Genomic DNA, 72,089 nt, shown 5'->3' with positions numbered 1-72,089 from the left:
GCTCCGCAACGGGAGAGGCCACAACAGTGAGAGGCCCGCGTACCGCTAAAAAAAAAAAAAAAAAAAAAACCACTGAATTGTACACTTTAAAACAGTGAATTTTATAGTATGTGAATTATATCGTAATAAAGTTTTTTTAAATTTGTGCTTTAGAGCTAAGAGGTATAAAAATTTTAATTGAATATTTTTATAGACATTTTTAATAAAAAGTTGGGTTTCAGGTCAGAACATGACTTCCATATTTACATAACTTTAGTATCACTCTCCCTTTTTTTAAACTTTTTAAAAATTGAAGTATAGTTGCTGTACAATATTATATAAATTACAGGTGTACAGTATAGTGATTCACAATTTGTAAAGGTTAGACTCCATTTATAGTTATTATAAAATATTGGCTATATTCCCTGTGTTGTACAGTAGATCCTTGTAGCTTATTTCATACAAAATAGTTTGTACCTTTTAATCCCCTTCCCACCTTATTGCCCCTCCCACCTTCCCTCTCTCCACTGGTAACCACTAGTTTGTTCTCTGTATCTGTGAGTCTGTTTCTTTTTTGTTATATTCACTAGTTTATTGTGTTTTTTAGATTCCACATATAAATGATATCATACAGTATTTGACTTTCTCTGTCTGACTTATTTCACTTAACACGATGCCCTCCAAGTCCATCCATGTTATTGCAAATGGCAAAATTTCATTCTTTTTTATGGCTGAGTAGTATTCCACTGTGTGTGTGTGTGTGTGTGTGTGTGTGTGTGTGTGTGTGTGTGTGTGTGAGAGAGAGAGAGAGAGAGAGAGAGAGAGAGAGAGAGTGTGTGTGTGTGTGTGTATACCATGTCTTCTTTATCCATTCATCTGTTGATGGACACTTTGGTTGCTTTCATATCACTCTCCCTTTTAATTTACACTCTATGTATTTTATGCAACCTTGAAAGCTGCCTTCAATCCTTTCTGGAATTAAAACTAGATGTAAATAAATAAAGACAATGCCTGGGACTTCCCTGGTGGTCCAGTGGTTAAGAATCTGCAATTCCACTGCAGGGGGCATAGGTTCAATCCCTGGTCAGGGAAATAAGATCCTTCATGCTATGCGGTACAGCAAAAAAAAAAAAAAAAAATTAATAAAACCAAAAAGAAAAAAGACAGAATGCCTGATTCATCTTTGGGGGTCTGGAAATTTTCACAGGTGCCTTTGCAGTATATTTTCAGCAGCAAGAGTGAAACTGAGAATGTGGTGCTGAGGTCCAGCCCCAGGGGTTACAAGTCACATGTTCATTCTGCTGAGCCTTAGGGAAGTACACTTAGTTAACAACACAAATGGTCAACATCTCCTTTGGCCAGTAAGCCCTTCTTAGTCGTTTGACAGATGCACTTCACTGCCTTTGACTGTCATGTGATAGTGTGGGCTGGCCTGGGTCAGGTGGCTTATCCAGATTAACTGAGGTCAGTAGAGCCAGGCACGTCTCCTAGAACTGTGTCCTGGGTGAAACCTCTAACATTTTGACCTGCCCAGAATTGTCATACCTTAGTGTACACTGATAGGCAAATAGAACAATTCTTAGCTTCCTGGAATCAGAAGGTGCCTTGGAGAAGGCAGTGAGAGTGGAAAGAAAATGAACTATCCAGAGACTTGCTGGGCAACCTTAGATGAATGGCTCCACTGCCATGGGCCTCCAGCCCTTTCTCATCTTGAAAATGAGAGGGTTGAACTCAGCGATCCCTAAGACCTCTTTCAGCTCTACAGATTAGCTGGTGTAGGGCTTCCAAACTCTTGGATTTCACAGATCATTACAGTTCCCACAAACCTTCCATAAATGACACAGGGTGTTTACTTTTTACTTTCCAAGGAAAGACAATAAAAAACCAACTACTATTACTGCCATTTTCTATCACATGACTTCTAGGAAGAAAGGATATATTAACTTTAAAAAACATGGGAAGGAAATAATCTCAGAATAAAAGACAGTCCTTGTTAAGAAAAGGGGTTGGCAACTTCAACATGTGCACTCTATACTCATTCTGTCCTTCTCATTTTAAGAGACAGCTTTATTGAGATATCTACATGTCATATAATTCAATCATTTTAAGTATGCAATTCAATAATTTACAGTAAATATATAGAGTTGGGCAACCATTCCCACAATCTAATTTTAGAACATTTCCATCATTCCCAAAAGACCCCTTATGCCCATCTGCAGTCACTCTCTGTTCCCACCACCAGGTCCCAGTTATCACAAATCTACTTTCTGTCTCTATAGATTTGCCTTTTCTGAATATTTCATACAATGGAATCATGCATTATGTAGCCTTTTGTGTCTGGCTTCTTTCATTTAGCATAATATTATAGAAGTCCATCCATGTGTCCATGTATGAGTACTCCACTGTTTTGTTTTGTTTTGTTTTGTTTTGTTTTGGCTCAGTAATATTTCATTGTAAGGATGTATACCACACTTTGTTTATCCATTTATCACTTGATGGACATTTGGGTTATTTTTACTTGTTAGCTATTGTAAATAATTCTGCTATGAACATTCGTATGTGAGTTTTTGTGTGGATATGTTTTCAATTCTCTTGGGTATATACTGGAATGGCCAAAAAGTTCGTTCGGCTAATAAAGTTCTTCGTGAAAATGAGGAAAGGGTCTTTTATTTTTACTTATAACAGAACAAACTTTTTGACTGACCCAATACCTACAAGTGGAATTACTGGGCCCCCTAAAGATGTCTATGTCCTAATCCCTGGAACCTGTGAGCATGTTTTCTTACGTGGCAGAAGAGACTGCAGAGGTGATTAAGGATCTTGAGATGGGGAAATTATCTTGGATTATCAAAGTGGGCCCAATATACTCACAAGGGTCATTATAGAGAAAAGAGGGAGGCAAAAGAGAGTGTCAGAGTGGTGTAGCATAAGAAAGACTCAACTGGCCATTGCTAACGTTGAAGATGGAGGAGTCCATAACCCAAGAAATGCAGGCAGCCTCTTAAAAATCAAGGAAGCAGATTCCCCCTAGAACGTCCAGAAGGAATGTAGCCCTGCCAACACCTTGATTTTAGACTAGTGAGACCCGTTTTGGACTTCTGACCACAAGGACTATAAGAGAATACATTTATGTGTTTTTTTGTTGTTTTTTTTTTTGCGGTACGCGGGCCTCTCACTGTTGTGGCCTCTCCCGTTGCGGAGCACAGGCTCCGGATGCGCAGGCTCAGCGACCATGGCTCACGGGCCCAGCCGCTCCGCGGCATGTGGGATCTTCCCGGACTGGGGCACGAACCCGCGTCCCCTGAATCAGCAGGCGGACTCTCAGCCACTGCGCCACCAGGGAAGCCCCTATTTCTGTGGTTTTAAGCTACAAAGTTAGTGGTAATTTGTTACAGCAGCCATGGGAAACTAATACACTGGGTCATAAGCTAATCCTAGCTCTACTTTTACATCACTAACAGAACCATTTAGGGAGACATCAGTGGTTGGAATTAAGAGCACAATTTGCTAGATGTATGGGTTCGGAATCCACCTCTACTACTTACTGTATGTGATCTTAAGTTTTCTTAAATTTTCTGTTCCTCAGTTTCCCCATCTGTAAAATGGAGTTAATAATAATACCTTTCTTGCAGTCTGTTATAAGGATTGAATGAATAGGACTTAGTACAATACCTGGCATATGGCATATACAGAATCATTTACTGTTATCATTAATCACATTGTCTTCCCAGAACAAAGGAACAGAGGTGAAACCAAAAATCTCCTTAAACCTTTCAAAAGATATTTTCTTCCTCCCATCAACTCTATTAAAACCTCAAAGTTCTTTAGACCAGGTTTCCCCTAGAGCGAAGATAAAAGTTTGAAGTCCCATCTTTGGAGAATATATATATATATATTTTGTGTGTGTGTGTGTGTGTGGTACGCGGGCCTCTCACTGTTGTGGCCTCTCCCGTTGCGGAGCACAGGCTCCGGAAGCTCAGGCTCAGCGGCTATGGCTCATGAGCCCAGCCGCTCTGCAGCACGTGGGATCTTCCCGGACTGAGGCACGAACCCGCGTCCCCTGCATCGGCAGGCGGACTCTCAACCACTGCGCTCCCAGGGAAGCCCCTGGAGGATTATTTTTAAGAAGAAGTCTTGGCCCAGTCTCCTGGCTGAAGAAGATGGTGATGTTCTGCCAAAAAGTTCTTGGCAGACCTGGTTCCCTCTACCACATCTTGCTCAGAAATCACTGCTTGGTCCAGGGACAACTAGCTGTTATGTGTTTTCATCCAGTCCCTCAAAACATGGTAAGCACTTTGCAAATGTTGGCTGAATACCAAATGTATGTGAGAGAGTTGACCAGAACAACATTGTGGTTCCTACTTCTGGTGACATTCTTTCTAGAGTAAATGAAGTTCCTTTCTGACTTTTGGATGTAGAATAACTTTGGAGATGATATAGCCCAGGACCCTGATTTTGCAAATAAAGAAATGGAGATGCTGAAGGAAACATGACAGCTAAGATCATACAAGTTAGCTGCAAAGCAGGACTTGAATGTGGCTCTTCTGGTTTCCAGCCCAGATGCCTCTGTAGGTGTTGCTACACATCAAAGAGTCTAAGATTTTGAGGTGAATCTGGGCTGATCTCTGGTCATGACCTGAAAATCACTTGTTGAATCAAGTTCCTGGTATCATGTTGTCTCATTTTCTTATCCTTCCTTTCCCCAATAAAACTTCTTTTTCAATTTTAGTGTTCAGTAAATCAAAGAAATGCTATCAGTATTATTTATTTTGCATCTTCTTTCTACAGCCTCAATGAGCATGAAAAGATATTGGCAAAATCCACTGTTATCTTTGGCTGGTATCCTAGAACCCATGACTTCCCCAAACTAGGGATGAATTGCATAGCGAACCTGCCTCGTGACGTTTAGCAGAACACACAGATAGTAATTAACATGATTTCAGAGGTAAAAATAGTTAACCAAAGTTGAACAAAAGTAGACCTAAAAAAAAAAAAAAAAAGGAGACCTAAGTTCCTCTTTTTTCTTCTTTCTCTGTAACGAAGCACTTGGTTAAAAGTGAAATGGCTGACTGAGGAAATAAGAAAATCAAAACGGGAAGCAGTAAATGGCTAACAAAGTTTGTACTCAATAAAGGACTCCCAGACAACTTTATGCTTCCATAAATGAGTGAACTGACCCTGAACCTATGAAAAGTTATGCAGAGTTTTGAATAGATTCAACACTCATCTTCTTAGGGATGCTTTATGCTAATAAACTCCCAGGACTTCTTACCTTCCTTTATATCATTAAGGGAAGGACCTCTGATGTCTTCATACTATTCCTACCCCTGCACAAATGCTCTTTTGTTATCCCCTCCCCAAAATTTCTTTACCCAGGTCCTCTAAAAGATCTCTTTATTTCAAGCACTGTGGCAGTATTTGGATCTTTGCCAAATTTTTTAATGTTTTATTTCTTTTTCTTATTTCATTACATTGACTGGGACTTTTAGTACAATGGTGAACAGCAGTGGCTATCCTGGCTTTTTAAAAATAATTTACTTTGTTATTTTGAAATATTTCAAATGTAAGACAAGCCTATAGAATGACAAATGTCCATATACCCACATTCCAGCCTTATCAAGTGATAACATCATGTCATTTTGTTCTGACCCTGAAAAAACTTATGTCTGAAGGCCCCTCTGTCCCTGCTTCCTCAGCCCAGAAGTAACTACTGCCATAACTTAATGTTTATTATTCCTGTAAGTTTTTATACTCTTACTAGGCGTGCATACATCCATAAAAAGTATATAGTAGGAGATATTTGTATATGTATGGCTGATTCATTTTGTTGTATAGTGGAGGCTAACGCAACATTGTAAAGCAACCATACTCCAATTAAAATTAATTTTAAAAAAAAGAAAAAAGAGAGTATATAGTACAATTAAAGGAATGGAGGAAACTTAAATGCATATTATTAAGAAAGAGGCCAAACTGAAAAGGCCACATACTATAGGATTCCAACTATATGATATTCTGGAAAAGACAAAGGTATGGAGACGATACAAAGATCAGTGGTTGCTAGGGACGGGGCAGGGAGAGATGAAAAGGCAGAGCATAGAGGATTTTTAGGGCAGTGAAAATACTCTATGGTATTGTAATATGATGGCTATATGTCATTATACTTTTGTCTGAACCCATAGAATATACAACACAAAAAGTGAACCTTGTTGTAAATTATGGGCTTTTGGTGATCATGATGTGTCAGTGTAGGTTCATCCTTGATAAAAAGTGTACTGTTCTGCTGAGTGATATTGATGATGGGGGAGGCTATACCTGTGTGGGAGCAAGGGGTACACGGGAAATCTCTGTGCCTTCCTCTCAATGTTGCTGTAAACCTAAAACTGCTCTAAAAAAAGAGAACAGTCTTTTTAAAAATTACGTAGTATTGGGACTTCCCTGGTGGTCCAGTGGGTAAGTCTCCACGCTCCCAATGCAGGGGACCCAGGTTCGATCTCTGGTCAGGGAACTAGATCCCACATGCCCATCCCACAGCTGAGAAGTCCGCATGCTGCAATGAAGATCCCACGTGCCACAACTAAGACCTGGCACGGCCTAAATAAATAAATATTTTTAAAAATTATGTAGTATTATTTCACAGATTTAAAAGTTTTAAATAGATGTTATTATACCATATAAACATCCTTCAGCAACTTCTTTTTCTCACTCATATTTTTAAAATAAAAACAGGCAATTCTGATCAACTAGGCGTGTCCGGAGCCTGTGCTCCTCAACGGGAGAGGCCACAACAGTGAGAGGCCCACATACCGCAAAAAAAAAAAAAAAAACAGGCAATTCTGATCAACTAGACAAGTATGTATCAAACATTCCATGAGACACAGTGAAAACCGTGAAGAGCTCAAACTCTTGCTCCACGCTGGCTGAGCAGAACTCCTACCTCATATCACATTGTCTTTTCTTGTTTTGATTTTTTATTATGGAAAATCTCAAACGTTTACTAGAGTAGAGAGCACAGCATAATGGACCTCCGTGTACCTACCTATCAGTTGTTGATCAACCGATGGTCAGTCTTGATTGATTTGTATTGAATCCCACCAAATTCCCCAAATCCACATTACTTTATAGTAAATCCCAGACGTTTATATCTTATCTGTTGTAGTCAGTCCCCAAGATGACCCCCAGTGATCCTTACTTCTGGTTCCTCACGCCCTTGTTTATTCCCCTCCTACACTAAATCCGGGATGGTCTGGGTAGCCTGTAAAATTCGGTGAAAGTGTTGGTTTCTGATCTCTGAGTCTGAGTCATAAGGTATTGCAGTTTCCTCATTGGCCTCTTGGATTGCTCACTGTGGGGGGCAAGGCCGGGTCTAGGACAGCGGTCCCCAACCTTTTTGACACCAGGTACCGGTTTCGTGAAAGAAAATTTTTCCACGGGAAGGGCCAGGAGATGGTTCAGGCGGTAATGCAAGCGATGAAGCTTCACTCGCTCTCCCCACCGCTCACCTCCTGCTGTGCGGCCTGGTTCCTAACAGGCCGCTGCCCAGTGCCAGTCCGTGGCCCGGGGATTGGGGACCCCTGGTCTAGGATGACATAAGCAAGGCACCTAGGATGCAAAATATAGGGAAGCATTTACTCTCAGGTGCCAACCCTACACTTGTATAACCCCGAGAGTGCGTCCTCCTTCAGGTTTGCCCTCTAAGTGACTCACTTCCCTCACTACGGTCCCAGCCCTGGTGGGGGAAGCAGCTGCCATTCCATGAGAACACTAAAGCATCCTTACAGAGAGGTCCATGTGAAGAGACAGAGGCCACCCATCAATAGACAGCGCTGACTTGCCAATGAGGTGAGAAGCAGATCCTTCAGTGTCGGTCAAGATTCCAGATGACTGCAGCTCATGGAAGACCCTCATAGACAATTTGATCCAGAACTGCCCAGCCAACCTGCTCCCAAATCCTTGCCCACAAAACTGTGGGAGGTAATATATAACACCATATTGTTCAAGCTACTAAGTTTGGGGATAATTTGTTATGCAGCAGTAGATAACTAACACAGAGACTGATACCCGGAAGTAGGTGCTGCCTTAACAAAACCCTAAAAATGTGGGATTGGCTTTGAGATCAGGCAAGGGGTGGAAACTGGATGTACCTTGAGAAGTGTGTTAATGAAAGCCTAAAGAGCCTCAAAGAGGCAGTTAGAAGTAGCTTAATGGCCCCCAGGGGGGCTGACCATGAAAGGGTAAAGGAAAATGAAGAAAATATTATCAAAAACTGGAAGCAAAGGAATTAGTGGTATTTAATGGCAGAACTTTTAGCCACATTGTAATCCATAGTAACATGGAAAGTAGACAATCTATCTAATGAAGCGAGTGATCTAAGAAAATTTTTAAGCAGAGGGTTGAATGTTCACCTGACTTCTTATTGCTGCCTATAGTAAAATGCAAGAAGAAAGACATATGTTCAAGAAATAACTCTAAAACGTAAATTTTTCAGGACTTGCCAGATTTGAAAATTCCCAGAATCTATAGATAGCAAACAATGCTAAAATTAAGAAATGACTTTGGGGAAAAAAAGCAGAACACAAGTATAAAAACATGGTTTAAAGATGAAGCCAAGGGCTTCCCTGGTGGCACAGTGGTTAAGAATCCACCTGCCAATGCAGGGGACATGGATTCGAGCCCTGGTCTGGGAAGATCCACATGCTGCGAAGCAACTAAGACTGTGCGCCACAACTACTGAGCCTGTGCTCTAGAGCCCATGAGCCACAACTACTGAGCCCATGTACCACAACTACTGAAGCCCATGTGCCTAGAGCATGTGCTCTGCAACAAGAGAAGCCACCGCAATGAGAAGCCCACGCACCGCAGCAAAGAGTAGCCCCCTGCTCGCCACAACTAGAGAAAGTCTACATGCAACAACGAAGACCCAACACAGCCAAAAATAAATAAATTAAATTAATTAATTTTTAAAAAAGATGAAGCCAAGGGTGGACTATAAAATCCTTTACTAACATGTTAGAAAGATCTAAGGCAGTGCCTCAAATAATGGTTCAAACAATAGGACTTCCAAGAATTTTAAGAACATTGTTCTTAGGCAGTCTCAGGCAAAGCCCAAGTAGAGAAGAGAATATCTTAGAGATTCACGGGTGTTGATTTGCCTAATAACGTAAACTCCAGTAAGATTCATAAGGGATCTACAACATTTTAAAGAGAATTATATTAGGAGAAACACCGCCAGTTTGGACTGAAATTAAGAAATCTTTGGACCCCCCCAGATTCTGTAGGCAGAACACAATTTAAGAAAACTACCTCGTTGTAAAGACAGGCTACCTTTCATGGACAAGGAACGATGATGTAGAGGGTGGAATCAAGAGCCATAGTGAATCTTCTCAAGCCTTGAGCCCTAATCAGGGAACTAACAACACGTGCCTGCTGGATCTCAGAATCCACTGCTACGGACTAGCGATTCTTGTGTGCCACCTAGTCCCCCATTTTTTTTTTTTTTGCGGTACGCTGGCCTCTCACTGTTGTGGCCTCTCCTATTGCGGAGCACAGGCTCCGGACGCGCAGGCCCAGCAGCCATGGCTCGCGGGCCCAGCCGCTCTGCAGCATGTGGGATCTACGCGGACCGGGGCACGAACCCACGTCCCCTGCATCGGCAGGCAGACTCTCAACCACTGGGCCACCAGGGAAGCCCTAGTCCCCCATTTTTGAATATGAGAATCTATACCAGTTACCCTATGCCTGCTTCACCATTGTATGTTGGCAGACCTCATTCAAGTTACATCAGGTTTTACATACACTCATTTGTATGTGTGTGTTTATAGTTTTATGCAGTTTTATCACATGTATAGATTCATGTAACCACCACCACAGTCAAGAATTCAAGATACAGAACTATTTCATCAACACAAAAGAACTATTTTTAAAAATATAATCTCATTATTATCACACTAAATAAATAACTATAATTCCTTAATACTGTCAAAATCCAGTCATTGTTCAAATATCCCCAATTGTTTCATATTATATTTTGCTTTTTTGTTTTCATTTGTTGGAATCAATATCCAAGTAACATCCATATATTGGAATCTATAGGTTCCTCTCGTCCCCCCACCCCCGCCCCGCCTTTCTCTCTCATTCTTTTTCTCTGTTTTTTGTTATAGTTTTTGTTTGTTTTTCTACCTTGCAATGTATTTGTTGAGGAAGTCAGGTTATTTGTCCAGTAGAGTTTCCCTCATTGTGGATTTAGCTATTATATCTCTGTGGTGTTTTTAACATGTTCCTTTCTGAAGACTTGATAAGATTCAGATTCTAATTTTTGACAAGAATGCTATGTAGGTGATGGTGTGTACTTCAGTCAGGAAGCACCTCATGCCTGGTTACCTCCCTCTTTTCTTAAATAACAGTTTTAGTGGATATAATTCACATACCATAAAGTTCAATTCCATGGTTTTTATCATATTCACAAAGTTGTACAACTAACACAACTATCTAATTCCAGAATATTTTCATCATCCCAGAAAGAAATCCCATACCCATTAGTGGTCACTCCCCATTCTCCTCTGCCTGCCCCCCTGCAACCACTACTCTACTTACTGTCTCTATAAATTGCCTATTCTGTACACATCATATAATGGAATCATGCAATATGTGTCTTTTGTGTCTGGATTCTTTAAACACTTAGCATAATATTTTCAAGGTTCATCCACAGTAGCATGTATTAGCACTGCATTCATTATTATGGCTGAATAATATTCAGTTGTATGGATACGCCACATTTTAAAATCCATTCAACAGTTGATGGACATTTTGGTTGTTTCCACTTATGTCGTTATGTGAAATGCTGCTATGAACATTCATGTACAAGTTTTTGTGTAGACATATGTTTTTATTACTCATATATATACTAAGGAGTGGAATTTCTGGGTTATTGTTGAAACCCATTTAAGTTTTCTTGTAGCTTTTTGTTTTCCTTTGGCCACGTGGCTTGTGGGATCTTAGTTCCCCGACCAGGGATTGAACCCAGGCCCTCGGCAGTGAGAGCACAGAGTCCTAACCACTGGACCACCAGGGAATTCCCTCTTGTAGCTCTTTTTGTTCTTAGTATATATGTCTGTGGGAATGTGCAGTCAAATTACTTTGTGTTAAAGTGAATTGAAATAGTTTCTGTTTGTGTCGTTATGCTACAACTCAATGTACAGATGTATTTCATTCTTTTCTTTTGATATGGGGGATTTATTTTTAAACTTAATTTTGTTTTATATTTATGTGAAATATTCATATGGGCTTCCTGCCTTCCTTTTCTTCTTCCTTACTTAATAACCCAGTTGAGAAGTAATTGAACAGGTACATGTGAGGAAAGTTGCCAAGTTTGGAGGTACCCCAATAGCAATCAGGGCTCATATAAGATTATTGGCCCAGTAGGTCAGTGCCCTGGCAGTGGGGTCCTCAGCAAAGAAAGTAGCCAAGTTGGGCAGCGACAAAGCAGGTTTGGGAGATTAGTTACATAAAGTGGGATTGAGCAAATACATAAATATATTGAGGATAATGGATAATAGAGAGCAGGTTTCTCACTGTCAGAGAGGAGAGTTACAAATATGAAAATGGCAAGTCTGGAATGAACCTTATGGTGCTGGATTGGGATTGTAAGTATTGGTGTAAACTCATGGTCCTCGAAATATAAATATGTACAAGTAAACAGCAAGTAACAATGAACACACTTAGCCCCCAAATCTTGGTTTCTAAATACCACTTTTTTCTAGCAAAATGAACCAGGGATCCTTGGGGAAATTACTGATTCTAGGAGGGCACAGAAAGTATAAGATGAGCCCAAAACCTCTTGTGGGGTCCCAGAAATAAAGGAAGTGCTCTAAAAATGATTGTGACATGTCCAAAGGACAAAGAAGCCAGATTCTAGGACAATTTGAACATCAAAACAGTTAATAAACGTTACAGGTTATAGGGACTTCCCTGGTGGTCCAGTGGTAAAGAATCCACCTTACAATGCAGGGGACGCCGGTTCGATCCCTGGTCAGAGAACTAAGATCGCACATGTCACGGGGCAACTAAGCCCATGCACCACAACTACCGAGTTCGCGCGCCTCAGCTAGAGAGTTTGTGTGTCACAAAACTACAGAGCCCACGCATCCTGGAGCCTGCGCGCCACAACTAAAGAGAGAAAACCTGCACGCCACAACCAGAGAGAAGCCCGTGCGCCGCAATGAAGAGCCCACGCACGGCAGTGAAAGATCCCACATGCCTCAACTAAGACGTGATGCAGCCAAAAATAAATAAATAATAAATAAATTCTTTTTTAAAAAAAGGAGTAACAGATTATATTCCATGGGGTAAAACAGGAATCTATGAGTCTACTTTGATATCAATAAATGAATGAGGAGAAAAGAAAGCACTTACTTGCAGTAGAAAGCTAACTAATAAATGTAGAAGGAATGATGGCATCAGAAAATCATCATTTGGCAATCGCCATAGCAATAATGAATTCAGGCAGCAACATCAACGGATGTTAAGCCCAGCAGACGAATGTTGGATGAGAAACAGGATATTTACATAGTCTTGAAATGTCTCCCCACAAAGTATTTATTAACTCAAAAGGAAAAACAAGTAACTTCATGATGGAGAGTCTTGGCAGGGGACATTGTCTTCCACTTTGAGGATGGAGCGCAACTTACTCAACTATCCCTATTGATGGCCCTTTGGGTGGTTTACAGTCTTTTCCTATCATAAATAGTTTACAGTGAATAGTCTTGTGCATGCCTCCTTTTGTATTGGTATCTGGGCATTATTATTTTTTTTTTTTATTTTATTATTATTTTTTTTGTGCGGTAGTCGGGCCTCTCACTGTTGTGGCCTCTCCCGTTGCGGAGCACAGGCTCCGGACGCGCAGGCCCAGAGGCCATGGCTCACGGGCCCAGCCGCTCCGCGGCATTTGGGATCTTCCCGGACTGGGGCACGAACCCGCATCCCCTGCATCAGCAGACGGACTCTCAACCACTGCGCCACCAGGGAAGCCCTCTGAGCATTATTTTTGTAAAATAATTTGACTTCAGGACCCCACCCAGATAACTTTCCTCAAGATTAAGATTATTCATTCATATCAAAAAAAAATTCACTGAGCACTGCTCCAGGTGCTTTTGAATTTGGAAATGAACAAGAAAGCAAACTTCCTGCCTCCATGGGGCCTGCCTTTTAGTGTCGACACAGAAATAAACAAAGTAGCATCAAATGATGATAAACGCTATGAAGGAAAAGACAGCAGAATAAGGGAGTAGTGAATGATAGGGTAGGCTCTATTATTGGGCCGTTAGGATAGGGAGCCTGAATTAATGCAACAAGCTCTGTGAATATCTTCGGGCAGAGGGAACAGCTGCAAAGGCCCTGAGGTGGGAGTGAAAGCTGTACCTCACTCCTGCTCTTTGAAAGAGGCACTGCTGTCGATGGAGGCTGCTTGCAGCCTGTGGCTCTAGTGCACGTTTCCCTGGAAAGCTCCCTTCACCAAGGGCATTTTCATGTCATTTTACAAAGCATCCGTTGTCATCACATTCCAGGCGTGAAACTGGATCCTTTTAAGGTGAACAGAATGGCTCTTGTTTGCTCAATGCCTCTTCAGTGGCTCGTCAGCCAAGATTATGATCCCTCCAGCATGTTCAGAATTTTCTCCCGGCACTGACTCACTCACCCCTCCAATAAGCCTGGGAGGGCAGGGGGCCCAGGGAGTGAGAGACAAGGCTGGGTCTGCACTGGGATTTCGGCCAGGCTTTGGGTGGGATTTCTACTCTACCACTCGGCTTCAGAGCCTCCGTTTTCTGCCTTGCGTCCTCTCTAGCAATATCCATCTTTGAGTCTCAGACCTTACCAACCACCACCTCTCCCCATTACAGTCGTTACTGACACCAGAACCGAGATCCTTGTTCCCTGAAGAACAAGCTTCTTGTTCCTGGATCATTGTCACTCTCTCCTGCACAATGCCTGTCTCTATTCTCAGTGATTGCGATATACCCACAGCTATTCCTTCCAACACCCTGAGCCTCAAATCCCATGTCATATCCTAGAGCAGAAAATGTCATGATCAGTGTATTAGTCTGCTCAGGCTACTATAACAGAATACCACACAGTGAGTAGTTGAAGCAATAGAAATTTATTTTCTCATAGTTCTGGTGGCTAGAAGTTCAAGATCAAGATTTGGTTTCTGGCGAAAGCTTTCTTTCTGGCTTTTGGCCTTCTCACTGTGTCATCCCCTTGGTGGGGAGGAGAGGATGGGGATGAAGAAAGAGCACTCTCTGGTTTCTTTTAAGAACACTAATCCTATCTCATCAGGGCCCCACCCTTATGACCTCATTTAACCTGAATTACCTCCTTATAGGCCCTATCTCCAAATACAATCACATTGGGGATAAGGGCTTCAATACATGTGTTAGGGGGATACAATTCAGTCCAGAGCAACCAGGAACCCCCAATCCTCCATAATTTCAAGCATCCCATTCTCCACCACTTCTTCCTACCTTCCACTTCATTCTCTCCAGGACCTCGACCCTAACAGTCCTTGTAACCCTCCAGACTCTACAATCCATTTCGCCCAATGTGCTTTGCTGTCTGCCACTTACCTCATGCTTTCACACCCTTTAACCCACTTTAAATCCCATGGCCACTTTCATGGGCTCTTTCATTTCCTCAGACTTGCTTAGCTGAACCTGGCTAATCCATTGCTCCCCCTGCTTGGCCCAGAGCTTAGAAGGCAGAATGCCACTGCAGGGGATCATGCAACCAGGCTGACACATCTCACTGTAAGTTCAGGGCCCAGCTTGAAGTGGGCCCTGGATGCTATCCAGAAATCACCCATATTCTCCCTATAATTTCGTTTCCCAGCCTGCTAAGTGGCACTTTCACATTTCCTCACTCCTAAAACCCCATGACCTCCTCCCCAATCCTCATCTTCAGCTGGTGACCTCATTTCCTGTTTTTCTGAGACAAGTCAATCAATCAGAAGAGAACCTCTACAAGCACCCCCAGAGCATCCACCACTCTACCTGCACGTATGACTGTACAGTCTGCTTTGCTTCCTGTGAGGATGTGAGAGCAAAAGAAGAGCAAAGAGCATCTCATTCTCCATCCAAGTTTACAAAGATTAACCCGCTGCAGCCGCTGACAGTGCACTTGGTGCTTCAGACAAAGACTATGGCAACAACAGGATGAGGCACTCTGTGCTTCAGACAGAGGAAATTAAAGGTGGTAACAGGATGTTCTGTGCTTTGGACAAACAGGTGCTTAGATAGTTTGATGCATTTCAGGAAGAATTTTAATGAACCCTGCTTTTTGCATCCTCCGTACATAGAAAAGCACTATAACCATTAACTTGAGATACCTGTTCTTTGTGATGAGCAGTAATCTTTTGTGGCCTCTCCCGTTGCGGAAAATAGGCTCCGGACGTGCAGGCTCAGCGGCCATGGCTCACGGGCCCAGCCGCTCCGCGGCATGTGGGATCCTCCCGGACCGGGGCACGAACCCGTGTCCCCTGCATCGGCAGGCAGACTCCCAACCACTGCGCCACCAGGGAAGCCCTGTGAGTGACCTTTTTTTGGTGTTCTGAGACCCATTTCCAGTGCCTGCTGAAAAGAAAAGCCACACAACCTAAGAGCTGTGAGCTGCGTTTTACTCAGGATCTTACTAAGGATGATGGCCTGAGAAACAGCCTCTCAGTAACTCTGAGAAGCTGCTCTGAAGAGGTGGGGGAGGAACCAGTATATATATGAATGTTTTTGTCTAGGAAAACATGGAGCGAAGCATGCATCTTGGTGAAAGGTTACCGCTAATCACAAACGATATCTCAGGTTGATGAGTTTAGTGCTTTTCTGTGTATGGGAAGATGCGAGAGTCTGGGCTCATTGAAATTCTTCCTGAGATACCTGCATCTTAGCTACCTAGGAGCCTGTTCTTAACTATCCGGAGCCTCATCCTGTTTATCCAAAGCACAAGATGCCTCACCTGTTGTTTCCATTCTGAATTCTCCTCAGGGTGCACAGTCACTGGGCAACTGCCCTAGGTAGTGATTTAACCCTTTGTGTAACTGGAGGATGAGTGACATTCTTTGTCCTTTTTTTATACCAACATGGCGGGGGTGAGGGGTGTGCCCCACACTAACAAACGATTCTCAGACACCAACTGGGTGTCCTAGAGTTCAACTCAATTCTGACGCTATCTACCTGGAGTTAGCATCAGACTCCACAGGTTAAGGCTTCGGTCCTACAAGACTGCCCCTCACCTCCGCCCCTCACCTCCGCCCCTCACTTTAGAGGCCAGTCACAAGCCCAGTGGCAGCTGCTTCTTGTGCCTCCTCATATCTAGAAAAGCACTAAAATCCTTCATGGTAACATCTGTGTTAGCTGCTTCTTGTGCCACTGCGCCACCAGGGAAGCCCCAGGGAAGGGTTTTTAAAGGCAACGTTTGGGGTGAGGGCTGCAGCGTGCATAACTTCTTCTGATGGGTGGGAGGTGAGGTAACAGGGTGGTGTTTCAGGAATCTTAATCATCCACCTCCTGATTCCAGCCAGTCTGGGGTCCACATGCTTGTGGTCAGCAAGTAGTCATCGTCTCTATGATGAGCAGGGGAAGAGGAGGCAGGGTGGGATCTTCATTTTTGCAGAACAACTCAAAGATATGCGTCAGATTATCATATATATATATCCCTTGAGGAGGAACTAAGTCTCTGTTTTGTTGCTGAACTATTGTTTCTTGACTGCTTTCCCTCTGTTTCTGCATTCCGTCACTTCCCTAATTAGTAACTGCTTGGGTCTGCTCTTTGGAACTCAAGGAAGGCCTAGGAAACCAAAGCCTTTTTCCACAAACAAGAAACAGGAGACACAGAGGGGCTTTTATAACCAGGAAGGCCCCACAGGGCCCTGCTCAATTTCAATCCCCCTTTTCTTTGATATTTCTCAATCCTGAGGGGAATAGGGGTTGGATGAGAAAGGGAATAACGTTTTAGATAGAGAGGTTAATCCTGAACTCTGCAGGGGAACTCTGTTTTAGGGGACTTGGTTTCAAGCGCAGGGTCAGTGGGAAGGGGCACAGAGATTCCATGCCCTCTGTTGGCCACTTTGCCTCCCATCCACTCATATTCACCAACCAGGAAGCTCTCCAAACTCTGTCCTTTTAGGTTTTGTACGGTGGCTCTATTAGAGAGGCATGACTGATTAAATCATTGATAATTGGTGATGTATTCCATTTATTCTCCCTCCAGCCCCTCTCCCCTCCCCACAGGGTGGGAATGAAAGTTGGTTGGTTCTCCTGGCAAACAGCCTCTACCCTTAGTGCTTCCATCACTTCACTAACACAAGACACTTTTCATCACTCTCAACACTTAGGAAATTCCAAGCGTTTGGGGAGCTACGAGCCAGGAACTGTGGACAGAGGCAAAATTATATATGGAGAAATATATGTTGGTCATCTGAATGACCAGATATATATTTCTTATAAATCACAATATCTCAGACCTCTGTAAAAATAAGGAACTGATCTCCATAAAAATCAGGATTGTTGTTACCTTCAGGAGAGAAGAGGGTTATGGTAGGAAAGAACACTCAGGGGCCTCTGGTGCACTGGCAAGCACATATTTGTACATGTATGTGATATGTATTTGTACACTCCTCTACGTGTGTTATGTTTCACTGTAAAGATAGGTTAAAAAAATGCAGGGGAAATTTGTGTCCAAGCAAGCTGTGTATAAAATATCCTGAACTCTTCCTACATTAAAATACCTAAAAAAACACTAGATAAAAATATTTTTAAAACATATTTTATATATATACATTATATACTTATAAAATACATAGTTACATACATGTATATTGCCAACTTAAAAAATGCACAATGTGAGAGTTGTGAGTTAAGCTTTATTTGGGGCAAAATGAGGACGACAGCCTGGGAGACAGCATTTCAGATAGCTCTGAGAAACGGCTCCAAAGAGGTGGGGGGAAGGTCAGTATATACGTGATTCTGGTGAAGGGGGAGTGCATGCAATCAAACACATACTTTTTGCAGAAGATTTCTGCTAGTCACAAGAAGCAGATGTTACCATGAAGGATTTTAGTGCTTTTCGAGATATGAGGAGACACAAGAATTGGGCTCATAATATCATCTCCTGAAAATATCTAACTATCTGAAGACCTGTTCTGCTAGTTTTTCCCAGAGCACAGAAGACCTTATCTCTGCCCTCCCCCCTGAACCCCTTTCAAGGGGTGTTGAAAGTCAGTGGCTGCAGCAGCTCATGATTTCATCCTTGTAGAGCTCGATGGCAAGTGCCCATGGCAAGTGACAGTTTGTATTGACAATATCAAGGTGTACACATACAATATATGTTTACATATGAAAAACCACAATGAGGCACCACTGGATACCCACCGAATTTGTGAAGCTGGAAAAAACCATCATTTTAAATGCATGAAGGAGTTAGCAAGAAAGAAAAAAAGTATAAGAAATCTGCTGATGCCAAGGTCAAAACCAGATTCCAGAGGTGAGTGAGCCTTGAGGTTAATGAATAAAATGACAGAAGGAAAAAACGCGATCCTTGCTTTGGCCCTGGGTGGAGAGGTAAAAACCTCCTGGGAGTACTGTGGCCCTCTGGCAGCCCTCACGTGTCCATTCTCCCTTTAATTTACTCTCCTTAGGTTCTTGCTCTACAGCCCCCCAAATAACTCCTGCCTAGACCACCAAAGACCGCCACACTTCTAAAATCCACGAGTCATTTCCCAAGCTGAGCACACTTGATCTCTCACAGAACTTTTTTTATTGATGTGAAATTCACATAACATAAAATTAATCATTTTACAGTAAAATTCAATGGCATTTAATATTCACAACGTTGTGCAACCACCATCTCTGTCGAGTTTCAAGACATTTTCGTCACCCCAAAAGAAAACCCTATACCCAATCAACAGTCTCTCCCCACTCCCCTAACCCCTGGCAGCCACCAAATCTCCTCTTTGCCTTTATTGACTTACCTACTCCGGATATTTTGTGTATATGCAGTCAAGCCCTCTCCCACAATTTGATGCAGTTGATCACTTCCTCTTCCTTTCAACATTTTCTCCACGAGGCTCCCAGGATCCCCACACTTCCTGGTTTTCCTTAACCTGATCTCTGAACACTGGTGGGTCCAGGGCTTAGTCATGTACCTCTCCTTCTCTCTATCCCCACTCACTCCCTGGCTGATTCACCCAGTCGCATGGTTTTAGGTTCCATCCATGTTCTGATGACCCCAAGCTTTTCTCTCCAGCCAGGACTCTCCCCGGAACTCCAGACTCACACATCCCATTGCCTACCTGACATCTCCGCTCGGCATGTCATACTTGCCCTAATCAAGCCTGAGCTCCTGACCTTCCCCTCGCTCTGATTCATGTCGAGTCCTCCTTCCGGGTCCTCCAGCAGAAAACCTTGACGTTTTCATCCTTGACACTGCTCTTTCTTTCATACCCTACATTTGACCTGTCAGCAAAATCCTATGGGTTCTCTTCAAAACAGATCCAGAATCTGACCACTTCCATCACCTCCACAGCTATCATTCTGGGGCAGGCGATCTCCTTTTTCACTAGAATTATTGCAATCACCCGATAACTGTTGTCCTACTCCTGTCCTTGGACCCCTTCAATCCATTCTCAACACACCATCCAGACGAATGTATTAGTTAGGGTTCTCTAGAGAAACAGTATGTATGTATGTATGTATGTACGTCTGCATGTACGATAAGGATATGGAATTGGCTACGGACTCATGCAGTCATGAAGGCTTAGAAGTCTCGTGATCGGCTATCCGCAAGCTGAGACCCAGGAAAGCCAATGGTGTGGTTGCAGCCTGAAGGTCTGAGAACTAGGAGAGCCAATGGTGTGATTCCCAGCCTGAGCGCAGAAGACCAACGTCCCAGCCTAGACAGTCATGCAGAAACCGAATTCTCCCTTCTTCTGCCTTTTTGCTCTATTCAGGCCCTCATTGGATTGGTTGATACCCATCCACATTGGGGAGGGCAATCTGCTATACTCAATCTACTGATTCAAATGCTAATCTCATCTGGAAACATCCTCCCAGACACACTGAGAAGTAATGTTGAGCCAGCTATCTGGGCATGCCCAGATTCAGTCACGTGGACACATAAAATGTATATCACGTTGCTAAACGTGAGTTAAAGCAATTCTTTGCTGGAAACCTTCTAATGACTTCCTAACACTTTTAGCCTAAAATGCAGAATCCTCCACAGGGCCTAGAAGGACCCATATTATCTGACCCCTGCCTGTTTCTCCACCCTCACCTCCAGCCATTCTGCCCCTTCTGCTCTTACAGTCCTGGCCCCCTTTGCCCCTGATTTCCGGGTCCCTGCCCTCACACTCCCCTCTGGCTGGAGCACTCTTCCTCTCCCTTGCCCCATGTCCTCTGGGCTCACTCCTTTACCTCCTTCAACACTTTACAGAGGTGTCAGCTTTTCATTCAGCCTGCCTGACCATCCTATTGAAAATTGCGGTTTCCACCTGGAACACTGCCCCCTCCTTCCCTGCTTTGTATTCTCTCATAGCACTTACCACCATCTCATCTCAGCCAGAATTTGACATATTTTATCTGTCTTCTCTCATTAGAATATAAGATCCACAAGAACAGGGACCTTTGCTTTGGTCCCTTTTGTTTCTATCCCCAGCACCTGGATTTGTACTTAGCGCATAGTAAATGCTTAATAAATATTTGTTGAATCAATCGATGAATGAATTTTCCAAAAGCTAGTTTAAAGAAAGAAAAGGGGTTTGTACTGATCAAGAGAAAAATTCCTTATTGTTCATAGAAAGGAGAAAACTTTTAAGGATCCCACTTTCCCCAAGTCTCTGCCTTAGACATCTCACATGTATCCTTTTAAGAGAGGGGCATAGCCTTGGGAATTCAGTCCTAGACCTGCCTGCTCCTACCCACTGATAAGGTGGACATAAGACTCGTCACACCATGCGCGGGGGCTACAGGATTGAGTAGACTGAGGTATGTCCACATACCCAGACTTACTCACTAATTCACTAATTCATTCATTCCTCTAGCTTCCCTTGCAGGACTTACTACCTTGTTTGTAATTGTCAGTTTTCTTATCTATCTACACAGACTTTGAGCTCTTTGAGAGCAGACATTCTGTCTCCTTAATGCCTAGCTGTGCCTGGCACAGACTAGACAACTCAACAAAATGGAAAGAGTGGGTGAATGGAAAACAGTGGCCAGAGTGAAAGAAGGCCAGCAGCTGGGGAACTCACGAGGCTTGTCTTCAGAATGGGGGGGCACCTGTCTGGATGGAGCAGTGGGTACCTGTTGGGGGAATAACACTGGATGGGTGAAGCTAGGCACCGAGTCCCTGCTAGGCTGCTGCAGTTCCCTAATTAGGGGAGAACAGACCAGTCGGGAGGGACATGAGTTGAAACAAGCACACATTTATTTGACTGCCTCCTATGTGGCTTCACACAGCTACCCCACCTGCATTCAGATGACGGATCCCCAAATCACGATTAACAGCCAGTTTACGTGGGACTGATGTCAATGACCCAGGTGTGCGCCTTCCTGGGCCCCGTCACTAGACTCAGGCACGCTTCTCTCCTCCTCTGCCCTCCATGACTGGGGAGCCCCACCACTATCCCTCCTTCCTGAGACTCTCACCTCCTTCTCGGCCTCCTGAGGAGAGGGGACTGGGTTGGCCCTGCCCCTTGGCCACGCCACCAAAGTCACACCTGATTGCAAAGATGATGTCTCCCCTGAGGGGTGATGAAGACCCCTCCTCTCAGGCCTGAGGAACTCTACCAGGCTTTTTTATGCTTGCATGATGGAATGTCTCCAGCATTTCAGTAGAATGTTCCACCCCCATGCTTCTGGGGTCCTTGAAAACCAAGTAGGGGAACTACTTGAGGTGAGTTTTGGGAGGAAAGAGGTAGATTGGCCTTGTGGGTTAGGCAGGCTGCATGGGAGGGGTCCAGGAGGCCCATGGCAAGACCCCATGCCTTCATTTTGGATGGAACTAGGACTTAGGATGTGGATTATGGATGGAGAAGAATAAGCAGAAGGTCATGCAGGGGGAAACTCAGAGAGACATAAAAATCATACCTACCGTTTGTTATGCACCTGTCCTAGGTGCGAGGTACACAAGAGGAGGACAGATGTGGTCTATGCCTTCATGGAGGGGGGATGCACACTAAGTAACTAAACAAATAAAAATACATTATACGAATTATTATAAATTTGCATAATTATAATTGCACAAATTATAATCACACAAAATAAAATTGTATAATTATAAATATTATAAAGGAAAAGAATGAGGTATCGTGTGGAGCAGGACAGGACCTAGTGGACTCAGGGTGGCCAGGGAAACTTCCAGAGCGGGAGAATTTTATACCAAGATGTGAATGATGGGAAGGGACTGTCCGTGTGAATTGGGAATTGTGGGTGATGATGGGGTGGGGAATGTGTGGAGGGGAAATTTCCAAGGCAGTGGGAACATCAAGGCCTATGTTCTCGAGGGTGGGATGACTGGACACTGTGAGTCTGAGGGACAGCAGTTCCAGATGCAGCTGGCGAGGGCAGCCTGAGCCAGATCCTGCAGGGCCTTGTGGGCCACAGTAGGGAGGCTGGGTTTCATTTTATTTTATTTTATTTTTTTTGGCCCTGCCTGGCGGCATGTGGGATCTTAGTTCCCTTACCAGGGATGGAACTGTGCCCCCTATATCGGAAGTGCAGAGTCTTAACCAGTGGATCTCCAGGGAAATCCCCCAGGTTTCGTTTTACACACTGTTATTTGATGTGTTAATTTTAAAAGTATATAGATTATTGAATCATATAATTTTAAAATATTTTGATAACTGTATTTCAATATTCCCACTATAATTTCTTTTGTCATACTGTGCATATTATTTTATGGTTTAAAAACACAATTCTGCCTCATGGTTCCAGTGGGGAGAGAAAGAGGAAGCAGGGGGTGTGGGCGGTTAGGGGGGACCCACCAACAGTTTCTGCTACCACCGCCGGGGCCGCCTCTGTGCTCTTGGCTGTGGGAAAGGAGATGTGAATCCTGGGTGCAAGGCCGCACGTACGGGAGGGTGGGCCTTGGGACAGCGATGGCAGATACAAATAAACTCAACATCAGCAGCCTCATCCAATGGCTGTTGGAAGTTAGAGGGTCCAAGCTAGGCAAGAATGTCCAGCTACAAGATAATGAAATCAGAGGACTGTGCTTAAAGTCCCAAGAGATCTTTCTCAGTCAGCCCATCCTACGAGAACTTGAAGCACCGCTAAAAATAGTGGTGATACCGACAGGTAATACTATGATTTGCTTCGACTTTTGGAGTATGGTGGTTTCCCACCAGAAAGCAATTATCTATTTCTTGGAGACAGGGAGAAGCAGTCTTTGGAGAATATCTGCCTCTTATTGGCTAAAGAAAATCAAATATCCCAAGAATTTTTTTCTTCTCAGAGGAAACCACGAGTGTGTCAGTATCAATAGCATGTATGGATTTTTATGATGAATGTAAAAGAAGATACAACATTACACTATGGAAAACTTCCATAGACTGCTTTAACTGTTTACTGTTAGCAGCCGTTGTGGATGAGAAAACATTCTGCTGTCATGGAAGTTTGTCCCCAGGTCTTCAATCTATGGAGCAGATTCCGAGAACTGTGCGGCCAACTGATATACCAGATCAAGGTCTTCTTTGTGATCTTTTGTGGTCTGACCCAGGTAAAGATGTCTTAGGCTGGGGTGAAAATGACAGAGGAGTTGTCCTTCACATTTGGTGCCGAAGTGGTTGCCAAATTTCTCCATCAGCATAGTTTGGATCTTATATGTAGAGGCCATCAGGTGGTTGAAAATGGTATGAATTTTTTGCAAAGAGGCAGTTGGTCACTCTGTCTTCTGCAACTGATTATTGTGGAGACTTTGACAATGGAGGTGCCATGCTGAGTGTGGACAAAGCACTAATTTGTTCTTTTCAGATTTTAAAGCCTGCAGAGAAAAAGAAGCAGAATGCCAGGAGCCCCTTTAACACCTCCAAGGGGTATGATCACAAAGCAAGCAAAGAAACAGGTGTCATTTTGACACTGTTTAATTGGGACTTGCAACATATAGTATACGATCTTCACTTTTTAAATCGTAATGTATATTGGTCAGCTTTGCTCAAATAGTGTTTGTGGGCATGCTCCTTCCATTTTTGACTTAATGAATGATATTTGCTAATTATAACAGCAAATAAAAGACTCTCCACTCCCAAGAAATAAAATGTTTTGTTTTGTTTTTTAATTCTCTGGGTTTTCTTTGCAAACAATTTTAATGATGGTATTAAAGCAGTACACCCCAGGACAGTTTATCCTGTCTAGGGGGTAAGTGTGCAATTGATCTATTTTAAATTCGGTACAACCCAAGAATAATGCAAATTTGTTTTCTTTAGGATAAAAAGAGAGCCCTAGGGTGCTCAATCTGTACAGGTTATTGTCATAAAATGCATACTGTTGATGTGAACATATATTTTTAAAACTTTGTTTCAAAGGATTGCTTTTTTCTCTTACTGTCTTGTCATGTACAAACTAGTAACTTTCAACCTTGCCAGCATCACTGGTATGATGTATATTTAATTAAAGCACACTTTCCCCTACCATATACTTAAAATGATGATTAAAGCCATCACTTCATTTTACTTTATTTTTTTAAATAAATTTATTTATTTTATTTATTTATTTTTGGCTGCGTTGGGTCCTCCTTGCTGCACGTGGGCTTTCTGTAGTTGCGGGAGCAGGGGCTACTCTTCGTTGTGGTTCATGGGCTCTAGGCACACGGGCTTCAGGAGTTGTGGTACGCAGGCTCAGTAGTTGTGGCTCGCGGGCTCTAGAGCACAGGCTCAGTAGTTGTGGTGCACAGGCTTAGTTGCTCTGTGGCATGTGGGATCTTCCCGGACGAACCCATGTCCCCTGCATTGGCAGGCGGATTCTTAACCACTGCGCCACCAGGGAAGCCCCAGAGTCATTATTTTAAATGTTTGTTAACTCTTTCCTAAAGCCAAAGTTTCTGTTGAAATACGTATTGACACTCCTCTAAGTATAAGGTGGCTCGGTTGTGTACACATGCTGCCTTCCCGAGGATTCAAAAACAGGTTTTTGAGTTTGAATAGCGATTAGTAACATAGTGCTGCTTAAGCTATTAATGATTAAAGTTAATAATATTTTGTACAATTTCCACATAGCCTATTCATTAAATAACCTTTGTACCATTACATCAGGCCTGAACCCGTTCATTCAGAAAGCTTCAAATTAAAGAAACAATACTGTTCTTTATGAGTGACCAATTATGCTTTCTTTGGTCTACATTCTTTATTCTACAGTGAAATTGAAGCTTGTAAGTCAAAACAAAGGAACTAACTCACTACCACTAATTTATACAGAACTCAGGATATCTATGACTTTTTAAAACTATGATCTGTTACAATGTTTCAACAGATGACCCTTTACAATACCATGTGGTGAAAATGAATTCAGACTTATTAAATGATGAACTTGTTAAAACACACACACACACACACACAATTCTGCAGAAGGGTCCATGGCACAAAGAAGATAAGATGAAGGTCAATTCCCTGCACCCAAGCTGGACTGGCCTTCCACAGGATCCCAGAATCTCAGAGTGACGCTCTTAAAGAACACCCGGGGAACTTCCAGTGGTTGGGACTTGGAGAGCTTTCACTGCCTGGCCAGGTTCAATCCCTGGTCGGGGAAATAGGATCCCGCAAGCCTGTGGCTCACCCCCGGCAACACAAAACAAAACAAAACAAAACAAACCCAGTACAGAGTGCAAAGAGTGCAAAGACATTTTCAACTCCCTAGTAGCTATATCAAGAGCTTCTCGGTAGGGTATGGGGAAAGACTGGAGGGGCTCTGCATACCTTCTTCCCTGCCCCCCTCCCTCTTCCTCCGCACTCTTCAATCAGGACTGCTTGACTTGGATGCATTTTATATACGGGGCATAGACATAAAGATTTCCTTTAAAGAAAGAAGCCTACAGTATAACAATCACTCACATACACCTTAAAAACCACTAACCACCCATTTTACAGGTGAGGAAATGGAGGCCCTGAGAGAGAAATGGAATTGCCTATGATGCCAAAGCAAGGCGTGTGATGTTTGTTGACTCTCAGGCATCAGCTTTTTCCAGGACAGCACAAAGCCTCTTACCCACCCAGCCCTGCTGCCAATGTTGGGTCATATGGGGGTTGGAGGCCTCTGAGCAGGGGCAATGACAGGCTGAGGATGTGGGGTGAATGGGGGCCTAGGAGGTTTCATCAGGGCTGCAGTGGCAGAAGGACTCATCTCTGGGAGCAGCTTAGCATTCCAGGTGACATGGAAAACACCAGAAATGGTCTGTCAATCTGGAGGAACTCCCAAACAGGTATGGGAATATGAAATTCCTGGGCGTCACCCAGCGTTGATTCATGGAAATATTACATTCTGTGCTCTATAAACAAAACGATCCAGCAATACTTATTTTACTTGTCAATCCAGATGTAATATACATACATACAAACATACAAGCGTACGTATATATTTTTAAGCATAGAGTGCCTCCTGCTGCCAGAAGCTACAAATGCACAAAGAGGTTCACAATTTCATTCGTCAGAGCTGCTCAGCAGGAGTAGAATCACAGAAACCCGGAGCTGAAGAAACACAGGCATCTTCCAAAGAAGGTCACAAAATCCCTAGGGAAAAAGCCTGCAGAGCTGGGCAGGTGGCATAAATGAAGGGTGTCAGGCTATCTGAAAGGAAGGGCTGTGAAGACATGAGGAATGCTTTCAGCCTCCAAGGGCGTTCAAAGTTAAAAAAGTTTTTTAATATTATTAACTTTTGGAAAATAATAGATTCTTATGGTACAGAGTTCAGAGGATACATACAAAAAAGGATTCATTGAAGAATAAACCTCCCTCTTACTCTTGTTGCCCAGCTGAATTCTCCAAGGAGGAAAAGAAAGTGTCCCTCAAGAGATAGACTCTACTCATCAAAGATATTTGTACACAAATGATAGCATACTACAAACACCATTTTTTAATTTTTGGTTTTTTAAAACATCAGATATTGTTAAGATCTTGGAGCTCTTTTCACATCCTTGCATAAAAGCTTCTGTTTCTTTTAAACATCTGCATAGTACGTCATTGGATGAATGTACCAAGATTTTTAAATCAACGAACATTTAACTTGTTTCCAATATTTGCTATTATAAGCAATGCTGTAATTAATAACTTTGTATATGTGTGAGTATATCTGTAGGATAATTTCCTAAAAGTAAAATTACCTTCTCAGAGGGTATGTGTAGTTTTTTTGAATTGTTTTCATTGAGATATAACATACATGAAATAAAGTTAGCAGTTGGTAAGTACAGAGTTTATAAACTCTTACATGTGTATCCATAATCAACACCAAATTCAAGATATAGAACATTATCAGCCCTCTAGGAGCCTCCATCTTGACCACTCCTAGTCAATATCTGGCCCCCAAAGGTAACTACTGTTATAACGTCTATAATCACAGATTAGATTCACCTGTTCTTATCCTTCATATTGATGGAATTATACAGTATGTGGTCTTTTGAGACAGGCTTCTTTTTTTTAAATTGAAGTATAGTTGATTTACAATGTTATATTAGTTTCTTATGTACAGAAAAGTGATTCAGTTATACATATATATATTCTTTTTCATGTTCTTTTCCATTATGGTTTATTACAGGATATTAAATATAGTTCCCTGTGCTATGTAATAGGACCTTGTTGTTTATCCATGCTATGTATAATAGTTTGCATCTGCTAGTCCCAAACCCCCAATCCAACCCTCCCCCGCCCCTGGGACTAGCTTCTTTGAACTCAACAATATTTCTTTAATTCAAGTAAGTCTGATTCATCCATGTTGCTGCATGTATAGTTATTTGTTTTTCATTGTACATGTCTTTTGATGGACATTTCACCTCCATTTCTCTTGAGTGGAACTGCTGACTCATAGGGTAGCCCTATACTGGGCCATAGAGTAGGCCTATGTTTACCTTTAAAGACAGAGCCCAAGTCTTCCAAAGTGGTTCTATCACTTAACAGTTGTGTCAAAAATGCACGAGTGTCCTAGCAGCTCCACAAACTCATCATTTCTTGGCATTTTTCATCTTTTTACATTTTAGCAATTCTGGTGGATGTGTAAAGGTATTTCATTGTGATTTTAATTTGTATTTCTCTGATGACTAATAGTGTTGAATACTTTTTCCTGTGTTTTGGCCCATTGGATATTTTCTCTTGTGAAATGCTTATATATTAGTCTATTTTTGTTGGGTTGATTGATATTTTTTATTGATTTGTTGGAGAGCTTTATATATTCTATATATAAATCCTTTGTCAGATGTATGTATTGTAAATATTATCTACCAATCTTTGGCTTGCCTTTCACTTAATGAAAGCCTTGCAAGCTTTAATGTTGCTGTGGTTGTTGTTGTTTTTGATGAAAAGAAATTCTTAATTTTAACAAAGTCCAAATTTCAATCTTTTCTTTTGTGGTTAGTATTTTTTGCATGTGTCTTGTACAAGGCAAAGTTGTAACCTCTTTCTGTTGGCTGTGCTGTTTCTCTGGCTAATCCAGCCTAGCCCCGATGACTTCTGGGTAGTATGTCTCTATATGCTGACTCTCTCAGGGAGTGTACATGGGAATTCTTGAAACATTGGGGTAGTCTTCTCACTGCCTTTTTTTTTTTTTTCATATGGGAGATCTGGCTCTGCTTCAACTTCTTTCATTCTCATCCCTTCACTGATTAACAATATTGTTTCTGGAGTCACACTGATGTAGGTTGGAATCCCAGCTATATTACCTACTTCCTGTGTGACCTTGGGAAAGTAACTAAACCTCTCTGAATCTCAGTGTCTCCATCTGTTAAATGGGGTATGTATTAGATTTCATTAGGTAAGGCTGCATAAGAAACAATTACAAATCTCTAAAAGCAAAGGTTTCTTTTGCACTCATGTGACTTGTCAGGCGTGGGTTGCTTCACATCTCTTTCCTTCCAGGACCCAGGCTGAGGGAGCAGCTCCATCTGGGACAGGCCATTCTCATGAGAGATGGAAAAGATTAAGAGCGTTGGTAGGAATACATAATGGCTCTTAACACTATTGCTCAGATGTGGTGAAAGACACTTCTCTTCACATTCTATTGGCCAAAGCAAGTCACGTGATCAAGCCTGACATCAGTAAGGCTGGAAAGGACACTCTTCCTACAGGATGCATTGCAGTCACAAGGCAACAGGTGATGATGTATAATCCTTGCTGACCTGAAACAACTCGGCTGCCAGGTATTTCTCCAGCAAAGATGGGTTTATTTGGAATCAGCAAAGAATTGCAATTTGGGGTCTGCAACCATGGTGAGCCACATGTAAGCCCCCACACAGCAAGGGAAGGAAAATGCTGTAATAGAAAGGGAAAGGGGTTGGAAGGGCTATACTAAAAAAAGTGTCCACAGCTTTTCATTGGCTGATTTGTTGCTAGGAGAGAAAAGGGGTCTTTCTACTTCTTGGGCGAGAGAGCTCTCCCTTCTGGTCTCCTGACTCTATTTAATTTAGGTTTCTGTTTCTTAATTTTTTACATCCTTAACAGGAGGAGTCACTTAATAGCTGGCAACAACGCCACCTACCACAAGATAATAACAGTACCTTCCTTATGGCTGTTTTGAGAATTAAATGAGGTGAAGCACGTCCAGTGCTTAACACAGTATACTGCACTTAATAAGTACACAATAACTATTAGAGGCTATTATTATTATCATTATTACTATTATTATTTCCTGGTGCTGCTGAAAGTTCTTCTGCTTACTGGACTGGGCTAAACCTTACTTGAGAAGAAGAAAAGAAGGAGCTGTAATTACTCCCAATATTTAATTTGGAGACAATAAAACGTTGAGTCTAACGGCTCAAGCTTTGGAGTAATATGGACTCCTTACTAGGGCACATGATCTTAGACAAGTTACTTAACCTCCAAGGTCCTTGGGACTATGTTGTAGGCTTGTCATTAGTGCCAAATTAAGTCAACCCTGTGCACAAAGTAGGTGCTGAGTATTTGTTGAATTATTAAATGTGGATTTTAGACTTATTTCAAATATTCAGTGAACTGTATGCATAACTACAGTACAGCTGTATGGAAAGCCCGTTACTGGCCTTTTCCATCATTTGGGTCTCAGCTCAAATGTCACCTCCTCGGAGAGAGACCTTCCCTGTCCACATCATTTAAAGCGCTTCCCTCACCTCCAGTCACTTCTCCCTATTATCTTGTATTTACAGCTCTGGTAAAGCTCTGAAATTGTCTTGTTCACTCAGTGGTTTATTTAATATGTCTCTGCCACTAGTTCTTGTTTTCTGTACTCTCATCCCCCGTTGAGGATGGGCCTCAACATCCTCATTCGTACAACTAGGCGAGCGGAGGAAGAATGGGGAAAGGTAAATGCCGGCCGCTCCACCTGTGTCTCGCGCCTCCTATTCCTTCCGGCAGGGCACCGCCCCTGCCACCCACGTGGGCCGCTGTGGGGCACGCCCCCAGATGGGCGAGGCCTCCAATGTTGTGTCGGCCGCGTGCGGGCCGCGGTCCTAGGGAGGCGAGCTACGTCACACGTACGCAGGCCCTGCCCCCGCCCTTGCTCGCCACAGGCGGAAAAAGGGAGTGGCCAGGCGCAAGGGCCCCGCAGCCGGCGGCGGTGGTGCCTGAGCCGCCTCCAGGTGGCTGCTCTAGGCTCCTGTCCGCTCAGGCAGCTCGGAAGCCACTCTGTTTTGGGGTCCTCGCCGCTCTTCCACGTCTCCCGGAAGAGTAACTGAGCCGTGGCCGATCTAGGGCCAGGTTTGCTCAACCTGGACCCTCTCCCGGCCGGCTGCTGAGGACGGGAGGCCTGGGAGAGTGACCAGGCCGCGGTGCAGCCGCTCCAGAGTCCTCAGGTGAGGTGGCCGCGGGGGACCGAGGGGTCCCCTTGGGGCCTTAACGGCCTTAGAGGCGGGGGCGGCATCCCCTCAGCGGAGACCCTGCTCTCTCCGCCCTGCCGGGGGCTCAGGAACAGGGCAGGGGAGCCCCTTTGGGCCTCCACGGACGTGGCTTAGTGCCCTCCCCTTCCCTCCTTCCCCCACCCCAGCCTGGTTTGGCCGCTCTTCCCCCTCCGGAGGCTCAGTGCAGTGGGTAGGGAGCGAAGTGGGGGTCTGTACTCGCCCACCTGGCATTGACGACAGAGCCCCTGGGACCGACCAGCTGATCCCCAGCCTCCCTTCCTCTGTGTTGACACTTGGCCTTCGTGCATGCCCTGCCACCGCCGTCGGCCGACCCGTCCCCGTCCCCGTCCCCATCCCTTGCGCTCTCACCCTCTCTCTCTTCAGGTCGGCTTGGGCCATTTACTGGGCGGAATTTCTTGAGGGCTCTGTACCTCGGAAGTCTGCTACAGTTCTTTTGTCCGCGGGGCAAGTGTCTAGGGCCCATCTTAACATTTAATTGGGTACTCAATCTTAAGGCACAGGCTTTTGTTTTAAAACTCTTTAAAACTTTACAATGAGAGGCAAGATATAAGTTAATAAGTATGTTTTGATTGCTTTATTAGGAGAGATCATTTGTTCCCTACTTACCACCAGTGTTTACTCGGGAATGATACATACTCTATAGGGAATTTTATATGTTATGGAGCATGTCGCTTCTATTTTCATTGGATTTCACATAAGCTCTGTGAAATACACGGGCATGTAATTATCCCATCTTGTAAGGAACAGGTTTAGAGGGTGAGTTTCATCTTGAGGTTGTTCATATACTGGGAGGCTAGATGGGGAATGCAGGGGTTAAAAAGTGGTTTTTGGCTGACTTAGATTTGCCTGTCTGAGCTGCTGTCTAAACTCTGGGATCTTTCTAAACCTTTCCCCCCATTTTTTTTTTGTGAAAAAAGGGTATTGCTACTTACCGCACAATGTGGTTGTGAAAATTATGTGTGCTAAAGATAATGTTTGCAGGGCACCTAACATAAAAATTAATTCCATTCAGCAGTATTTATGGGTGCCTGCTGTGTGCTGAGAATTCATTGGTGAGCAAAACAAGACATGGCGTTTATCCACCCACTCCCTGCCTCCCCTTCCCCAAGAGGGAGAGACAGGGGAAAAAAAAATACATATAAAACATGAAGGGATGTGAGGGAAAAGAATAGTGTGTGAACAGAGAATGATAGGACCTAATTTAGATGGGACAAAAGAGCCATTTTGGGGGCAGATGACGTTCAGGTGAAGAACAAAAAAAAAATTAACCGTGAAGGAGCGCTCCAGGCAAAAGGAATAATGTGCACATTCAAGAAATGGTTGTTGACTTTTTTATATGCTACTCTTCTATGAAATGGAAACTAGTTATTTCATCATCATCATTTTGATTTATTGTGGCACTGGATAAGTACCCAAATATATGCATCAAATGAATGTGCAATCGTAATTGTTTTATTCTGAACTTAGCTTAATGTGCATATAGTAGGTACTGAGAATCCAAATTATTGAAGGTATATTTTAGGCGTGTATATGCACACCTAACTTATCCATGATAGTGCTGCAGTATTTACACTTCGTTGAAATAGGAATAACAGTAGTAGTGGTAGTTGTAATTATGGTAGCAACTACTCAAATGAGTGCCTACTGTGGGCTAGGCATTTTTCAAAGTGTTTTTTAATGCAGTATTTCATCTTAAAACCATCTTGTAAAGTAAGTACTCCTTATTTTCCTCATTTTCTAGGTGAAGTTTCTCAGTTTCAGTCAAGTAGTTTGCTTGAAGTTACATAGTAAGAGGCAGGGTCAGGCTTTCCAACCCAGGACTATCTGACTCTAGAGCCTGGTCTTAATCGCTGTGCACTGCTGTTAAGCCACACTGATCATTTTATATCCTTTTTACAGGTTCACCAATAGGATTATTCTGCTGCCATCATGTCCTGGTTTGCTGATCTTGCTGGAAAGGCAGAGGATCTTTTAAACAGAGTTGATCAAGGGGCTGCAACAGCTCTCAGTAGAAAAGAGAACACCAGCGGCATTGTTTATAGCAAAAATACTGACTATCCTGAACTTCACCAGCAAAATACAGATTTGACTTATCAGACAGGACCTAAAGCTACTTACATTTCCTCAGCAGCTGATAATATTAGGAATCAAAAAGCCACCATCTTAGCTGGGACTGCAAATGTGAAACTAGGATCTAGGACATCAGTGGAGGCCTCCCATCCTGTTGAAAATGCATCTGTTCCTAGGCCTTCATCCCAGTTTGTTCGAAGAAAAAAGTCAGAACCTGATGATGAGCTGCTGTTTGATTTTCTTAATAGTTCACAGAAGGAGCCTACTGGGAAAGTGGAAGTCAAAAAAGAAAGGGGCAAAACACCTGTCTTGCAGAGTTCTCGGACAACAAGCGTCAGTTCTGAGAACACCAGTGTAACCACCATCAAAACCATTGAAGAACATCCTTCTGGGAGCCAAAGCCATGGTAGTTAATCAGTCCTCTGTTTCTTTTAGAGTTAACCAAATTGGATGTCATCATAGCCTAAAATGTTCTGGTAGCATTTGTCATGCTCCGTTTTGTTACCTGTCCCTGCTGGCGCAAGGGCAGGCTCTCTGAAGTGTGTGGTGTAAATAAGGGGACAGCATAGAACACTATTAGCCAATATACAGTTACAGTAGGGACCTTTGAATGTTGTCTGTTGTAACTTTACCCAGCCCAGCATTTTATTTTTTAATTATTTAATTAATTTATTATTTATTTTTGGCTGCGTTGGGTTTTGTTTGCTGCGCACAGGCTTTCTCTAGTTGTGGCGAGCGGGGGCTACTCTTCGTTGTGGTGCGTGGGCTTCTCATTGTGGTGGCTTGTTGCGGAGCATGGGCTCTAGGTGCGCGGGCTTCAGTAGTTGCGGCACACAGCCTCAGTAGTTGTGGCTTGCGGACTCTAGAGCTCAGGCTCAGTAGTTGTGGCACACGGGCTTAGTTGCTCCGTGGCATGTGGGATCTTCCCGGACCAGGGATCGAACCCGTCTCACCTGCATTGGCAGGCGGATTCTTAACCACTGTGCCACCAGGGAAGTCCTCAGCCCAACATCTTAAATTATATCCAAAATGATTCTCTAAGATGTTTTAAGATATAAAGAAGAAAATTTTGAAATCAGAAAGGAAACATATAGTTTTGGATTTGGAACTATCTCCAATTCATTTCATTCTGTCATTGGTATTATAAGAGTAACAGGCGGCTGTACTTCACTTATATTCTGGATTGTGAGCTTTTTGGTGTGTTTTTCCCCCTGCCTACACTGAAAGTAAAGCGTGAGAAACTGAACTTTGATCTGAGTTGGAGGGTTAAAGGCATTGATTTAGTAGTGAAGTAAGAACTTAGAATTCTGGTTTTCAGTTGTTTAATTTGCTATGAAATTACCTCAACATGTACATCTTCTCACCTGCAAAAAATGATGTTTACATGGTAATGTGGCTAATTTGAGTACCTAGGAAGCATTTTAAAATAACAATAAACATGATAGGTCCTTGCAGGGATTCTTTATAGAGCTGATAGCTCATGGGAGCTTGTTATGTTCTTAAACCTTTTAGCTTCTTCCACAGTCTTGGCTCTTGGTGAATAAAATCTTTCTTGTATTTCAAGATAAAAAAGTGGTAAAGAGACGGGTTTTGGGCTTTCAAGACAGGTGCATGCACTAGCAGTTAATTAACTAGGTATGAACAATCCTAAATTTCTTCTCAACTATCTTTTGATTAATTATACAAACATTTATTGAGACCCTATTGGGCCAGGATACAGAAGTGAATGGGTTATAGTTTATTGGATGAGATACACATGGACACAGATAATATACATGTAATATAGTAAATGCAGCAGTTGAGGTATGGTCAGAGTGTTGTGGAAGCGTGTCCTTTTCCTTACTGATTCATAGATACTCTCTTTATGTTCTAGATGGCAATTCTTTCTCATCCTCCTCCAGTTTTACCTTGTTGTTTTTTTCCTTTTTCTGTAATGTCTCAATAGAAGTTCTTAATATAATGATTTATCAGTTTTTTCTTTATGGTTTGTGTCTTTTGGGTCTTAGAAAATCTTTTCCTATCCTGAGGTCATAAAGGTATTTTTCTGTATTATAGGAAAAGGTTTTATACTTTTGCCTTTCATATTTAGATGTTTACCTAAAGTTGTTTTTTATGTATGGTGTGAGGTAGGCATCTAGTTCCCTTTTTTTCCCAAATGGAAATCAGTTATCCCAGCACCATTTATTGAAAATATTTCCTTTCCCTGTTAATCTGCAATACCACCTCTGTCATATATCAAATATCCATCTATATGTTGGTATGTTTCTGACACTTAATTCTGTTTCATTGGTTTGTCTTTATGTCAGTGCCACATTGTCTTAATTAACGTGGTTTTATAATATGTCTTTATATCTCAAAGAGCAGATTCTACCACCTTGTCCTTCTCCAAGAATGTTTTGGGTATTCTTGGGACTTTTGTACTTCCATATGCATCTTAGAATTTGCTTGCCAAGTTCCACAAAAATTCTGTTGGTCTTTACTAGGAGTCCATTGCTTCTGCTGACATACAGATAGTTTGGTGAGAATCAGCATCTTTACAACATAGAATCTTCTAACTTATTAACATGGTATAATTATTTTTTAGATGTCTTTCATTAAGATTTTATTGTTTCTTCCATAAGTGTCTTGCATACTTTTTGTTAGATTTATTCCTGGGTAGTTTATATTTTTTAAAGCTCTTAAAAATGGTATGCTTTAAAATTTTTTACTTTCTGTTTGTTGCTGTCTATAGGTTTTTGTAAATACACACACACACACACACACACACACACACACGGCAACCTAAGATAGCTCTGAAGCTTCATATTTTTCTATACGTTCATTTAAATGTTCAACAACACAATAATACCATATGTAGATAATGACTGTTTTCTGCTTAACCCTTTTATCTTTTTAAAAACTCTTTTTATTGCCTTACTACATTGGCTTGTACTTGAAAACCAATTTTGTGTCTTGTTCCTTGTCTTAGAGAATGCTTTGAGTGTTTCAGTTTGTGTTAAGTTTTTCATAGGTACTTTTTATTGGGTTAAGGAAGTTTCTGTGTATTTCTAATTTGAGTTTTTATGTTGAATTTTAGCAGTGTTTTTTTCATGTATGTATTGAGATATCATGATTTTTCTTCTTAATATTAATATGGTATACAAATCAGTTGATTTACTTAAACCTAAAACCAAACTTAACTTTCAGTAAATGTTTGCTAGAACTCACTGGTGAAACCATCAGGGTCTGGGGTGTTCTTAGTGGAAGATTTAACTATTGATTCAATTGGTTTTCCATTTCTTTTTATATCTGTTTTTGGTAAGTTATATTTTTTTCTAAGAATTTGTCTATTTCATATACTTTCGGGAGGATTATATTTATTTTACTTAATTTCAGGAAAATAATGTCACAGCTGAAATGTTAACACAGTCAGACACTAATCACTTATAGTAACCCTGCAGAAATCAAAGCTTGATCACAAATACCACGTGAAGAATACCAATATTTGGCACTCTGCTAAATGTTTGTTTTTTTAAAGCAGCATTAACGAAGTATAACTGACATGCAGTAAATTACACATTTTTAAAGTATACAGTTTGATGCCTTTCATCATCATGTACATTTAAAAATTTATTGACATAACGTAGTTTACAGTGTCTCCCTCAGAAGACCATTTTTGGTTATGTTGATCCTCTAGTATGTTTCTTTTCTATTTTGTTAATTTCTGATCTTTATTATTCTGCTTTCTTTGGGTTTATTTTGCTGTTTTTGTAATCCTTATAATGGGTGCATAACTCATTAATTCCTTTCATTTTTAAAAAGTATATTTTATTTACTTATTTTTGGCTGCGTTGGGTCTTCGTTGCTGTGCGCGGGCTTTCTTTAGTTGGTGGTGAGCAGAGCCTACTCTTCGTTGCGGTGCGCTGCCTTCTTGCAGTGCGCTGCCTTCTCATTGCAGTGCCTTCTCTTGTTGCAGAGCACAGGCTCTAGGTGTGCAGGCTTCAGTAGTTACGGCACACGAGCTTAGTTGCTCCGCGGCACGTGGGATCTTCCGGGACCAGCGATCAATCCCGTGTCCCCTGCATTGGCAGGCGGATTCTCAGCCACTGTGCCACCAGGGAAGCCCCCTACCTTTCTTTTTATTTTTCTTTCATAATTGAAATTTTATTGGCTGTTTTGAGGATCAGTACACAGACATTTCAATTTGTACACAATTCTCAACATACGTACCATAAATCTAAAAAATCATGCAGTTGTGAATCTTTTCTGAACAGTTATTCCAGTGACTTTCCAGCTTAAAATTTGGAGGCAAATTTTCCTTCACAGGATATCAAGTACCAATATCTTCAAATATTGATAATGCTGTTATATCGTAAGTCCCACTAATTCACAATTTAATATCATGTACACTACATACTCAAATTGTCCATCGTTCACAGCACATTAACAGTTACTAGAAGAACTGGACTACCACGACCAAAGATGTTACAGAGTGCACAAAATTCTGTCCAGGAGAACCAAGAACAAGGGGTGAGTGGTTTGCTTTAGGAAACAATTCTACCAAAAACAACATGGGAAGAGAAGTAATTTAAAGTGTTTAAGACATTAAATGCACAACTGACTTCAAACTGACATTTAGTGTGCTTTGTATTATAGGATATAAAAGCTACCCTCCATCTGTGGAATGTTAAGCTGACACCCAAGACAATCAAAGCCTCCCATGTTCAATATCCCACTATTTTCTGGTTGTACCAAAAAATAAACAACCAGCAAATGATTTCACCTCTTAAAAAAAGCATTTACACTTAAAAAATGGGATGAGGTGGGATTCCCTCCTTTTAAAAAATATTTCTAGAGCTACTAAAAAACTTGCATTTACAAAACAGTTGGTAAAAATATTCCTCTGGATTGTACAAGAGGGGAGACAGGGACCACTGATAGGACCGGGTGTGTGATATTAATCAGACTTGGCTTCTTTCTCTCCTGCTTCATCAGAAGCTGGGCTCTCCTCGTTTTTAGTTTGTCCGTTTTCTGCAGGTACGTCTTCTTTAGTCTCTTGGTTAGCCACTTCAGTCCCTTTTCCCTTTGCTTCCCGTTTCCCTTTTGTTTGCACGTTTTTGTCTAAAGATTTATCCTTTCCTGCCGCCTTTTTTGGCTTCGTTTCTACTTTTGCAGGAGCCGGTTTAGCTGACAACCTCGCCGACCTCCTCTTGGGCTCCTCCTTCGCCGCCCCCTCGGCGGAGCCGACCTTCCTCTTGGGCATCGTGGCGGCGGGGCCGGCGCGTGCCGGGTGCCTGCGGGCCCCGCTGAGAGCCTGCAAAGCTGGGCTGCCTGGCCGCTGCCACTCCTCCTCCCACCCGAGCTTCTTCCTGTCGTTTTTAATGTAAATATTCAAGGCTATAAATGTCTAAATACTACTTTAGATATATCTTACAGGTTTGGATATATACTTTATTTCTTTTTAAAATCTTATAAAATTAAAAATAATTTTTAAAATTTTCTCAATTTTTATTCATTAAAAAAAATCTTTATTTTGGAAATTTCAAATATACCAAAGTAGAGACTGATGGTTCCCCTCAACCCCCATATTAACTTTTATCCAGTGATGATAATCAACAGCTCATAGCCATTCTTGTTTCATTTATAACATCTCATTTTCAATCTCTTTCTTTACCTCTACCCACCACAGAATTATTTTGGAGCAAATCACAGATCTCATATCATTTCTTCTATAAATACTTTATTTACTCTAAAAAATACAAGTTTTCAAAACGAACAATCATGCCATTATCACCATAAAATTAATAATTCCTTTGTATCATCTAATATCTAGTCAGTATTCAAATTTCCCTGTTTGTCTCATCATTTTTACACGTTATTGAAATGCGAAAATCTTAGTTGTACAGACAAATGGCTACACCTATGAAACCCACACCTTTATCACGATAAAGAATGTTTCCTTTGCCCCAGAGAGTGCCTCATGTCCTTTTCTAGTTAATCTCCCCACCCATCCCCCAAGCACCCACTGTTCTGATTTTTTTCCCCTTAGATTATTTTTGTCTGTTCTAAAACTTCACGTTTGCCAGCAAAAAGTGAGATCATATAGTATGAATACTTTCTTAGCTGACTTCTTTCATTCAGCATGTTAGTGAGATTCACTCGCATTATTGAGTATATTAATAATTCTTTTTTATTGTGTAGTATTTTACTGTAGTATTATACCACAATTTACCCAGTCTCTTTTATGGACATTGGGGATTTTCCAGTTTTTGTTTTTTGTGAATAAAGGTGCTATGAACATTTTTGTACTTGTCTTTTTGTGGAAAAATGTTTTTATTTCTGTTCAATAAATACCCAGGAATGGAATTACTGGGTCGTAAGAAATTGTGAATACTTCCCCACAGTGTTTATGTCATTTATATTGCCACCAGCAATCTGTCTATAAGAGTTCCAGTTGTTTCATATCTTCACCAACATTTTATGTAGTCTTTTTAATTTTAGCCAGCTAGCAGGTGTGTTTTGGTCCTTGTTTTGGTTTTAATTTGCATTTCCTTGATCACTAAAGATGTTGAGAACTTTTTCATTTAGATATAGTTCATTTTTTAGCACATACTTAATTTTTTTGGAGTAAGTAAAAAGTGTATTTGCATCACATTTAGTAACAAAACCAAGATGAAACTGAATTAATGAGTATCTGAATTAATGAGTATCTCTTTGGGTAAGGCAGTTTAGACTCCAGTTTCGTATATAACAAATTGCTCTGACCTGTTATTACTCTCCTTGCCTCGAAACCCACAGCTGTTCTTTTATGCCTTTCCAGTATTTTCAATGTTGAAACTTCTCCCTTTTTTTCAAAAATGATTCATAGACAGAAGGGAGACCAAAACCCTTGTTTACCTAAACCCAACCACGTAAATTTCTCTGCTTTTTTTTTTTTCCCCCTTCCCAGAACTGTATTCTTGTATCTTTTCTTTATCACCATTTGTTCAGTGTATCCAGACTTCGAGGGTCCTTACAGATCTATAGGCTGTATGTATGAGAATGAAATTTCATCAGAGGGAAGTCTATTAAAAATTTAAGTTTGCTTTTTATGGTGTTTTAGCTATAGCAGTCAACTTGAGCCAAAAGGCATTCTACCACAGTAAGCTACTAGTGCATATATAGTGAGCATTCCAATGTAACAAAGATGTATTTGCTTTTTTTACAGAAGCCTCTAATAATTCAGATTCTGGCCATGACGGCCAAGAGATTTCTTCAAAGGAAAATGTGTCATCAAGTGCTGCCTGTGCTGATCACAACCCAATGCCTAAAGATGATGGGAGATCACATGAACTGTCTAATCTTCGACTGGAGAATCAACTGCTGAGGAATGAGGTTCAGTCTTTAAATCAAGAAATGGCCTCATTACTTCAAAGATCCAAGGAAACTCAAGAGGGTAGAGCCTTATTTAAATTACCCAGGGTTAGGAATTTAGCATTTCAAAAATAAACTAAAAACTTGATTATATCTAAACTATTAGAAAGATTTTAGATGGGACTTGTAAAATAGTGTTTTCACAGAAATATAGGGCCCAGATTTGGAAATGGGAACAGTCATCCTCCCACCCACCTGAAACAGAACACTGGCCTATTTGGTCATTCTTTAGAAACCATGAATAGGAAGATAGTGTAAGCCTTGTTAGACTGACTTTAGAAGAAGCTTCACTTTAACCCAGACTAATTTAGACATTAGTTTTTCCAGAGACCCTGTACAGTTTGCTTCAATATTTAATTTTTTTTTTTTTTTTTGGTTGGCACTCTGCACTGCATTGCTCTTTCTGCACCAATTTTCTAGGTTAAAAGAATATCTTTTTGCCACAGTAATTGAAAGAAACATTTCTTTCCAGTGTTTATCTTCAGGTTTTGTTTTTGTTTCTTTTAGTCTTACTGGGGTGTACATCGTCTACCCTTGATTTGGATGTGCATTCTTTCCTATCTGTAGCAGAACTCCAGAAATCCACTGACCATTTTAATCTTGTGAACTCTCGGCTGTCTACTGATTTTGGCTCCCAAATGCTTTATGACATATCTCCAGAAAAAGACATTTGTAGAAGAGCAGCTAGCTTCATGCCTGTTTCCAGCCAATTAACTGTAATATAGATATGAATGTTGGCCTTGGAAAATGGAGGTCCCTCTTGGAGCAAAAAAGTTGAAGATATTTGTAAGCTTCTAATTTTGGCAATAAGTACTAAAGGGATTCAGAGGAGAATCTTTGTGTGCTCTGAGAAAGATGTGTTTACTTGTATGGAGAATTTTCTTTCCTTTTCTTTTTTTCTGTAAAGAATTAAACAAAGCAAGAGCAAGAGTTGAAAAGTGGAATGTTGACCATTCAAAGAGTGATCGAATAACTCGAGAACTTCAAGCACAAGTAGACGACCTGACTGAAGCGGTGGCTGCAAAGGATTCCCAGCTGGCTGTACTGAAAGTGAGACTCCAAGAAGCTGACCAGCTGCTGAATACTCGCACAGAAGCACTGGAAGCCTTACAGAGTGAAAAATCACGGTAGCTAACTGTATTAATAATGAGAAACTGAACTAGAATGTTTATCAATGCAAGTAATGATAAACATGGTAGTAAATACTGTCTTATCAAAATTTAACTTCGCAAATTTACAAGAGAGAAAATGTGGCTTTTGGTAATGCTGGAAATGTGTGTGGTTAAAGTGGATTTATTATCTGAATCTTGAGATGCATTGTTAGCAAATTCTGAATTTAAAAATATTTGAAGAGCAGTGTCATTAATCTTTTCACATACAGTGATGTGTGGCGTGCGCTTATATTTGGATACCTAAAAATGTAGGTTACAGTCCACTGAAAGGGAAGAAGAGTCTCTAAGAATGTTGTAGTCAAACCGTCTTTTTTGTGCTAATATGCCAGTGCTCTAAAAATTATTCTACCTTTTCATTTGTATACTGTGGAAATGAGTTATTTCAAGGGATGTCTTTTCTTTTAGAATAATGCAGGATCACAGCGAAGGTAGTAGCCTGCACAATCAAGCTCTACAAACTCTTCAGGAGAGATTGCACGAAGCAGATGCCACTCTGAAGAGAGAGCAGGAGAGCTATAAACAAATGCAGGTTAGAATGGGGACAGCAGGGCTCTTTGATTATTTGGATGAGGAGGAATCGCTTTACACTGTTCCTAACATATTTACTGTAATAAAATTCTGCAGTGCATTGCAGAAAATTCTGTTTCTGTGGTAAAAACTAAGTATTTGAAAATTTAGCTTGATCCTTGCTAAATTTAATTTTCTATGTTGAAAAACAATTAAAATACTTAATACTCATTAGGTATATACATCTTTTCATTTAATTTGGTTGTGCAGCCAGCATTACCATTATTTGATTAAAAGCTGATTTGAGGGCTTCCCTGGTGGCACAGTGGTTGAGCGTCCGCCTGCCAATGCAGGGGACGCGGGTTCGTGCCCTGGTCCGGGAAGATCCCACATGCCGCGGAGCGGCTGGGCCCGTGAGCCATGGCCACTGAGCCTGCGCGTCCGGAGCCTGTGCCCCGCAACGGGAGAGCCCACAACAGTGAGAGGCCCGAGTACCGCAAAAAAAAAAAAAAAAAAAAAAAAAAAAACTGATTTGAGGCATCTCATTCTTTTTATTTAAGCCTTTTCTGATTCCAATTTAATCTGGTTCTGTTATTTCAAGAGAAAGTTGTACATAATGTTTATTTAGAGTTTTACACTTAAGTGAATTTTTGCATCTAGTTTAGTGATTTTCAGCGCTGTCTACACGTTAGAACCTCCTGTGTGGTTTTAATGCTTTCTGATGCTGAGTCTTCATTCCCAGGGAGTCAGATCCCGTGTGTGAGGTAGGGCATAGGTGTTGGTGATTTGGATTTACACGATTTGCGGGTGTAGCTGATGGGTAGTCAGGGTTGAGAACCTCTGGCTCACTGTCTTTTCAACAGGTGAAAATAGTTCAGCCCTAAAAGTAAGTAACAGGTAATATAGGCTTTTAAATTTTTTTATTAATATATTTTATTTACCACAGTAAAATATCCCAAAGTACTATCATCTCATCATGTAGTTAATGTTAAAAATTATTCGTGAGATATTTTACATCTTTTTTGCATACTGATTCTTTAAAATATGGTGTGTTTTACACTTACAGCACATCTCAATTCATTCACTAAATTTTCTTTAGAAATACTTGATCTGTATTTAGATTTCATAAGATTTATAGGTGAAAAAGTTGTTCTAAACATACTCAGAATAACAGTTCTTCAAAAAGTTAAGCATAGGGTCACCATATGCTGCAGCAATTCTGCGCCGAGGTATATACCCAAGAAAATTGGAAATACATGTCCACACAAAAACTTTTACATGAATGTTCATAGCAGCATTATTCATAATGGCCCCAAACTGGAAACAATACAATGTCCATCAGTTGCTGAATGGATAAACAAAATGTTGCATATCTGCACAAGGAGATATCATTCAGCCATAAAGAGAAATGAATTATTGACTCATGCTATAACACGCATGAACCTTTAAAACATTATCCTAAGTGAAGAAAGCCAGACACAAAAGGCCACATATTGTTGATTCCATTTGTATGAAATGTCCAGAATAGGCAAATCTATAGAGAAAGAAAGTAGATAAATGGTTGCCAGGGGCTGGGAGGGAGGGGGACGTATGGGTAGAGGATTTCTGTTTGCGGTGAAAATGTTCTGAAATTAGATAATGGCAATGGTTGCACAACTCTGAGAACACTACACTGAATTGTATTCAGGAAAACATTGAATTGTACATCCTAAAAGGGTGAACTCTATGGAATGTGAATTATATCTCCATAAATCTATTATTAATTGATTTGAGCTTCAGTATTTATGTTAAACTAATTTAAATGAACAAACTTAAAAATGCACTTCTCAGTTGCAGACACATTTCACATGCTCAGTGTGCCTCACTGAGTGGTCCTCTTGCTCCTTTCCTTCCAAACAGGAGTTAATATTGGATCAAAGGTTTGTGGGCTTTAGTTATTGGCGTGTAACCATGAAAGCTTTCTGACTTCTGTCTCACCTTCTGAGTTTTTTGGTGATGGGAGCTTTTGAAAATAAGGGTAAAATATAAATAATTCTCAGAACTAAATTTAGGCTAAGGGACAGACCATGTGTTTTTTAGAGTGTACTTTAAAAGTTTCTTAAGCTAAAAAAATTAGAGGGAATAGTTTATTAGAAAAACTGAAATAAAGGAAAAACATTAGCCATGATATTAGAAAAGATGTAGCTGTGTACTTGTGTCTTGCATTTGTTTTCTAATAGACTTTCCAGTTTTCTGTAGACCTTTATTCATTTATCAGCTAGATCAGACCAGACCTAGTATCCAAGTGACCAGATTCAGCTGGGAAACTTCTTAAAAAACAGATTCCCAAGCCCAGTCTTGGAAATTCCAATTCAATTAAGCCCAAGGAAGGCCTTGGGCAGCTGTATTTTTAACAGACTCCCTCACTGATTTTGATGAATTGCCATGTTTGGGAACCACAACCTTAGAGTTCCTGTTCTTCAGTTCCTAACAAATGAAGAACTTTTTTTACCTCCCTGTTATGTTGTTGGGCTGAGCTAATAAATCCCATAAGATGTCTAAATGGATGGTTGTAAAGTATACCTCAAAGCAAAATGATACAATAAGTATAATATAAACTTTGTCACAGAGTGAATTTTCTGCACGCCTTAATAAAATGGGAGCGGAGCGCCAGAATTTGGCAGAAGCAGTTACCCTGGCGGAAAGAAAATACTCAGATGAGAAGAAGAGAGCGGATGAGCTACAGCAGCAAATCAAAATGCTTAAGTCCAACTTGGAGTCCTCTAAGCAGGAATTAATTGACTACAAGCAAAAAGCTACTAGAATACTCCAGGTAAGCGTGAGATGCACATGTGTGAATGTTAAGATAGGCCAGATGACCGAGAGACATTCTGAGACTTTTTATAGATCTGTGAGATACTGTTCCCGTTTGACTGGGCTGGCTTGCTTCAGGTGTCTTGCTCTTCTTAGAAATATTATAAAAAAGATGAAATGTCTCCTGTTCCTACCACTTTTTTCCTTTTAAGAAAAAAATTAATTCTGCCACTCCCTAGTTCAGGTCTTCAACCTGTCACCTTAATCACCAAAAGCAATGTTTTTTCCTCAGTTAGGTGTTTCAAGATCTGGTCTTTTTTCTTCCAGTAAGTAACCATGTGCTGTTGAGCAAGCTGAGCCAGAAGAAGGCAGCAGAGAGAAAGATACAGAGGAAGAAAGAGGACAGACTTATGGAGAAAGGGCTTAAATGAGGTGAAAGGAGATGGAATCAATGCACAGGCGGAAGAATTATCCCCCCCCCTCAAAAAAATGAAAGGGCACATCTTCACTCTGATAAGAAAGGCAAAGGATAGAGAAGTTGAAAGCTACATTAGATGACTACAGTCTTAGATCTAAGGGAGGGGGAAAAAGCTGGGAGAGGAGATCTGAGAGCTGGAGGAGGCCTAGACCAGTCACTCTGAAAAATTCAAGAGGATCAACAAGGAAGAACATAACAACTGTTAAAAACATTGCTTTTGGCTCTTTTGACCACTTCGATCCATTTCCCTGTCCTTCTCCTTTCTTTTAATGCCAGACGTGCGACATCTGCCAGACGTATAATATCTGCCATCTTCATTTTAGAATGTTAACTTTAACTCTTTTATGTAATTTCTGTCCCCACTACATTTCTGAAATTGTCTTCTCAAAAGTCTTTAGTGACCTAAATGCTTTCTGTCCTCTTACTAGTTTCCATCCACTTTGATTTTGGTAGAGCTTTTTGACCCTGTGAACCCTCCTACCTTCTTGAAAGTTGCCTTCTAATGTTACTTGTACTGCCTTAGCTCTCTGTCTTCTCTTTACTGCTGTTTCTCTTGGGTCCTCTTCTTCTGTCCTTTTTTGTTATTCTTTTTTATTTTGCTTTGTCATATACTCTGCTTCTGTCATTGATGTGACTTCAGCATGGCTCCAGCTTCCCACCTGGTTTCTGGATGCCTGCCATGCTTCTCTGTGTGGGATGTCCCAACCCCCAAATCAGCTTCCCCTCCATTCTCCTGTTTACATAAGTGATATGGCCACCTTCCTAGGCAGTGAAGCTTGAAACTGCAGTGGCATTTTTGACTCCACCTTTTTCCTTTAGCGCCTGCCTCCTATTGGCTATGACCCCCTTTTTTATTCTACCTCTGTGAAATATCATATCCATCTCCTCTAAACTCTTCTTTCTAATTATTTGTGTTGTATCAGTGTAATTTGTTAATTCATCTAAGAGGTACTTAATTGAGCACCTAACTATTCAGTAGGCACTTTGATAGGTGCTGAGGATACTGAGCTCAAAAGATGTGTCCTCTTTCTTAAGGGAGCATTCAGTTTAGTGGGACAACACTGAGGCAATTGATAAAATGAAATTATTGACGCAGTACTATGGGAGCTTGAAAGAAGAAGTCCTTAAAACCTGCCTGGAGATGTCAGGGATCACTGGAGATGCTGTATGAGGAGGAACTTGAAGGATGAGTAGGAAGACTCATGGTAGGGAGGAGATTTCAGGTAGAACAGCCTGTGCCAGAACATAGCGGGCCTGAGGGAACATGGTGTATTAAGGAGACTGCAGCTAGTTCTCTGTTGCTAGAGCATCAAGTACTAGAGATAAAGAGATGGGAGAGAAAACTCAATGACAGCAGATGCCAGATTGTGGAAGGCCTTGCATACCGTGCAGAGGAGTTTTGATTTTATGCTTTAGGTGATGGTAGGGGGTGGGGAGGTTTCAGAGGACTTGAGCAGCATGACCAGATCTGGGTGTAAGAACTGCTGCAGCCATGAAGAGGTTGGGGGTGGTGGTGCTGGATGTCTGTCTTGTTTATCGTTGAATCCCCAGCACAGTGCCTGGCCCTTAGTAGGTTCTCAGTAAATTGTTGACTACATTGAAGGGATGAGGTGTGGGATGGTGAGATGTAGATGATGAAGAGGCTTTTATAAAAAATAATGGTAAGAAATGATGAGGACCTGATCTGAGTTTGTGGCAGTGAGGATGACAAACCAGGGACTGCTAGGAGAAATGTAGGAGGTAGAATATATGAGACTTGGAGATTTAATTGGAAGAAGAGAGAAAAAGGTAAATGGAATCTAGGATGATTCCAGGTTTCTGGTTTGAGTGTACGAATGATGTTCTCGTGTACTACTACAAAAGGGAAAAAAGGAAAGACAGCAGTTTAGGATTGAAGGAGATTATGATAAATTATGGTGAGTTTGCAAAATTGATGTGACATCGAGGTGCAAGTATCAGGAAGGCCATCAGAAATGTAGGCCTGGAGCTCAGTAGAGAGGTCTGCTGTGTAGCCACATGGAGGTATGAATGTATAAATATAGATGTAGATCTAATCATGTTTACTATAGAAAATTTGAAAAATACATAAAAGCTTGAAGACATCACCCATAAAAAGGAGAAACTATTTTTGATGGAGGAGAGTGACTTTCAAATATTTATGGTGAAGGAACCAATGGTTCTTTTTATTACTGGCCTAGGATTACAGCACTTTTTAAACTAGTCTTCCCATGTCAAATCTCTTCTTCCAACTTATCTTTTATACTAGGTGTCGGCAAACTTTCTGTAAGGGGCCAAATAGTACCTGTTGTAGACTTTGAGGGCTGTATGTGATCTCCATCACATATTCTTTGTCTTTACTTTTTTATAATCCTTTGAAAATGTAAAGAACCATTCTTAGCTTAGTGAGCTATACAAGAAAAGGCCACAGGCCAGATCTGGCCCACCGACGATAGTTTGTGAGCTACCGCTTTAAACCTCTGCCAGAGTTACCCTCCTCAAACGCACCTCTGGTCATATCACTTCCTTATCCACTTCCTGGTAACTGGCTCTGGACTGCCCAGTACAATTCACACATTTTAGCCTGGTATCCGAAGCCCTCACACACTGGTCCTGACATTTTGTCTGAATGCATCCCAGGATACTCTTGGGCCCTTGTGCTTTTTCATTTTACGCTTTGTCCTCTGTTTTCTCTACACCTTTTAAAATCTTAGCCATTTTCCAGGACCAGTATAAGAGCTATCTTTCAAGTAAACCCTTCTCTTCCCCAGAAGTGTATTTTTTTCTGCTCAGAACTTTGCCTTGTATCGGATATTTGTCACTTCCCTTTTAGTTTATAAGGCAGAGGGTACTATCTGGAGTGACATTGTCTTTATTACATAGGACGCTTAGCATAGTGCCAAACCCATTGTAGGTTCTCCATAAATATTTGTTGAGTGGAATGTGATTGTGGGGGGGCAAGTATAAGAAAGGATGAGAAGAATCTTGTTAATAACAAGTTTTCAACAATAACGTGGTCCTGGGGACTACAGTCCAAGAACACTGTACAGCAAAGCTCTGTTGCATTTTTATCCCTATGGATTTAACATTCTGTGGACTTTCTCTGGTGGAGAATATAATTGGAATATTCCCATAACAGTTTAATTGGTGTGTGGTAGATGATATTCAGTGTACAAGCTAATCTCTGCTATTCTTTGTTTTATGATAGTCTAAAGAAAAATTGATTAACAGCTTAAAGGAAGGATCTGGTTTTGAAGGCCTAGATAGCAGTACTGCAAATAGCATGGAACTAGAAGAACTTCGGCATGAGAAGGAGATGCAAAGGGAGGAAATACAGAAACTGATGGGTCAGATACATCAGCTGAGATCTGAATTACAGGTAAGATACATTACTGTTCAGCTTCACAGATAGCCATTTACCCTCAGGTATTAGTAGTTTGAGACATGATGGATTCTGTATTTTGGGGGAAGGGTATTGGTGAAATAATGTGTGAAACTTTGGGAGTATTAGTTACCATATAGAAGTGAATCTAAAGCAATAGGTTTCTTTTCCATTGATTGACTTAAAGTTATAGGAATAAGAAAGATAGGTAACCAGATTCATTCATTCAGCAAATACTTACCAGGTATTTGCCATGTGCCAGGCATCTTCTAGGCTTAGAGCTATAACAGAGAACCAGACAGTCTTCATATTTATGGACCTAACATTCTAGTGGTTAAAAACAAACTAGATTTGGGCTTGTTTCTAAAACTAGGGTGTTGTCTAATATTAGAATGGGCTTAGGGATGATCTTTTATAGTTTCGTGCATAATCTTTTATAGTTTGCGTAATTAATATATTTAATCGAAAGGTAAAATTGGGCCACTTATTTATCTTAAACATGGGGTCTTTGACATAGGAGGGGTCTCTGAGGATGGGAAAGATAAAAGTGTGGGGTAATGAGCCTTCTGTTCTTAAAAAAGAAAAAAGAAAACAACTTTCTGCCAGGAATACTTATCCATGCATTAGCTTAGGAAATTATTGATTTGTAAGATGTACGTGAACAACAGTGGCAAGTGTGGAAGTTGTGAGAATGGGTTGGCTTGTCTGGGGCATGGGTTTGACTGTCAGATCTAGATGCAGATCCTGTATCCTGGCTTTGGCACTTAGTAGATGTGTTACCTTACACCAGGTACCACATCTCAGTGAGCCTTAGTTGTCTCATCTGTAGGTTGCAGATGAGAACAAGGTTCTCTTGAGAATAAGGGATACTATGTATAAAGGGCCTAGCATTGTTCCTGACACATAATAGGCTCAGTAAATCGTAGCTGCTATTATTTCTGGGGTTTTTTCTTACTGTCCTTCAAAGTGTAGGATCTTTTTTCTCTAAATAATTTTGAATTCCAAAGACTTAAGTCCCATGAATTTGAAATTGAATAAATGCTAAACTTTTTCCTACCTATTCCGTGTCTTTTGCCTGAGATTATGAAAAATATGATTTGTTTTACTTTAATATCTCATCCCTACCCCAGCATCATTGATGACATTGACACATTTTCCTATCCTTTCTCAAGAAGTTTATGAAATTGATAATAAGGACTGTAGGATTAGGTCTGGCAAAATGGAAGAATTGTTAATTATAGCAGCTTTCATTTGCTGAGCACTTCATGTGCCAAGCGCTGCACAAAGCCCTCGACATATGTCCTTTCATTTATTCCGTACCAGAACCCCGTGAGGGAGATGATGCATTCTCATTTTACAGTTTGAAGAAATTTAGGTACAGAGAAGGAAGGTAACTTGCCATGACTCGTAAAGTAGCAGAGCCAGGATTAGAGCCCAGTCTGTCTGATTCCAGGACACGTATCCTTAACCACTGCACTTACTGCCCATCTCTTGAGAATTCATCGGATTTAGTCAAATTTATAACAAAGATTAGTCTGCTTTCTACTCACCCTGAAAATGGTAGGGAAAAATTATTTAACTTATTGCTGTTTTCCAGTAAGTCCACAAAGTTGTGTGAATTTAGAGTATTTTACTGTGGTTGTCTGGGAGTATCATTAATCTGTCAGTTCTTTCAAACAATATGCGAAGTGCCAGAGTTTGTGGAGATGAGCATATAACACAATGTACCAAAAGATAAAAAGCAAAGTTAAGATGCCAGTTTTGTTTCATGTAGTACTGTATGAATGGACTGTGCTTATTAACCCATAGAGGGAAAATACAGAACCCAGAGCAATGTTCTTTGCCACTAGTGGATTTCACAGATATCTAGAAGCTGGTTTTTGAGTTTGAATAAGTGAGAATAGTGACACCAAGTGAAGAAGTTAGAGTGAGAAATATGGGAAGATGTGAAAACAGATAATAGTAATAGAGCTAAAAAAAGAAACATACTAACCTCAGGTGATATGAGAGAAAAGTTATTTTTACTGTATGTTACTGTATGTTGATACCCACACATGTACAAAAACTAATTATAACCTGCAATTTCAGGGGACTAAGGCAGTGAAGTCCTTTTTGATGTTACAGTTCTGTTCTTGAAATTGTTACTTTTGAATAGAGAGATACATCTCCCAGTGAGCCGCTGTCTGCTCACGTTCATTAAACCAAATGGTTTCTGCTGCAGCATCCTGTTCATCTCTCTCACCATTTGCCGTGTTATATAAGGAGGTGCCAGTTTTTGTGCTCCGTTTAGTCTGCGTCTGTGTCTCATTCATCTTTATCCCTCCAGTGCCTGCTGAGCCCAGTTCACAGCACATAATGATCACTCAGTAAATACTGAACTGAACAGTTCATTATTGCTTTCACATGTACGGTTCATCTTTTTAGGATATGGAGGCTCAGCAGGTTAGTGAAGCAGAATCAGCAAGAGAACAATTACAGGATCTGCAAGACCAAATAGCTGGACAAAAAGCAGCTAAACAGGAACTAGAGGCAGAATTGGACCGACAGAAGCAGGTAAGGATTTTAGATTGATCATTACCTAGGAAGACTGTACACTAGCGGTCACATGAGGAGACTTCTAGTAAAGCAGCTTACTGAAATTCTTAGAGGATGAGCTCAGAGGTCGCTCCTACCTTATTACTAACCCACCCTCCTCGTTGTTTGTTTGTTTTAACAGGTGAAATATAGCGATACAAAATGATTTTGAGACTTGCTTAATATCACACAGCTAATTAGAGAATAGAATAGAATTCAGGATTCCTGTCCCAGAGCCCAGAATTCTTTCTACTGCTCTGTCTGTATTTTATTGTATCTCCTTGTCAGAGTATGTATGTTAGAACACTTGAAAACATCAGTTGATTTTTGTATTTTATCAGATTTTTACTTTCTAGAAACAGTAGTAACTTTTATTTAATAGAAATATAAATACAACATTAGTGCCATAATAGACTGCTTTTTCTGTTTTGAGAAAAAATGCTTATAACAGACTTTACTTACAAATCATGTTTAAAATTATGTTTCATTATTCAATTGGCAGTTGTCTGCTCTCCAAGCCAAATTATTTTACTTCAATGTACTTATATGATAGTTTCAGTACTAACACAGTTAAACATGTTTACAGTCACATTTTCACAATAAGAATCTATAGTTAATATTCGTAACATCTATAATTTACTGAGTAACAACATTGTTATAGGTACTTAGTATACATAATCTTATTTCATCTTCACAATAAAATCACTCTTCTCTTCATTTTACAAGAGGGAAAGCTTTGTATATTTCTCAGTGCGTCACTTACAACGTTTCCAGCTTTGCATACTTATATTCTTTGAAGATTTTTTTCATTAGGATTTATCATTTCTGAAACTGGTTCTATTTTCAGGGAAGTGTTTGTTTTTATTATGACAGTGATTTCCTGAGTAGTAAGAGAAAAATTCACCGAGTAACAACCTGTAGGGTACATCATAGGCTATCTTAGATAATTTGGTTGTAAGATTAGCTCTCCTTTCAGCAATTGCATTTTCATTTATTTAAGGAGCTAGTATATATTAAAAGGCAAGAATGTTCTTGATGTTTAGTGAGATAACTTTCATTTTATTATGGCCGATGGTTTTACACATCCACTTGCAGTGCCCTTTTCTAAAATGAGGGAATTAAGTAGAGGAAAGTGGAGCTGAATGTAGCTCTAGGCTATTTATTCAGTAACCAGATGTTCTGAATTGGAAGTACTTAATCTTGGGATTAAATAGTCCTTCAAGTAATTTAAGTAAATTTCAGCCTTAAATTTTATGCTAGCCTAGAGCTTAAAAGAAACTGGGCAAACCTTGTAAATTATGATTCCCCTACCTAACCTAATTACCTTCCTCATTTCCTCTTTTCTCACTGATCTCAGTTTTTTTAGTCTGTGAAGTGAGCAGGTTGAACTAAATGTCTAAAGTAGTCTCTAGCAGTTTGATTCCATATCACGTTACTTCTTCATACAGCTCCCCTTACTTTGCACCGTTAAACATAATGCTTTTGAAGGTACTTAATGATTTACTCCTTCTTTCCTGGCATTGCTTTACTCTTTAATTCTCACCTGACTCTTACCAATCCTGTCCATCGTACAAACTAGTTTCGTGCAGTTGTTAGTGAATTTGGAGGTATTTCTTTTTTTTCCTCTCTCTGTGTTTTATCAGTGATGGAGCAAAACAGGTGCAGGATATTGCCTGATAAAAATAAGCCCGTGAAAAGCTGCCCAAAATCATCAGGGGCATGCACATTGAAACCACAGTGAGATATCTCTACATGCCCACTCTAATAGCCACACTTACAGAGACTGACAGTACCAAATGTTGGAAAGGATGTGGAAGAACTGGAACTCTCTCATATTCCTGTAGGAATGCAAAATGGTACAGGTATTTTGAAAAGCATTCAGAGAACAGTTTGGCAAGTTTTCTTCCTTTATGCTAGGCATACACTTGTCATATGATCCAGCAGTTCTGTTCCTACATTTTTCTACCCAAGAAAAATGAAAACATATGACCAATAAAGACTTGTGCTCTGGGACTTCCCTGGTGGCACAGTGGTTAAGAATCCACCTACCAGTGCAGGGGACTCGGGTTCAAGCCCTGGTCCAGGAAGATCCCACATGCCGCAGAGCAGCTAAGCCCGTGCGCCACAACTACTGAGCCTGAGCTCTAGAGCCCATGAGCCACAACTACTGAAGCCCGCGCACCTAGAACCCGTGCTCTGCAACAAGAAAAGCCACTGCATTGAGAAGCCCACACACTGCAACAAAGAGTAGCCCCCGCTCACCACCACTAGAGAAAAGCCCGCACGCAGCAATGAAGACCCAACGCAGCCAAAAAATAAATAGATAAATAAATTTATTAAAAAAAAAAAAAGACTGGTGCTTAGATAGTCATCATATACAAATTGATACATCATGCTGAAGTATTAACTTTTCATCAGATCCCTTGAAGTCTGTTTATTTACTCATTCAGTATACACACAGCACATATTGAGCAAGTGCCTACCTTGTGTCAAGCATTGTTTCAGGTACTGGAGATGACATAGGGAGCACTGACTTAGCTTTTGTTTATTTGTGCCTCACTTTGTAGGAATTCCACTACATGGAAGAAGATCTGTATCGAACAAAGAACACATTGCAAAGCAGAATTAAAGATCGAGAAGATGAAATTCAAAAACTCAGGAATCAGGTATGAAGCAGCATTCACTACTTGAGCAAAGATACCATTGTAAAAGTACATTTTTTTTAGAGATACAGTAAGACTTTCTTTTCCTGTATTTTCACCTGAATCCTGTTGTTGGAGTAGTGAGGTAAGTTATTTTCAATGTGATATAGAATTTTCATCGAATGCCATTTGAGTCTGCATTTGCTGTATTCTAGGGCTTGCTTCTTATACAGGTATCTTGTAACCAGTCACCCAAGGAGATGTGAGTTACTCCAGAATTTCATACCATCTAACTTCAGTGGTAGTTTTGCTGATTGCCAGTTTTACGGTTGTGTTTTCCTAAGAAAAATCCAACGATACATTTTCTTATTAATAGATCTTTCATTAGAGTCACTAAGACCTTTTTATAACTGAAAATGTGAAACATAGAAAATAACATGTGCCTACCACTCAGATTTGCCAGTCTTTATCATTAACTGACAGAATCGTGCATTCACTTACCCTGTCATTATACACTGTCCTTTCCTCTCTTATATTCACATGATTGACTTAATAAATAATGAACTTATTGATCATTTAAATAATTTGCATAAAGATTGACTAGTTCATTTTTCAGTTAGGTGATGACTTTGTTTGAACATGAAAAGTCAAATAATTTTAATTTTTTTAAGTTCTTAGACTTCTTAGTAGTCCATAATTTAAAATGTTTAAAAACTTTAAATTTTTATAAGAGTTGGGGACAGCTAACTGATTTTGAGTGTTCCCTTCTCCTTCCCTTTCCTACATTTGTGAAATGATTATAAATGGTAAGATGACTTGCTAACAGAAAATTAAAGAAAAGAAAGGAGCATAAACCATCATTCAGTTTAATGCTTAGGTAAACATTCCAATATTTTAAAAATATTTATTGAGTACATACTATGTCTAAGATATTGTGGTATTTCTGTTAATCAAGAATTAACCATAGGAGGTTATCTCTGAAAGATTTTTCATCTAAGTAAGAAGGAAGTTGTACAATTTGAAAAGATATCAGCCCCTTAATACACTGCAAAAAAAACAAAACAAAACAAAACCGCACTCAATTAGTGAGTTAAGGTATATACTGAATGAACAATAAAAAATGCTATTTCTGCTTATCTTATTACCTTTGGGCCTCCTCGGAGAAAAATATCTTTGTTAAAACATTACATTGCATGGGAGTTCCCTGGTGGTCCAGTGGTTAGGGGTCTGCCTTCCAGTGCAGGGGACGTGGGTTCGATCCCTGGCCGGGGAACTAGGATCCCACATGCTGCAGGGCAACTGGGGCCGTGTGCTGCAACTGGTGAGCCTGCGTGCTCTAGAGCCTGCACACCACAAACTAGAGAGAAGCCTGTGCACAGCGATGGAGAGCCCGCTTGCCACAACGAAAGATCCCACATGCTACAAAGACCCAATGCAACCAAATAATAATAATAAAAAAATTACATTGCCGTTTGACTATTTTTTCATTCTTTAAAAACTATTTTATGGGACTAGATAAAAACTCGTGGAAAAAAATGAACCTTGATCTTTATCCCCTAATTAGACTTGTAAAATTAATAAAAATTGATTTGGAATGAAGCTAGGTGTAAGCTACAAAGCTCCTACAAGAAGGTATAGGGAAATCTTTTGCAATTTGGGAGAAGACAGATTTCTTAGGACACAAAAAGCACTAACCATAGACGGAAAAAGTGATAAAATTGGACTTCATCAAAATTAAAAATTTTTGCTTGTCAGGAGACTCCATTACAAAAATGAAGAGAGGTCAGCAACAGACTGAGAGGAGCTAGTTACAATGCATAGCACAGCTGGCAAAGGGTTTGTGACCAGGATAAGGACTCTTACAGAAACTAAAGAGATGCACAACTATTTTTTTAATGGACAAAAGACTTGGGTAGACAGTTCACAAAAGAAGATTATGAATAGCCAGATAAGCACACGAATAGGTGCTCGAAATCATTAGTCATCAGGGAGATGCAAATTAAAACCTCAGGGAGATACAGCACTCCACACCCACTAGACTGGCAGAAAGTGGAAAGATGGGCAATACCACACGCTGAGGATGTGGTGCAGTTGAAACTGTCATACTCTGCTGGTGGAAGGGTACAGTGGTACAGCCACTTTGGAAAACTGGTTGTTTCTGATAAGATTAACAACATACATCTAACCTATAACCTCAGATATTTACTCAGTCTAAGTGAAGCCATATGTCCACAAAAAGACTTGTACAGGAATATTTGTAGTGGCTTTGTTCATAAATAGCCCAAACTGGAAACAACTGAAGTATCTGTCAACAAGTACGTGGGGGCTTCCCTGGTGGCGCAGGTTAAGAATCCGCCTGCCAATGCAGGGGACACGGGTTCGAGCCCTGGTCTGGGAGGATCCCACATGCCGCGGAGCAGCTAAGCCCGTGCGCCACAACTACTGAGCCTGCATGCCACGACTACTGAAGCCCGCGCGCCTAGAGCCTGTGCTCCACAATAAGAGAAGCCACCACAATGAGACGCCCACGCACAACACAGAGTAGCCCCCATTCGCCGCAGCTAGAGAAAGCCTGTGCACAGCAACAAAGACCCAACGCAGCCAAAGATTGATTAATTAAAAAGAAAAAACAAGTACATGGATAAACACATTGCATACTACTCAGCGATAAAAAGAAACTACTGATACAACAACATGGATAAATCTTTTTTATTTTTTTAGTTTTTTAAAGAATTATTTTATTTTTGGCTGCATTGGGTCTTTGTTACTGCATGTGGACTTTTCTCTAGCTGTGGCGAGCGGGGGCTACTCTTCGTTGTGGTGCGCGGGCTTCTCTTTGCGGTGGCTTCTCTTGTTGTGGAGCATGGGCTCTAGGCACGCAGGCTTCAGTAGTTGTGGCGCATGGGCTTCAGTAGTTGTGGTGCGCAGGCTCAGTAGTTGTGAATCGCAGGCTCTAGAGCGCAGGCTCAGTAGTTGTGGTGCACGGGCTTAGTTGCTCTGCGGCATGTGGGATCTTTCTGGGCTCGAACCCATGTCTCCTGTGTTGGCAGGCAGATTCTTAACCACTGCACCACCAGAGAAGCCCCGGATAAATCTTTTTAAAAAGCCACACACAAAAGTGATCATACCGTATGATTCCATTTATAGGAGATTCAAGAAAAGGCAAAACTAAATTCTGGTTATAGAGAGCAGAGCAGTGTTGTCTGGGAGTGATGGAAATATTCTGTGTTTTTATCTGGGTGTTGGTTGCACAGTTAATACGTTTGTTGAAACTCATTTTATACTTAAGATCTGGGTATTTCACTGAATGTAAATTTTGCCTCAACTAAAAAATATTGAAGTGTGGAGTAAGATTGGGGATCACAGTACAATCTTAAAATTGAGCATTCCTTTTTAATAGTAAGTAAATCTTAGTTTATACTCAATATAATTCCATTTCGTAGTTACTTATTGTAGACCTAGCCCTGCAGTTAATTTGTGGGAGTGCTGTAAGCGGTTTAGAAGGAAGGAAGCTTGATGGATGGTAACTAGACTTATTGTGTCGCTCGTTTCACAGTGTATACAAATTTCAAATCATTAAGTTGTATACCTGAAACTAAAAGTCAGCTATACCTCAATGTAGTTTGTAGTTTGCCCTAGGTTGTAGCTAAGAAGTAGCAGAGCTGGGGTTTTCAACTTAGATCAGTCTCTCAGCCTCTTTTCCAGACTGTGTTGATGCAGACAGTGATTCTTACCCTCACAGAGCTGACTGGCAGTTTCATTGAGGAGGCAAAATTGTTACAATAGTGAAGCTAAATGCCAAGATAGTAGGAGTCTAAAAGAAGGCTGAGATCAGCTCGGGCTGGAGTCGTTGGAAAGGGCTTCAAGGAAGAGGCTTTGAAGGGAGGCAGAGCCTGGAGAAGAGAAGGGGACTGGGGAGAAGAGAAGGGGACTGGGTTTGCCCAAAAGGGAAAATTTGAACAGCAGAGCAGAGGCCAAATGGGAGCGGAGGAAGATGATACAGGTGAGAGCAAATAGAAGATGGAATGAAGTTATTAAGGAGCAACTGTCAGCCAGACCCTACTAGGAAAATTCTCCTTTCATATCCCAAAGTGCCATGTGCAAAAGGCACTTTTACCCTCACAGGTGAGCAAACAGATTGGGGGAAGTGTAGCAACTTGTCCAAGGTCAGGTAGCTAGGAAATTGCAGCGCAGAGATTGTGGTTTTTGCAGTGCACCACAACTGTTGACTTATGGAGGTTTTGAATCCAGGTGGAGAAGCTTGAACTGTGTCCCGTGTACCAGTGCTTTCAAATGTTTTTGACTGTGATGACATAGCAAGAAATACAATTTAAGTCATGTCTCTATACTCACACTTACACGTATAAAACCAAACCAAGTTTCACAAAAGAATACTCTCACACACTATATGCTGTGCCCTCTATGTACTATTCTGTTCTGTTTTTTTAAATGGCAACTGTGACCCACCAAATTGATTTCATGGTCCACTAATACAGTTTGAAAATCGCTTCTGTAGATGGTGAAAGAATCGTAGAGTTTTGAGAAATCATTTAATGCCACGGTTTACCTGTGGGAATGTAGTAACGTGGTTTCTGTGTTGTATGCCTTTCATTTTATGTAGTAATCTTATGAATACTTTGCCTTTCAGCTTACGAATAAAACTTTAAGCAATAGCAGTCAGTCTGAGTTAGAAAACCGACTCCATCAGCTGACAGAGACTCTCATCCAGAAGCAGACTATGCTGGAGAGTCTCAGCACAGAGAAGAACTCTCTGGTCTTCCAGCTGGAGCGCCTTGAGCAGCAAATGAACTCCGCCGCTGGAAGCAGTAGTAATGGGTCTTCTATTAACATGTCTGGAGTTGACGGTGGTGAAGGTAAAAAAAAAAAAAAAAATAGGGAATCTCAAAAGAATATTTCATTGCCTTAATTTTCAATGTTGCTAATTCAAACATGATTTGAAAAGTTACGGAAAGACCATTTTTGTTTAAAAAGAAGCTTTATCTAACAAAGCAGCCATTTTTCTCGAGGCCTGGGCTATGCACTGTTTGATATGATCGTTAATGAACTGGACAGTGGGATGATTACTATCCCACACTGGTTTCGAACCTGGAGAAGAAGGCCCAGGACACTTAACAGGGTGGTGAGGACAAATAATTCAGTTGAGAGGGGCTTTCAGGAATCTTAAAGTAAGACTTGCTTTAATAACCATAATTATTAATATTAAAGTTAATACATAGTCACATGAGGATATCCGTGCTCTATAATTTTAATGGAGAAATGTATAGATTCTCAAAATACATGATCAAGAAGAATATTGAAGATTTTAGCATAAGTTTCAACAGATCAGATTTTTAGTCTTAGAACTTCATAACTACTTTGACTACAAAGTAGTCATTCAACAAATCTTAGTTCTTTGGCTTTAAATTTTTAGAACTTTTTTCAAATAACATGTTATTTTATATATATTTTTTAATAACACAGTCTCAGTATAAAAAGAAATGCAAAAAAAGGAAATTAAAGTCACTTGATAATCTGTTGCCCTCAGGCAACATCTTGGAGCATCTTTGTCCAGACTTTTTTCCTATATATGTTTGCAGTACTTGTTTTATTGATTTTTCATTTTTGTCATATTACTATATTTTAATAATATATTTAATACAATATGTATATATTGCTTTATAGAAATTTATCACATGAAAATACTGCAGTTTGTTTAATCAGTTCCTTATTGTTGGAGATTGATAAATGATCAGAAATGGAATTGTTGGGTCAATAAGTACACACATTTAAAGGCTTTTGATTCTTGTTCCCGAAATCAGCAAACAATTATTAAGTGCCCACTCAGTATCAGGTGCTGTTGCAGAGATACAGTGGCCAACAAGAGGCCAGACTCTGCCCCATAGATCTCACATTCTGGTGTCGTGGGGGAATACAGGGGAGGAGACAGGCAGTAAACAAGTAGTATGAGCTGGAGATATGTGCTACAGAGGGAAATGGAGCAGAGAAAGATGTGCAGGGTGCCACGTGTGAGGGGGCGATAATAATTTAAACAGGGAAGTCAAGGAAGACCTTGTTGAAAAGGTGGCATTATATTAAAGTCCCAAAGGAAGTCAGGTAGTAGACTATGACGAGATCTACAGAAAAAGTGTTCCAAGCAGAGAGAAGTGCAAAGGCCCTGAGGCAGGAGTATAGCTGGCATATTGCAGGAGACCAGTGCAGCTGGAGTAGACTGAATGAGGGGCCAGAACTTGGAGGAGGCTGTTTAGGTCTGTATAAGGACTTTTACTCTGAATGAAGTCGGAAGCCATAGAAGGGTCCTGAGAGGGGTAACTGAGCTGACCTGTATATTTTAACAAGATGTCTCTGGCTGCTGTGTCAAGAGTAGACTGCAGAGAGCTAAGCACTGAGGCAGGGAGACCAGGGAGGGGCATGGTATTAACCCATGTAAGACATGCTGGTGACTCAGACCAGAGTGGGGATGGAGGGGGTGGATTCAGGATTTATTTTAAAGGAAAGCAGATGGAATTTGCGGGCAGATCAGATGTGGAGTTTGAGAGAAAGGAGTTAAAGGTTTTTGGAAAAGTGGAGTTGTGTATTGAGATGGGGAAAACTGCAGGAAGAGAAGGTTGGCAGCAAGGGCAGGCAATCAGGATAACAGTGTGCGGTGTGCTAAGTTGAGATGTCTACTAGACATCCAGATGGAAATGAAAGGGTGATGGACGAGCCTGGAGTTGGAGGTGGGCTGGGCTGGAGATGCGAATTTGGGAGTTACCAGCTTTGTAGAAAGGGTGTGTGGCCTCACTCCTGCGGGCCCAGGAAGAAAGTGCCCATTAATGCTGCCTCTCACCAATACTCGGTAAACTCTGATTTGTGCTAATTTCATAGGAAAATAATTTTCTTAGTTTTTGAATTTTGATTTTTGCGGGTATGGAAGTTTACATATTTAAACTGTCTTTTTTTTAATGTTTTCACCTTTGGTTATTGCTTAAAAGTTGACCTTGAGAATTTCTTCCATATGTAACATAAGGTATATTCAACTATAATTTTGTTAGAAAGTTGACTCTGGTGTCTGTACGTTAATTACTTATTTTCTTGTTTAAACAGGCACACGTATGCGAAACGTTCCTGTTCTTTTTACTGACACAGAAACTAATCTGGCAGGAATGTATGGAAAAGTCCGCAAAGCCGCTAGTTCAATTGACCAGTTTAGGTAAGCAGTGCCGGCACCAGTGAGTGACGGACCCTATTTTTGTAACATTCTCCAGTGATTTCAGTCATGGTGAGTCCTGTCCAGCAGAGCTGATATTGATTGATTGACTGTGCCATGCGGCTTGCGGGACTAGTTTCATCACCAGGGATTGAACCGGGCCCCCTGCAGTAGAAGCGCGGAGTCCTCACCACTGGGCCACCAGGGAATTCCCAAGCTGATTTTTTTTTTTAAATACTTATTTATTTGGCTGCACCAGGTCTTAGTTGCGGTACACGGGATCTTCGTTGCAGCATACGGGATGTTTAGTTGCGGCACGTGGGATCTTTTTTAGTTGTGGCATGCAGGATCTAGTTCCCTGACCAGGGATTAAACCCGGGCCCCCTGCCTTGGGAGCCCGGAGTCTTAACCACTGGACCGCCAGGGAAGTCCCCCAAGCTGATATTTGAGTGTCATGAAATTGCTTTAAGAGGTCTGCCAGTGCCTGTGTTTTGTTGAAGGTGTTTAACTCTGATCATTTCTCTTCTTTCTGTAATAAACTCTGTTTGAAAACTCATTAAATTTCATTGAGAAAGCCTGTATCATGTAAATGCATCCATTTGAATGTTTTATCTCCTTACTTCATCATATGATTAGAATAAAAGATGCCACTATATATAAATGAATAGTACTTATTTTCATATATATTTTATATATACTATATAAATAAAAATTTATATGTTACATATATTTATAAATAAAACTTTTTATACTAGTAGTCATCCACCTTACAAAGAAAATGTTCTCCCGGTATATGTGTATAGCCTTGATAAAGTTCATATCTAAATAACCTACTAAACTCTCTTGCCTTTTAGTTTTTATAATTAAACATAGTTGAAATGAATCGTTGCCTAACAGAACAGTCTCTTCTTACCTTTTTGTGTCAGAATAGAGCTGTGGTGTTAAAAATGAGGATGATTTACTAATTTGGATTCCTGAAGCCATGAGCCTTGGATGCCATAGTCACTGTCTCCACACTATTGAGCATATCTATTTCAACTATTAATGTATTCAACATACATATTAGTTTTTAGAGAACATATATGCAAGGCAGTGAAGGCATATATGCAAGGGTAGTGAAAGAAGCAGAAGGGCGTAGAAGAAAGGTGTATCTGTGCATGTATCCGTTATAGGGAAAAAGTGTTGCAGAAAGGCATAGTAATAGGTCTGGACGTCGTAATGCTTCCCACTCTTAAAGTGTTTACTTGAGTTTCTGTAGTTGGGAGCCTTTTAGAAGTATGTGTCCATGCTAAAGCTCCCAGATTAGCTATTTACAGGTTCATTCCAACTAGACTCTTTTTTCCTATGCATGTGTTCACACTTGCCTTTGGTTCCTAAAAGAAAAATGATTGCTAGAGGGACCAAGTGTGCCTTCTACAGTTGTAGCTGAAGAATTAAGAGGAATAGCTTGTGCTAAAAGCTTAACAGTCAATCCCCAAATAATGATAAAAGTATTTGTTCACTGCTGTGATATTTTATATGGTTATTTCAAGTAATCATTTAACAATCTTCTATAAAACAGAAATAATCTGTCTTTTGTGGTAGCCACATAAATAGTTTAAATGAGTAAAGTCTTAAAAAACATGAAGAGATATTACCACAGGAACATGTTTTGAGTGTAACTCTCTCCTCTCTCTCCACCCCTACCACTTGCACAGCATCCGTCTGGGAATTTTTCTCCGAAGATACCCCATAGCACGAGTTTTTGTAATTATATATATGGTAAGTAAACTTGTTTGCAAAAACAGTGCTGCATTTGATTTTTAACTAGTTTTTTTCAGCTGCTGATCTTTTTGACTAAACTTTTAGCAATCAATTTTGAAAGAGAATAGAACTCATTTTTGGTAATTAAGGTTTTTTTTCTTAAAGTGTACAAGTAATGTTGATAATTCATTATGTCTAAAAAATAAATTGCTTGAAGCCTTTTCCGACAGTAAAACTAACCGTAGTGCAGTTTAATGATTACCTTTATTTCTAAGCCCCTCCAGTGATACAATACAAAACAATTGATTTCATTTTTATCTTGAAGTAAAGTTTAATTATTTCCATGTGTTTTGCTTTATTTCCTAAAGGGATCTCAAAGGTGATGTATTTTCTTTCTTAGATTTCTTAGCTCTAATAAAATGGTTACCATAGTTTGGGATGCCGTGTCATATCTTCTGTGAGCCTAAAAAGCCCACTGACTGTTCTGAGTGGGGATGTCTAAAAGTAGTTGAACTGAATTAAGACGGGCAGTTTTCTTGAGAAGAAATAAAAGCATACTTAGAAATTTCCTTGTGAGCCACTAGAGGGAAGAGTTACTCCTTGAAACAAAAAGGTTTTAAGATGAGGGGAATGGGGAGAGTGAAAGAAAAAAAATTGAATGGCGTCAGAAAGGATTCAGAACATGCCCACATCTGGGTGGGGAGATGATGAGGAACACAGGCACCCTCTGCCAGCATGAGATGAGATGTTGCACTTCTTGTGTGCAAGGCACTTCGTGATGGAACCTCATCATGTCAGCACCACCATGAGGGAGTTAGTGGAAATGTATCACTGCAGGTCCTGTTCTGGACCCTAAATCGACCTCTGAAACCTGACACATTATTCCTGTCAAGAACGTCTTCCCATCTCCTCTTCACCAAATCATGGCTAAACCCTCTTTCAAAACACCAACCACAACTCTGTTCTAAAAAGCCTTTCCAGCCAACTTCATGTACACCTAGCAGTTTTAATCAGGCCATCTACGCTGCACTGTAATCCCCTGATGGGTTAGTTATGTGTACGTGTGCACGTTGTGAATGCGTTCAAGACTTTGCCGCTCTCAACTGGGAATGCTGTAGGTATTGTAGCTCTTTATTACCTTCCATTGCACTTTTTAGCTCATTTGACTGTACAGTTGTTTCTTCCTTGTTTATCCAGTAAACACGTACTGCGCGCCTGCACTGTTGCAGACACACTAGCCACAGGAATACAGAGACAAACGAGACATAGCTCCTGCCCTCAGTGCGCTGCACAGTGGGCCTTTAGGGAGGATTGATTTATTGGCTAATCCATAAATTGTTTTTTCTTTCTTCAGGCTTTGCTTCACCTCTGGGTCATGATTGTTCTGTTGACTTACACACCAGAAATGCACCATGACCAACCACATGGCAAATGAACTGAGCCAGGTTGTTTTGGTGATTGGTCATCTCTCTCCAGTTTTGGGGTCTGCAGAAGGGTCACTTGCCTGAAATTCCCGAGAAGGGTACACAAGATTATTTTATCACTACAGGCTTTTAACTTTTTAAGTTATTATACAAGTACTCTGCTACCAAAATCTTCTTCTGATTTCCTTCAAATGGTAAGAGTTTCTACAAACAAAAATAATCTAACGAGCTCAGCTTTTGCCTTTTCGAGGTCAGGGGCTCAGTGTATATATGCATACACGCGGAGATGCTGGGGGTGTCTGCCTCTGTACAGACCATCCTGTATTTTAGGTGACACTCATTATGGGTTATAATCAGGGAAACTAATTGTATTTAGTGATATAAATAAAATGTTTTCTTTTTGATAATTCAGTCTGCTTTGTATTTTCATATATTTAACTTTGCAAATGTAGATTTACTTTTTACATTGTTAAATGCTTGATTGGTATAAATCTTTCTATAAATACGTAAGTAAAATTTACTGTGCATTTTTCTTTTAAAAATAATAATTTTTCACTCCCATTTAAACAAGACCTTTCCAGATCAGCGTTCACGAGCAGAGCCAGAAATCAGAGCTGATGCCACTTGTAATTGCATTAGTGGTGTGTGCGCTTCTTTTCCTCCCCCTCCCACCCCACATGCTGTCTTCCTTTAATTCTTACTCGTTCATCCATTGTCTTCCTTCACCTCTTTTCCTTTTCTCTAGCCTATACCTTGGGTGGGCTCAGGACATCCATAGCCCCTCTGGTAGCATTTAGGAATCAAATTTGGTTTGACACCCTTTGTGTTTTTAAAATACTCCAAGGCAGAGACTATATAGAGTTATTCTTTGAAAAGGGACATTTTCTCTGCCTTAAGTCCAGCATAATGTCTGTTTTGGCTTTCCTTGTCATCTACATGTCTGAATTCTCATTTTGTCCATGCCGGGCACTGGCAGTCTCTCTTCATATATAATTGGCATATGTAGATCCTGGGCTGAGCAAAGGGTATAGTCCTTCCTGTCAGGAATGCCTTTGCAGTAGCCTGCTGGTGCCTAACAGGAAACCTGACCAGCTTCTATTCTTAATGATATTTATACTGTGACTTTAATTGTCCTATAAATTCTTCAAAAGTTTTGGTATGCTAGATGTATATGTTTCTTATTTTTCATCGGAGAATGAAGTTTTAAAGGTCATCTTAGGTGTGTTTGGGCTTTTTTCCAATTTAACATGAATGAAAAGGGTAGAGAGTTCTATACCATCTAAAAGTGGATATGAGATTTTGGAGGGTAGGGTAGAGACATGTTATTAAATCTACATGTCATAGTTTTTTTTTTTTTTAATTATTTTTGGCTGCGTTGGGTCTGTTGCTGCACACAGGCTTTCTCTAGTTGCAGCAGCGGGGGCTACTCGTTGTGGTGCAGGAGCTTCTCATTGCGGTGGCTTCTCTTGTTGTGGAGCACGGGCTCTAGGAGTGCGGGCTTCAGTAGTTGTGGTGCACGGGCTTCAGTAGTTGTGGCTTACGGGCTCTAGAGCACAGGCTCAGTAATTGCGGCATGGGCCTAGTTGCTCCGCGGCATGTGGGATCTTCCCGGACCAGGGCTCAAACCCGTGTCCCCTGCATTGGCAGGCGGATTCTTAACCACTGCACCACCAGGGATGTCCCTAGATGTCATAGTTCTTCTTCAGGTGTGATAGCCTATTAGAGTCTGAGCTGTGAAGTCACGTCTTATCTCAAACAGAGTGAAGAGTTTAGACTTATTAATATCTTTTAAAGGTTTTTTTTTTTCTCTTCTAATTTGGAACCATTTCTGGAAAATGATTAAAACCAGGCTACATACTTAAAATGGAAAATGGCACCTGCTTCATCATCGTGTGTTGCCAGACTTCCCGTCTCTGCATGTCCTCCTGGTTTTTGTTGGGATGGCTCTAAATCTTTTGTTCAGTTTTTATGCATTCTTGGCTTTGGAAATAGTTTGACAAAGTGTTTCTGAGATTATTTTTCTGAAGTTACTTAAATCTTTAATTGACTTTCAGTTTCTGTATTCTGGACCACTAACACACTAGGGGATTTTTAAAAGTCTCCCATTCACTTATCCTCAGATAACATGAAACCTTCTTGACTTACTTAAAAGGATTGTGTGAAAGCTGAATTTTTTTCTTCTCAACGTACTGCTTTGTATTTATAGTTGTCAGTTGGAAAATAAGATTATTTTATTATCTTAAGATTTCCCTTTCTCTAGACTTTGTGCTTTCTAAAACCTACCATTTCTATTGCTGCAGAACAGAAACTTCAAAGGAAAAGCATGAGTTGTTAAAACGTGGAACTGTGTCCACCCTGGTTAGTTTTGTCGTTAAGGGAATAATGTCTGGGGCTGGGCATTCTAGCCTTCATTTAGGAAGACTTATATACTCACCCTGGAGGGGAAAAAAACCAACCTACTCAAATATGCCTCGCTGGGCTCCAGCTCCCTACTTTAGGAGGTCAGCTGTATTGGAAAAGGCCAGTATGGGCATCTTGGTCTAGATGGAAGTAGGAGGACAAAACTGGCAAAGCCAAAGCGACTAATAGCCTAAAGCCCTTCAGGCTGTGATTGGTCAGAAGAAAGAAATGACAGAAAAATGTCTTGTGGTTATTCTGAACATGTTGAGGCTAGTATTCTTAGGAACTCTTTCCTGAGTGAGAAGGCTGTGGATTGAATGTTTCTGAACTTCTACAGTTCTAACATGTGGTCTGCTCTTCAGACACAGATTCCAACACAAACACCTCCAAGTAAAGAAAACTTTTTTTTTGTATGAACAGTTGAGTCATCAAGTGTGTTACACACAGAAACCTCATTTACAAATGTCTCGAAGAAAAAAAGTGGTGGTAATATAATCTTAAGCCATCACAGGACTATAAGATAGTTCAAATTACATACCCTTGTGCTGGCCCCTTCTAGGAACTGGGAATAGAGTGGCGAACAAAAGTCCCTGCCCTCGTGGAGCTTACCTTTGAATGGGGAAGGCAGGCTGCAAACATACGCATAATGTGTCACTAAGAGTTAAATGCTGGGAATAAAAATAAAACGAGGCAAAGCGTAGAGAGACGTGGGGGAGGAGAGAGGGAAGTCCTCCCTGCAGAGGTGACACTGGTGCAGAGCCTGAATAAGGTGACAGGCCATGCAAAGTGGAGTGGCAGTGGGTTAAAATGCAAAGTCCCTGAAAGGTGCTAAATTTGCTGAGGTGAGGACAGGCTGAACCCAAGGAGGTGATTTTCCTGTGTAGTTGCAAAGAATACCAGGTCAGTGAATTGATACTTTCCCCCATAACTTCTTGGTCTCCGCATTCATAGTTAATGCCTCATCTTTGTTCAAGTCAAGGACAAAGAGAAAAATGAAATCCAAGAGCAGAGCCCTTCATATCTGAAGGCAATATCTCTCATCCTTTGATCAACCAGCCTAAGCACGGCTCACTGTCCGGCACCACCGCTCTTGTGCTATCAGAGCTCATAAACTCAAAATGACATTTCTGATCCCGTGAGGACAAAGATACTACCTTTTTAATCCACTATTATATCCTTAACGCCTAGAACACTGCCTGACACATAAGCAGCCTTCAGTTGTTGTTCACTGAACTTCATTGACTGAATCAGGCAAAACACTAAATTCACGCATGACTCCTCGAGAGCTCCTCGGACCTTCACTCAGCATCTGTCCCGTCCACACAGCACCTCTGGTTTCCAAAGCCAGAGCAAAGAACTGTAACTGGCCAGGCACATTGCTAGTAACGAGGACTTTGATTGGGCAGCTTGTCAGGGTTTTCCCAAAGAGGGAAAAGCCATAATAATTTAAAATATAAAAGCAAAAGGTGACCTGAGGATTTCGCTGGTCCTAGATGTTCATAGTGAAGACCTTTAATCATCAGGGAGAGTTCAGTCTTGCTTAATGACTCCCAAAAGACAGGCAAGGCTGCCTCACAGTGGAGAAGCCTTCTGAAAGCAATACGATATTTAGATTCACTTTTTGAAAGTTCTGCAAAGCAACATGTAGGTACAATCAGGTTCTTTTCTAATGTCAAATTAAGTTTCCTCTCTACTCCACTGGACCTCTCCTCTTTAGCCGATTAGCTTCTTGTGGTGCTAGTTAAACTGAGTTTACACAAAGTATATAATAAGGTTTATGCATGTAAACTTATCAACTATTAACAATTTGCTTTCACTCACAAATGTGGCTTAAGTCAACTGAACTCAAGAATTAATTAAAACAAATGTAACTGGGGCTAGAACATGCATTCTCAACGTGGGCTGATATCACCTTCAAGGGGGTGAAAATTGATTTTTAGATGGGGAAAAGTATCTTACTGTTTATATTTATAAAGCCCAAATATACATGCAGTACATAACAGTACATCTGTGACATTAAGATTTTATTGGGGTAGGGAGTAATAATGAAAAAAAAAAAAGGTTGAGAAATACTGGGCTAGAAAGATCAAGCAACCTAGATCCTGCCCTGGTGGAGCCTACATTCGTTTTTTTCTTTTTTAATTTTATTTTTTTATACAGCAGGTTCTTATTAGTTATCCATTTTATACATATTAGTGTATACATGCCAAACCCAATCTCCCAATTCATCCCACCAGCACCACTACCACCCTCCCTGCCGCTTTCCCCGCTTGGTGTCCATATCTACATCTGTGTCTCCATTTCTGCCTTGCAAACCGGTTCATCTGTACCATTTTTCTAGATTCCACATATATGTGTCAATATACAATATTTGTTTTTCTCTTTCTAACTTACTTCCCTCTGTATGACAGTCTCTAGGTCCATCCACATCTCTACAAATGACCCAATTTCATTCCTTTTTATGGCTGACTGATATTCCATTGTATACATGTACCACATAATCTTTATCCATTCATTTGTCAATGGGTATTTAGGTTGCTTCCATGACCTGGCTATTGTGAATAGTGCTGCAGTGAACACTGGGGTGCATGTGTCTTTTTGAATTATGGCTTTCTCTGGGTATATGCTCAGTAGTGGGATTGCTGGGTTATATGGTAGTTCTATTTTTAGTTTTTCAAGGAAACTCCATACTGTTTTCCATAGTGGCTGTATCAATTTACATTCCCACCAAAAGTGCAAGAGGGTTCCCTGTTCTCCACACCCTCTCCAGCATTTGTTGTTTGTAGATTTTCTGATGATGCCCATTCTGACCGGCGTAAGGTGATACTTCACTGTAGTTTTGATTTGCATTTCTCTAATAATTAGTGATGTTGAACAGCTTTTCATGTGCTTCTTGGCCATCTGTATGTCTTCTTTGGAGAAATGTCTATTTAGGTCTTCTGCCCATTTTTTGATTAGGTTGTTTGTTTTTTTTAATTTTGAGCTGCATGAGCTGTTTATATATTTTGGAGATTAATCCTTTGTCCGTTGACTCGTTTGCAAATATTTTCTCCCATTCTGAGGGTTGTCTTTTCATCTTGTTTATAGTTTCCTTTGCTGTGCAAAAGCTTTTAAGTTTCCTTAGGTCCCATTTGTTTATTTTTGTTTTTATTTCCATTACTCTAGGAGGTGAGACAAAAAGATCTTGCTGTGATTTATGTCAAACAGTGTTCTTCCTATGTCTTCCTCTAAGAGTTGTTTTTTTTTTCTTTTATAAATTTATTTTTTATTTTTATTTTTGGCTGCGTTGGGTCTTTGTTGTTGTGTGTGGGCTTCCTCTGGTTGCAGCGAGCTTGGGCTGCTCCGTTGCAGTGCTCTGGCTTCTCATTGCAGCGGCTTCTCTTGTTGCAGAGCACGGGCTCTAGGTGCGCGGGCTTCAGTAGTTGTGGCACGTGAGCTCTAGAGCGCAGGCTCAGTAGTTGTGGTGCACGGGCTTAGTTGCTACGCGGCATGTGGGATCTTCCCGGGCCAGGGCTCGAACCCATGTCCCCTGCATTGGCAGGCAGATTCTGAACCACTGCGCCACCAGGGAAGCCCCTCCTCTAAGAGTTTTATGGTGTCCAGTCTTACATTTAGGGCTTTAATCCATTTTGAGTTTATTTTTGTGTATGGTGTTAGGGAGTGTTCTAATTTCATTCTTTTATGTGTAGCTGTCCGGTTTTCTCAGCACCACTTATTGAAGAGACTGTCTTTTCTCCATTGTATATCCTTGCCTCCTTTGTCATAGATTAGTTGACCATAGGTGCGTGGGTTTATCTCTGTGGAGCCTACATTCTAAGGAAACTGGTTTTTAAAGTCATGCGTGATCTGCCCTCACTCATGAGCTTCAAGCCACCCCCACATCTACTACACTCCAGCCTCTTGTACTGTGCTAGTCTATTGCTGTTCCAACTATTCACTGCCTGTTCTTATGGGAAGATTTTACTTCCTGTCCCGCTGATGTCAGCCTTGGCCATATGACCTGACTTGCTTTGGCTGATGAAATGTGAGTGGAAGGGGCCTGAGCCATTCCCAAGCAGAAGTTTTAAGCATCATCTTACGGTTTTGCCCCCTAACTTGTTCCTCCACCATGAACCCAACATGTTCTAGACAGGGGCTGCTCCTGGAACGAAGAGGACATAGAGCAGAGCCAAAACATGGCGCACATCAACAATGGACATGTAGCTTGAGCAAAAAGTAAAACTTGGCTTTTGTGAGCCCCTGAGATTTGGGAGTTTGGTTGTTACTGCATCACGACCCAGCGATAGATGACTGATGGACCCACCAATGCCCCCTGCTTTCTCTCCACCTCCAGACCTCCCCTCTGCTTAAAGACACTTCCCTTCTTGGTTCCTGGCCCCTCCTGCTGTCAGCTTAGATGCTTCTTTCTCTATTAAGTCAGAATTCCTCCCTGCCCCTCCCCACCAAAAAAATACCAGGCTAGGTGTCTCTAGTAGGCAGAATAATGTCCACCCCGCAAATGTCCTAATCCCTGAAACATATAAATATATTATGTCAAAACATTGCAGATGTGATTAAGGATTGTAACAAAAGATTATCCTAAATTAACCAGCTGTGCCTGATGTAATCATAAGGGTCCTTAAAAGATGGAAGAAGAAAGCAGAGTCAGAGGTGTCATGACAGCAGAAGTCAGAATGATTGAATAGCTGGCTTTGAAGATGGAGGAGGGGCCATGAGCCAAGGAATGCAGGCAGCCTCTAGAAGCTGGAAAAGGCCAGGAAGCAGATTCTCCCCTAGAGCCTCCGCAAAGGACAACAGCCCTGCCAGGACTTTGATTTGAACCCAGTGAGACCCACTTCAGACTTCTGACCTCCACGACTGTAAGAGAATAAATTTGTGTTGTTTTTAGGCACTTAGCTTGTGGTAATTTGTTACAGCAGCAATAGACTCTGATACGGTGTCCTTCCCTGGTTATGAACCCCAATCACACAGTAGTTCCCTAAACATAATACTGACGCTGAATTGAATTGCCTCTTAACTTTCCATCACGCCATCATTCTGGAATAAACAAACAACTTTCTAAACCAGAACTAATGAGGAACAGTGATGGGTGACAAAGGATTTCCCCAGGTAAAAAGAGCATTTTCTAAGTTGAAATTGTATCTGAGTGTTAGTTTTTCATCGGGTGCTATGTTTATTTTAAAGCTGGATGGGAGTGAGAAAGTAGAAAACGGCCCTACTGACAAACAGTCAGCCATGTTCCCAGCTGGACATGAACAATACTCAGAACAAGA

General features: G+C 40.9%; 1 protein-coding gene and 2 pseudogenes across 2 annotated transcripts; 2 read left to right on the top strand and 1 right to left on the bottom strand.

Annotated features, from left to right (window-relative positions):
- Positions 1 to 23,107: 23,107 nt before the first annotated feature.
- On the top strand, positions 23,108 to 25,320 carry LOC137223881 (serine/threonine-protein phosphatase PP1-gamma catalytic subunit B-like; annotated as a pseudogene).
- A 5,398-nt stretch (positions 25,321 to 30,718) lies between these two features.
- On the top strand, positions 30,719 to 71,707 carry GOLGA5 (golgin A5). 2 transcript variants are annotated; one of them, XR_010940993.1, is made up of 14 exons: positions 30,719 to 30,969; positions 32,935 to 33,511; positions 40,292 to 40,519; positions 41,405 to 41,624; positions 42,075 to 42,198; positions 44,785 to 44,988; positions 48,653 to 48,823; positions 51,251 to 51,379; positions 53,968 to 54,066; positions 58,691 to 58,916; positions 61,147 to 61,252; positions 62,947 to 63,010; positions 64,347 to 64,610; positions 71,430 to 71,707. XR_010940993.1 is itself a non-coding variant. In XM_067727247.1 (13 exons), the coding sequence occupies exons 2-13, from the start codon at positions 32,965 to 32,967 to the stop codon at positions 64,425 to 64,427; spliced, it is 2,199 nt and encodes a 732-aa protein (XP_067583348.1). In that variant the 5' UTR covers positions 30,719 to 30,969; positions 32,935 to 32,964; the 3' UTR covers positions 64,428 to 64,823. The 2 variants fall into 2 exon arrangements, 1 of the variants encoding a protein (XP_067583348.1); XM_067727247.1 differs by lacking the exon at positions 71,430 to 71,707 and having other exon boundaries at positions 64,347 to 64,823.
- LOC137219142 (non-histone chromosomal protein HMG-14 pseudogene) lies at positions 37,951 to 38,377 on the bottom strand (annotated as a pseudogene).
- Positions 71,708 to 72,089: the final 382 nt, after the last annotated feature.

Source organism: Pseudorca crassidens, chromosome 1 (genome assembly GCF_039906515.1).
Source record: "Pseudorca crassidens isolate mPseCra1 chromosome 1, mPseCra1.hap1, whole genome shotgun sequence".
Taxonomy (NCBI): domain Eukaryota; kingdom Metazoa; phylum Chordata; class Mammalia; order Artiodactyla; family Delphinidae; genus Pseudorca; species Pseudorca crassidens.
Note: the sequence above shows the minus strand (reverse complement) of the source record. Positions and strands in the feature narration are given on the sequence as shown.

What these genes read in the sequence shown, in the direction of transcription:
- GOLGA5 (XM_067727247.1), top strand. Translation starts at nt 32,965, where the DNA reads ATGTCCTGGTTTGCTGATCTTGCTGGAAAGGCAGAGGATCTTTTAAAC. An exon ending in ATCCAAGGAAACTCAAGAGG is followed by an intron (nt 40,520 to 41,404) that starts GTAGAGCCTTAT and finishes TTTTCTGTAAAG; the next exon opens with AATTAAACAAAGCAAGAGCA. An exon ending in AGTTCAATTGACCAGTTTAG is followed by an intron (nt 61,253 to 62,946) that starts GTAAGCAGTGCC and finishes CCACTTGCACAG; the next exon opens with CATCCGTCTGGGAATTTTTC.